General features: G+C 43.1%; 1 protein-coding gene across 9 annotated transcripts; it reads right to left on the bottom strand.

The window, feature by feature from the left end:
* Positions 1 to 24,464: 24,464 nt before the first annotated feature.
* pax2a (paired box 2a) lies at positions 24,465 to 69,367 on the bottom strand. Of its 9 annotated transcripts, none has more exons than XM_079559958.1 (12): positions 68,814 to 69,363; positions 66,871 to 67,048; positions 66,139 to 66,159; positions 65,620 to 65,817; positions 59,481 to 59,566; positions 58,332 to 58,451; positions 56,596 to 56,640; positions 42,517 to 42,692; positions 38,908 to 39,028; positions 28,453 to 28,554; positions 25,313 to 25,399; positions 24,465 to 25,137 (listed from the first exon to the last, which is right to left on the bottom strand). In XM_079559958.1, exons 1-12 carry the CDS (start codon positions 68,854 to 68,856, stop codon positions 25,061 to 25,063), a joined length of 1,254 nt encoding a protein of 417 aa, XP_079416084.1. In that variant the 5' UTR covers positions 68,857 to 69,363; the 3' UTR covers positions 24,465 to 25,060. The 9 variants fall into 9 exon arrangements, with proteins under 9 accessions (XP_079416084.1, XP_079416085.1, XP_079416088.1 ...); XM_079559959.1 differs by having other exon boundaries at positions 66,871 to 67,036; positions 68,814 to 69,362; XM_079559962.1 differs by lacking the exon at positions 56,596 to 56,640 and having other exon boundaries at positions 68,814 to 69,367.
* Between the last annotated feature and the right edge of the window lie 2,722 nt (positions 69,368 to 72,089).

Below are 72,089 nucleotides of genomic sequence, written 5' to 3'. Positions count from 1 at the left end.
GGGTCTGACTGGCCTCGTGACTTGTTTCCCCATCATGCACAATATGCTAATACTCCTCCACACCGGATAAATGATCCTGGCTCAAGATCTGGACAAGGGTCAGCACTGTCTGGCGCGATTGTTGGAGCGTTCATTCATGGATCCAAAGGTCATCAGTTCGAATCCGGTCACAATTTGACACATCATGTCTTTTGGCAAGACACCTTACCCACCTTGCCCATCGATGATTGTGGCGTGTTTTTATTTGACCTTTATTTAACCAGGATAGTCCCACTTTTTACACTAGGACAGTTGTGGCTATGTTGCGGAAAATGCATGAGAACACTTTGGTATTTCTTACATTTCTGCCTAAATTGGTCATAAAATGTGATGATCTTCATTAAAATCATAACAATGAATGAACAGTGTCTGCTTCATTTCCCCAGGGCAACAAAACCATGATTCTCCCACCACACTTCACACAGTTTGATGTTGGTGCACTGTTCCATTTTTCCTCCACACATGACGTTGTGTGTTCCGCCCAAACTATACATACATTTTTCTCAAACTGTTTAGTTCCTTTAAGAATTCTTCCTTGTCCTACAGTCTATTACATATGTCGTCATTGACCTAAGGACAATGCAATCTCGGGCAACCAGGTAGATATATAAATCTTCCAGGGACTCAGTTGGCCATCTTAAGCCGAGTGAACACTGCACGATTTTGGCCGTCTGCGATGAACGATCTCTCATCATGGTGAAAATGTTAGGTCGTAGCTCAAAATCGCAGGTCGTAGGTTGTCCAGTGAGACAGGGACAAAGATTTAAAAAATAACTGTTGTACGACCAAAGACGAGCTACGACCGACATCAGGTAGTGTCTGATATTTTGGAAGGCTAGTCGCAGAGTGAGCCATCCTCTTGCTGCAACTAAGGTCGCTGTCAGTGTCCCGTCAATGCCTCAAGGCCAGGCATGAGCGGGTCCGCCTCCTCATTTTACAGGACTGTCCTCGAACTTTGCTGCGGAAATAAACACGATGCTAGCATGCGGCACTTCTCTCAGCTAGACACACGGCGTCTGTAGCCTGATATTCGCTACGACAAACCTTGGTCGTAGCTACAGTTGTGTCTTTGAACAATTGCACAGTGGAGACAAGAGCAGGCTCACTATTTTACATCTAAAAATCTTATCGGACAAAAAAAAATCGCACAGCGTACACCAGCTATGAGTCAAGAAATGTCCAGCTGTGTTTCAACGGACCTAACTTAAAGCGACTGTTGTGTAGACTGTGAAGTGTTCGACACCAGGGATCCGTAAAGCTCGGGATCTGCCACCAGTTCTCTAGCCTTTTCAAAGTAGCATTTCTTTATACGCTTGATGCAACAGTGAAGGAAATATGGATTGTAAACGTAAGCTAACGATCTTGATCACTCTTACTACATCTTCACATTCTGCCGTTAATCTAACTCCCTTCCCTCACACCTCCACAGCAGCGTTTGGAAGTCTCCAGGCTCCCACACAGTGGCTCCTGACTCTGCCAAGCGGACAGCTCAATATCCCAGCCTCGGAGCTCCCTGTCAATGCTACGTGGAGACAGGGGAAGAGAGAAAGAGAGAGAGAAAGATGGAGGTGGGTGCGGGGCACTGCAAAGCTTTTTTAATTATCTGTGCTTGGGTCGGACTGTGCATCATCATTAGAGAGACTAAATAGCACTGGTCACCGACTCAGGTAGTGGTAAACGGCACAATTAACAGGCTGAGGAGGGAGAACTGTACTCAATTTGAAAGCCTTCTCTCCTAATCCATCTCGGTTGATCAACAGGGCTGCTGAGCTACGCCCTTTTACATTCAATTACATTAATCAGCTTATTACCCTGCAAAAAGTCAACATTTTAATCAAGAACTGGCAAAGGAGGCCGGGGCGTTCTATACCTGGATGCGGGGGCTAAGTGACAGTCAGAGGGATTGGCTCGCGGAGAATGCACGGGCAAAAACAAAAACCCGGGGAGTGTGGAAAGAGCGCGGCGGATCTGATTTTTGAGTTGTAAGTGCGTAAATGTGATTGTTGTCGGATTTTAATGTAATGTCATGGTTTAGTGGGTGGCTTGTGAATAGTCGGAGGTGCAAATGTGTTTGTTGCACATCGAGGCTTGACACACAGTATTATTGTGTGGCAAGCAACAAACTGTGGAGGAATGATCTGAAAATTGTGAATTTCTTCTACATGTTGTACTCGTGCTTCACAGCAAGAAGTTAAGTTCAAGTTAGGGATATATTCTCCGAAATTTGTCCTCTGCATTTGACCCATCCTTCAATTCAACTGGGGTAATAAGCCGTCAGAAGTTGTGGGCCACCGCCTATCGCTATCTTGAGCCGCTTGGTCCGGACTAGCAGGAGGATTAGCCTATACAAGCGATGTCATCACGTCCAGGGGCTGTGGTAGGCAATATAATGTATTAAATGATAATAATAGTATATAGTATAGTATAGTATAATATAATATAATATAATATAATATAATATAATATAATATAATATAATATAATATAATATAATATAATATAATATAATATAATATAATATAATATGATATGATAGATAAAAACAATGTTTTTGGCATTTCTCCCCTTGCAATGTAACACATCAGTCATTTTGTAAAACAGAGTTAGAGGCCTGCCCTGTTGCCTTCCTTTCACCAAAACATCCGGCAAAAATCGCAGAACAAAAGCAATCGCTCGTATTATGAAACCGCAAGATTGTTAATGCATTTTCACACCAGCTTATTATTTCAGGAAGTCTCTCCACACAGTTGAGTCAAAGAGATCACTTCGATAACTTCTTCACCAACAGCTTCCCTTGAATTGAGCGTTCTATTCCCATACAAATGAATGAAGTCCGGGCTGATATTAAAGTATGGCAAGGTATGACATGTCCGTCTCATGGCATTAATATAATTTCTGTGGTTTCTCTTTCATTAATATACAGCCCTCAAAAGTTTAAGACCAGTTGAAAAATGGCAGACATTCATGTTTTGCATGGTTGGATTTTAACAAGGTTCTAAGTAGAACTTCAATACGCAACAAGAAGAAATGGGAGTCAGACGAAAAAAACACTAAATTTTATTAGCCAAAGGACTTTTGGACGTGGTCGGGTTGTTGAGCTGCATAACCACCTTTGCTCTGCCCAATCCTGTTAGATCTCAGAAGCTAAGCAGGGAAGGGCCTGGGCGGTACTTGGATGGGAGACCGATGACGCAGACTGGTTGCCTCGCTTCTGTCAGTCTACTCCAGGGCAGCTGTGGCTACAATAGTAGCTTACCACCACCAAGTATGGAGTGAATGAATAATGTAATGTAAATGTATAAAACTGATGCATTATTATAAGCAGGGCCTCTCACAGCGCGCCTTCACTGCTGAACAGTAACACAGTCATTTAGAATTTCTTTAGAGATCCTGAGGATTACAGAACAAAAAAGTCAAGTTCGACAACATCCGATCGGCTGTCTGTCAAGACATTGGATGATCCTTGACCCAAATGAAGGCCATTTGCTCAAAAACTTAATATCAGGTTAGAAATTTAGGGTTAAAAACATACTCAGACCGGAACTTTGACCGCTCTTCAATATCATCAGAAGCTTTTTTTATCTGAAAACATTGTCAGAATCGAAGTAAACCAGAGAGACTTTCCATGGCTTTGCCTCTAGGAAGTTAAACTAGTGCAACTAGTGCAACTGTTACTACCACTACTATTACTGGCATAAATATACCTTTGTCATTACCACATTCTGACTTATTTGATTGCTATTTCAACTCAAATATATTTTCTTTTGCAAACATTTCACTTTTCTTACTCCCACCACTAAATGACCATGAATCTCCCACACTCTTCCCGGTATTTTATATCCACTTTCCTAAACACCCTCAGCTCAGGAGCAAAAAAAAAAAAAAAAACCTATGTGTGGATGTGCTGAAATAATTAGGGCGAAAGGAGAAATCCTCGCCTTGTGCAAACTTCCTTCCACCATTGCAGAACAAAATAATAAAGCCCTATCCGCGGCGCGTGCTTGTGTGTGTGCTGGAGGGAGACAAAGCCGAGGAGAACCCCATGGCGCCTGGGTCTCTGCTTCCTGTCAGGAGTATTCCTCCGGGCTTTCACATGACAAAACGCACAAAGTTGTGTTGTCCCCGCGCCTGTCACCGCCGCCGCGCTCCTTCCTAACCGCAGATGTGTAGTAGCGATTGTGCCGGCTCGCGCTCCTGTGTGTGTGCGTGTGACTTTTCCTTGTTTTTCCACTGGCATGTTGTCTCGCTGTCGTCCCTGTCAGCTCCTAGCCTGGCACCTGCTCTCGTGTCTCCTAATTAGTCTCATTTAATTAATTATATTCCACCGAGGCCGCACATACGCATCCGCTGGCTGTTGTCGGTGTCATATTTTAGTCGATAATGGCTTTAATGCATTAAAGTGTAAATAAATATATGGCCAAAGTGGTTTATCACGGTGGTTTGATGCAGGTGGAGCGGCAAAGAGTATATGCTTTCCTAATAAGCTGTCCCCGAGTTGGAGCCAGTGTAAACTTTTAGCCACGACTTTAAAGCCACATGTGAGGACGAGCCTTGAACTTAAAAGAGATAAAAGGAAATGACTTATGTAAGGCCCTGGACCTGACTTCCCCTTCATTTTTAAAGTGACAGAGTGAGTAACATTTCAAACTGTTTTCAGAGGTCCAAACTAACTCCCGTCTTTCCAAACCCGATTTGTCATAGGGATGAGTTTATACGTTTGTTTAGTGTGACATCACGACTATGCGAGAAAAAAACATCAAAAACTCTCAAAAAACCACAATGAATATTTCTGAAACTCAACAGAGAGTTACTGAACCTACTTATTTCTCAGACTCTTTAGCCAAAGAGCCACTGCTATAAAAGTAATATTTACTAAAGTCGCTAATTTCGGGGTTAGCATAGCTGCTGCGCCAACTCGGACTTTAGCATTTTTCGCGGCTAAACCCATATGTTCCGATTTTGGTAAATATTACTTTTATAGCAGTAGGTGCAGCATTTTTGGCTAATGGGCCTGATAAATAAGTATGTTCAGTAACTCTATGTTTCAGAAATATTGATTTCAGTATTGAAGAGCTTATTTTTGGTAGTTTCTCACAAATATGGCCTATGCGAACCCGGAAGTAGAGCTGTGACGTCGCCACTAAACAAACGTATTCACCTTATTCCGCCCCGCCCACTTTTGCCACTTTTTGCGTTGTCTCGGCACCTCGTTATCCAGACACTTCCAGTCGAGCGCGAAGCCCGTTCATTGGAATGGAGAACGAGGGAAAATATTCTCCGCTCAAATCTGATGTTTAGTCGATTGATTTGTGTAAAATGTCCAATGTTCATTTGCACCAACATTTCAACACTGCTGCGTTTCTCTGCGCGGCCGAAAAACGGCTTTGTTTTCGTGTAGTAACTGATGTTATGTGGACTTCTCCAGTCCCATGTTAACAGATAGGAGAAAAGGGGCGGGCACAATAATAGGCTAAACATATTTGAGAGTTTTCAGGGAGCAAAGCTAAGCCATACCGTCAGGATAATGCTAACAATTAGCCTGCTAAAAAGCTATTTCCTGATTTTTGTGAGACATGGTTTATTGTCACTGCCCACAGCTGTATCTGGTGGGTCACCAAAACCAGCCACAATGAAGTTCTCTAGATGGGAAGTGAAATGTTGGCTTTTCATTCTAATTTAAAGGAACAGTTTTCCATACTGAGATATGTTCTTGCCTGCGCTTAGAAGAGTTGATGCGTACCTGTCTGGTCTTTGTGCGTGCTCTCAGTCACACATAACGACCAAAGATGTTGTTAGCATTTGGCCTCTCCCAATGTATTCCCATAGCTCCAAACGGTGGTGAAGTTGGAAGCTACCACGCTCTTCCACGGGCACAAAGGTACAGGTACGTATCAACTTGTCTAAGCTCAAGAACAAGAACAAGGACATATCTCAGTATGGAAAAACGGTGGCCTGTTCCTTTAAGTTCAATTGGTTTGGTTCAATGAAGGTGTTTACATGCACTAGAGCATGGGGTCTGCAACCTTCAACATCCACTTTGGTCCGTTTTATACCTAAAGAAAGTCTAAAGGAGCTGCAATAGTATTTTTTTATGATGAATAAATGAATTCAAAGTCAAAAATATTTCAAATCTTTGAAACGGGAGGAAATATAAACAAATGTGGATGGTCCTTCCCATTGTTTTGGTGCAGATCTTGCCGCATATTATTGCACATTGCCACCCATAAATACACATTATGGGTTTATTTTTTTCCATCATATAGCCGACCCACAGGCTTTTCAGTGCCTCTTGAGATAATAGTTGCCTCCCCCGTGTGTAGCTCCTTACCAAATTTATCATTAGCCCCGCCCCTTTCTGGAGCCTAAATATCCAGGTTAATGTAGTGTCTCTCGTGTAAACAGGAATATGACGCATGTTAGCATCATATACTTGATACTGTCATAACCAGGATATGACTAATACTGGGACATGTGCTCATTGTTAGTCAAAGCGGATACAAACAATTGCTACCACATTTTTAAGCAAGAAATCATATGCAGTGGGGCAATTTGAGCACGGAAACGACGATACTGCGTCTGGTAAAGCTATCTCAAGATCAAAACCTAAAAAAAGTGAGGGACGGGTGCTCTGAAAGGGTTCGGGTCTTGAGAAAGCGACGGGATTACGAATAAAGCAAAACTAAAACTTGATAACGACAACGATGAGCTCATGAGAGACTGTTTCGAAGAATCGAGGCCCTTTAAGCTCTTCGCCGAGTATTTAGCGCGTGATTTCCCGCTGAGTGGCAGACAAACTCCCTCAGCGAGCGGCAGGAAAAACAAGTCAGGTCGCGGGTGTTGGTAAGTAAACAGAAATCAGGAGAGCACTTTACCGGTGACAGTGGGCCTAAGCACCTCTTTCTTCTCCGTTAGCGCTTCTGTTCCATTTGTCAGCTCCACTCTGCCGCCGCCGTGCCAGCGCTGTCTATTAGGACTGTTTGCACTGTGCTTAGTGCTACAGTATATAGGCCCAGATTGGGGGGGAATGAGACAGAAAGAAAAGAATGAGAGGAGGCGAGAGAAAAAGCAATGGAGTTTAGTAATTACTCACCGTTCAGCCACTGTACAAACTCAGACTGCTCTGCCCAAGCTCTAATTGTTTTTTTTAATGGGTGTCTACGGGCGGGGAAATCGGGTTAATAGATCATTTGACGTCGGCCGGTGATGTGCGAGTCAAAGTGAAGCCAATGGGACCTTAGAAACCGCCAAAGAGTTAACAAAACCTCATCCCTTATATTGTTTATTTCTCACTGAGATTTGAATCACGAAGGCCTGGCCGTATCAAACCCAGGACCTTCTTGCTGTGAGGTAAGAACCGCTGCACCATTGAATATGTATTAGTGGTTCATAACATCAGAGGGTCAAATCAGGCTCCTGCTACTGGAGAAGATTCAAAGATTGCTCAAAGCTGCGCAAGTTAGCTCCAAACACAACACCTGGTATGTTTTATGAGAGACCAGCATTGAAACATGATAAAAAGCTAGAAAAAGTGGATTTACCCCCAAAGATAGCAAACGCGGCGGCCATCTTGTGATTGGCCAGTGAGGCTAATGCTAATAGCAAGTCATATAAAAATCGGAAGACCTTGGTAGCTTCTAACTTCACCCCAGTTTGGAGCTATAGGAATATGCTGGGAGAGGCTAAATGCTAACAACATCTTTGGTCTATTTGCGTGACTGAGAGCATGGACAAGGACCAGTTGTGCATCAACTCATCTAAGCTAAGGTAAGAACTTATCTCAGTATGTAAAAACAGTGGCATATTCCTTTAATGTAAAAGGAATATGCAATACAATTGGAAAAACATAAAATATGCACAATGTCGGTATATACATCACTGTATTATGAAACAATATACAAGAGGAAAATCTATATGAAAGGCAGCCAATTATAATGACAAAAAGTCTGTGCCATGTCCTACGAGAGTTTTATTAAACCTTTGACAGGAAGGGCATTTGGCCAAAAGATCGGCCGAATCGTGGTGTGACTGAAATTCCCTGGTGGAAGCAGCTGAAAGAGAGTAAAATCCCATTTGGTACTTTTTAGATGGTTTGTGAGCATTGTTGTTGTTGTGTCCTTGGGCAAGACACATTCATACACAATTTTTAACCTTGCAGAAAAAGTAAAAAGGTGCAAATTCCTAGTCATCCAGGTGGTAGATTCTACGTCTCCTTATTGTGCACCGTGTTCCAAATTATTATGCAGATTGTATTTCAGTGCCATTAAGGTAAAAAAAAAAAAAAAAGATTTTCAATGAAACTCACGGATGGTATTGTGTCTCAGGGCTCCAGTTAAGGAAAAAACTACTGAAAAAGGACGTTCCACATCATTAGACCATTTTCAAGCAATCTGGCAAAGAAAAAGGATCTCTCTGCTGATGAAAAGCTTGAAATAGTTGAATGCCTTGGTCTAGGTAGGAAAACCTTCGATATTTTATGAAGGATGAAGCGTAATCATCATACTGTACTGTACTGTACAGATATGTGGCACATTCAGAGCACACATGGGCTTGTGCAGTTAAAGGCACAATGAGAACGGTTTCAGCCAGACAAATACTGTACATCAGATTAAGAGAACAGCTGCTACAAACCTCTGGAGTCTCCTGAACATCAATGTGTAGGACCCTCCAGAGGCTTGCAGTTCTGCATAAACTGTGTCTATCCGGTCTCCCCTAAACTGTTACTTGAATGCTCATGAACAGAAAAAGACTTCACTGATGAGTGCCGTGTAAACCTGGATGGTCAGATGGATGGAGTAGTGGATAGTTGGTGAATGGCCACCATGTCCCAACAAAGCTGTGACGTCAGCAAGGAGAATCATGAGGAGAGAGCTGGTCTGCCCCTCTAGGATCCCTGAAGGTGCGAAAAATATGTGGAGTTTCTGACTGACCACTTTCTTCCATGGTACATAAAGGAGAGCCGTGCTTTCCTGAACAAGATCATCTTCATACATGACAACGCACCATGTCCTGCTGTGAAGAATACCTCATCATTGGCTGCCATGGGCACAAAAGGAGAGAAACTCATGATGTGGACCCCATCCTACCCTGAAAAGTACAAATCAACCATTTGTGAGATGTGCACTGCTGTCATGGTTTGAATTCAAGTGAATAGAAAGTTGAGCTATAAGAGCCAAAAGGAGGAGAGACTGTCAAACTTCTGTTGCTGTTTCCTTTTTGCACTCATTCAAAGGCAGGTACTTAAGTTTGTGTACAGACATGAGCCAGATCATGTCAGGTTGCGGTCTGGTTCACTTTCACCAAACGAAAGTACTTGTTTCAGTTGGAAAAGTGTGAGCGCACCCTTACTCCTATACACGGTTATTCCATTCCATTATTTTCATAAAGACAAACAAACAAGTGGCACAAGCACGGGGGCATCCAAGGTGCATATCGCCAGTGGAAACAGCGTTGGGTTTCACTTCCTGATGTCATCAGCGTGGAGCCTCCCATCTGCCCCTCGTCCCTCTGGTCCCGCTCCCTCCGCTTGCCCAGAGAAAAGCTGCTCTCAATAATTCAGCAGCCCAGTGCGCACCACCCAACACCGGCAACAAAAGGAACCGGCCCGAACTTTTGGCAGCGCCGGGGCCCTGCTAGTGTTTCCCATGGCTGTACATCGGCCATATGGAGGCTATAATCACCCATGGGATGATTCAGCACATTCTTGATCCCGCGCCCAAAATCACACGACACCTTAATTAGCCGCTGCTGATATCGCCCTTCACGAGCGCTAATTTGTCACCACAAGCAAAAAACAAAACAAAAAGCAAACAGATCCAGGCAAATGAAGATCAGCGGAGTCAAAGTGTAGATCAGGATGGTGAAGAGGAGCGGATGAACCTTAAAAACAAGGTTGATATTTCAGTTCATCTTGTGCATTACTCTCCCAAAGATACAAAAAGACTAGAGCAACTATCTACCTCTGTACCAAGGAAAATGTTTTGTTGTACCTAATAGACTTTTATTTGCATGTGCACCCAGCTACTATAAAACTATAAAACAGCTCATATAAAGCGCCAACATTGCAGCCCACATAATCTATCAATAAGACTTCCGATGACATGTCTCAAGTCTTCGAAGAATAGACTATCCAGCTTTCTGAAAAAAAAAACATTGTGTTGTTTGTTCAAGTGATCACAGTCCCCTTCCCGTCCTGACAACTTGCCTGTTGACACACGTCCTTTGACAAATTGTTTTTCATTTGGTTCCAGCCACTGTCTACCTGCTGACACCTTTGCAACAAACACTATTTAAATCCCACTCGCGCGACAGGAACCGCTGTCTGACCTCCAGGCGTGGGGACAGGCTGCCTGACGCTTGTGCAAACACGCGGGCGCATCTTTAACCTCATCTTGTTTAGTTGTTAATTTGTCCGGGCCCAGATTAAGTCCACACGGCGGTGATTCCTGATGTGCCCCGCTCGCAGTGATGTAAATAAGCCTGCCCTCGGTGAGTAGGTGTAGCCACCATGAAGCAGCGGGTTGAAAAGGTCAGACGTGTTCTGCGTGCCGACTCCGACGCCGCTTTATTAGCATCCCAACGACATATTTAGGAGATGGGTCTGAGCCATAATTACCTGGATAAGGTACAGATGATACTGTATTTGGGCGGGAGGGGAGGGGGGCGCTGGCTGCTGGATATGGGCTTTGTCTCCATTAACCTGGGTGACGGTGTTAAAGGATCTGTTTGTAGAGAGAAAATGACAGGGAGCCGTGCTGACGGGCCGGACCCGACAGTTAAAAGCCCCTCGCTGCATAGGATAATTAATAAATAAAATACCAGGGGAGCCCCTGCCAGGCCTCCGTCTATGACAGGGGCTGTCTCCAGTGCGCTAAAGCATTAAATGACCAATTTCTGTCAGACTAACTTCCACCGCGCGCTCTCCCTCTCCTCTCTCTCCTCTTCCCTTTTCTTTCTCCTCTCGTGCCCCCGTCTCTCTCTCTCTCTCACTCCCGCTCTCCCCCCTTTCTCTCCGTGCCTTCCCTCGTTTTCCTGAAGTGGGGCTACTTTGCTCTCTTTGCACTGAGTTTTTCAGCGACTGATGGCTCTAGTTCATTTCTGCTGAATTAATTGGTCCCTGAATGAATTGTGTTGACAGGGCAATTCATCATGTGTTTGGCCTGACAGTGACTGGGCGTGGGGAGGGGAGCGCGTTGCGTGGCGGGTAGCGGGGAGGAGTATGGAGGGGAACGGGGGCGGGAGGGGGGTTTGGTATAGCCAGTCAAGAGGTGCAGCAGGGGGGTTGCTCCCTTCCTTCCTTCTTCTCATCTTCCTCTTTTAGCGCCGCTGTCTTGTTGCGCGATTAAACCAAACGGTCAAACCCATCCACAGGCCGTGCGGTTTGTCAGACAGGCACAGCTTGACAGGACGGGGGCGCCGGGTCAGGGGATAACCCGGTGCTGTGGACATTGTGGCCTTTTGTTGGCGCACTTCCTCATCTGCACCTCCCAATTGGACACACGGACAGAGGGCATCCGGTAATCACCTCGCAATTGTATGTTGCAGACGGTATCGGCTGACACTGGAGACAAGACGTCAAGTTTGGTTCAGACAAACATGTTGTAGTATTAGTTGGTCTTCTCCCATATGTTGATTCTTCTGCCCCATACTTTCCTTGAACCTGGTCGGATAAGGGGACCTGGTGATGTTTTTAAGTCTGTGTCATTTTACATTCCATTTGACAACGATGGGGGTCAAAGTACTCCTGGTCACATACGCTGCCTATTACTTCAGTACAAGTAAAATTGCTCATTCAAACTATTGAGTTGAAATGCGAAAGTGGCTTTTATGGCTTCAAAAACATGAAGATCACGGCCAAATTCACCAGCAACACGGTGGGAACAAACCTTCTTCCTTGTCGTGAGTCTGTCAGCCATTGACAGAACGTCTACACAGCGACATTACTGTTCTGGTATGTGCATCATAAGGATATTACAATGAACCAACACATGACCAAATGTATACTTTTTACTTGAAAGAAGTAGAAGGAACAATGCCAGACCAAAAAACTAAGTGTCCACCTGGATTTCACTGTTCTGATCTGGGATTGCTGCAGTTGGTCAGGTCTAGGTTCAGCAACAGTCCAAACAGTGAAATCAGCTGATGACCAGGCTATTCCATCACTGGATTTCTTCTTCAATGATGACACAGTTTTATTCCATGACGGCAATGCAAGGATCACATTGTGAAAGAGTGGTTCAGGTGAGCGTGACATGGATCGGCTGCCACAGAGTCCAGCTCTTAACCCCATTGAGAATCTCTGGGATGTGCTGGAGAAGGCTTTGCACAGTGGTCACTGTCTCGAATCATCAATACAAGTTTTTTTTTTTGTATCTCCTACTTGTTTTCTTAACCTTTGGATGAATTGAAGAAAATGAACAAAACCCGCTATTAAGAAAGGTCTGTCCATTTTTTGTTCTATACAGTATTGTTTTCCTGCTTGTAACACAGTCTGAGCCAGTGATCCACCTTCAGCACTTCACGGTAAGCTGCAAACCAAATAAACATGTCAATTCCAAACCTTTAAAGGTGCATTATGCAACTTTTTATCCAAAAGAAAGTTGATATTTGTGCATATTTGACCTTGTAGTGACGCGGCGGCTGTATCAGTGGTCAACATGGCGAATTTACTTTTGATCAAAGTGGTCTCTACAACGCTCCAGGATCAACTGTTTTGTAGGTTTTCTGGTGAGAGGGTCCGTCAACAGTGAAACCCTTCCAAGTAATTGACCCTGGAGCGTCCTAGAGACCACTGTGATTGAAAGTAAAGGCAAAGACAAAGTCAAATTCTGCATAAAAAGTTGCATCCAATCCAATCCAATCCACTTTATTTATATAGCACATTTAAACAACAAAACGTTTCCAAAGTGCTGCACATGCAACAAAATCAATAAAACCAAAACAATGCAAATGAGCTCTACCGCTATATGAGTGTAAAACAATAAATATGAGTAAAACAGTTTAAAAGAATAAATATAAATAAAAACACATTAAAAACTATAAATAAGAATAAAACTCAATAAAATATATATATATATATATATATATATATATATATATATATATATATATATATAAAAATAAATAAAAAGACACAGAGGACCACACAACTTACGCGGTGCTAAAAGCCAGAGAATAAAAGTGAGTCTTAAGACGAGATTTAAAACACTCCAGGGTGGGGGCCGTACGGACGTGAAGGGGCAGAGCGTTCCACAGCTTAGGGCCGACAACGGCGAACGCTCTGTCCCCTCTGGTTTTACGGTTCGTCTTCGGAACCACGAGCTGGAGCTGGCCCTCAGACCTCAAAGCGCGTGGGGGGCGGTAAATTTGGATGAGGTCTGTGATGTACTGCGGGGCCAGTCCATTTAGAGCATAATGCACCTTTAAGATTTTGATCCTGCAATAGTGAATACATAAACATGATTTTCTGTTGATCCAAGCACTAACCATCATCATCAGAGCAATTGACCAACAATCATCTGCAAAGCTCTTTCTACATTCCACCACACTACTGCTGTTTGAGCAGATCGAAAAGGACCTACATTTCTATTTCTAATCTTTCATAGCCTAATATGAACTATCCCCATACCCATGCCTCCAAATCCCTCCACCTTTTTCCCCAAAGATATCTGCGCTCTTGGAGAATGACATAACCAGGTATAGCGCGGCATATTTAGCACTTAATTACACGACGTGTCACCCAATAGCCATTCCGAAGCCTAATCCCGCTCCTGGAGGCTAAATTGCCGTGTGCTGACTGATCTAACGGCATAATAGCACATATTTAGCAGACGAGGGCCGCTTTGAGAAACATTGCCTCTTAAGTAGACGGCTCTTCCCCACTGTTCATTATTCTAATTGTGGACGTTTTGGGGCGCCCGGGTCTCCAACGTGGCGGAGGAGGTCTTTAGGCTCGCGCCGAGTCAATCAATGCTCACTCATTACAAACATCACAAAGTCGTGTTCGTCGCCGCCTGGATGGTCCCCGGCCTCATCATCGCCCCGCTGTCAGAATCCCAGTCATCAGAAAGCACATTTGAACTCTCTGCCTCCCCCACGCACCCGAGTGATCTCAGCCCTTTTTATAGCCGGACGATACCACTGGATTATTTCTACAGATTTGAAGGACTCATAGTGGACACGGGGATGTTGTCATGTTTTTGGTTTCCTCCGGTTTTATATTTTACATTTTAAAATTTGGAATAATGTAAAGAAAAGCCTGCTTTCTGTTTTGATTAATGGCATGCTTGTAAAACAATGGCACCACGATGAACACACTTTGTAGAGAAGAGGTCAAACCTAAGTGTAATTCGGTACCTCTATCAAATATCTTACTAATTATGGAACACTGCTAAATACTATGACTAATGTCAGTGGTTCCTAAAGTGGGGGTTGGGTTTGCCTGGGGGGACACTTTTTTACATTTCTGACATTAAATTTGATGTATTTTTGATCGAAAACAGTATATTTTAGTGAAACTATCTTTGTCCACACCATAGATTGTTTGCAGAACTGATGACGCAACGGTCCATCTCCATGGGCTAATTTATTGGTCAAACTAACAATATTGCCATGAAAAAAATATCCAGATTTTCTGTCCTGACCTCTCCGTTTATACAGCGTTTACAAAAATACCCAAAGGAATGACGTCATTTATCTGAATGCATGTAGACAAATATCTGTGTATCTGTGTATCACAAGTGAACCAGATGTCAAGCCAGCCTAATGGTCAGAACTGCAGTAGTCAAGTGTTTACTCATGTGCAAAGCGAGTAGCATTTATGCATTTTCTACTCACACAGCATTGTCTTATTTACATATCAGATTTGGGGTCCTAATATGTAAATACAGGCAACATCAAATGCTAAATTAAGTGCAACATGCCAACAAAATAGCGTTTTTATTTTTCAGCTATTTAGCACCTCCACCATGACCCTCCAGAGAGTGCTAACCACTGTGCCACTGTGCTGCCCAAGTGGCGTGGATTATTTATAAAATGTAATGCTGTAGCAATTTGTGAGCATGTAGACAGCTTGTTGGAAAATCGATATATAAAATGAGCTTGTTTTTTGCCTTTTTTTTAAATCAGAAATATAACTGAGATAAGAACCTCTTTGGCAGGAAATTCCATCAGTGCAAAGCGCTTGCCTCGTTCATAAGTTTTACATGTGGATAGTTCTTGGCCTTGTCCTCGCCAGATTTGTCAATGTATTCCTGCACACACTTGTTGGTCTTTTGCTGAAATACCAAGACATACTCTACTCTACAAAGACTCTATTCTACAAAGTCTTGATGGTCAACTATAACCGACCAACAAGCATAGTTTGCTAAGAAAATCCTCTGAGTGCCAAAACATCAACAATTTTTCCACAAATGTTTAAGGGAAGTATTTGTCTTACATTTCATTCTGTCATGTCAGAAGAATCTCAATGCTTTGTTGTCACTGAGCTACATGTTTATGCCTGAATAAATAGCTTCAGCCAAACCGTTGTTGAACATAGAAAGCAGAACTTAAGGGCCTATCTCACCGGAGAGAGTTGCGGAGATGTTGTGGAGACTGCCGTGACTGGCTGTCTCCGCAACATCTCCGCAATTCAGATTGCGCGCATGCAAACGACTTATCTCAATGGCCTGGATACTAGAGTCGCCGCTAGTCACAGAGATGTCTCCAATATGTCCCATGGCAAAAAGGCAAGTCTAGTCTCGGTAAAAACGAAGAGTTACGATTTCAGCAGAGTCTCCACATGGTCTCCGAGAGGTCTAAGCAGTCTCATGCAGTTGTGACAATGTAGCGAACACTATTTGTTGTCCTCAACCTGTGAGTCGTTTCTGCGATGTCTTTGCAGGTTGAGGACAGCAAATACTGTTTGTGACACAACTGCTTGTGACCACGTTGACCTCTCGGAGACCTCTCAGAGAACATGCGGAGACTCAGCTGAAATCGAACCTGTTCGTTTTCACTGAAACTACTTGGAGATTCGCCTTACTGCCAGGGGGTATCTCAGAGACATCTCCGGGACTAGCAGCAACTCAAGTCTCCAACTAGTCTCAAGGCCGGCAAGATAGACCCTTAAGCAACGAGAACTTACAAAACAACCTTCAGTTCCCCCTAACATTATAAAACCACTTTTTGCTGCCTAAAGTGAGTCTATCTTTTCTCTTTCCATGCTTATAACAGAATCTCCTGTCATCCCACCTAATTTGCATCTTTCTTAAAACTGTCAGCTCCCTTCATATCAGCCTACAACACATACAACCCCACTACCCATCGCCATACCATAGAGGAGCCATCTCCCCGTTCCCCACGGTAACTCATTTGGGATTAGCGGAGTTAACGAAGACACTGCGGTGAACAAAACAGCGCCACTAATTAAAGGCGGTTCTAATGAGGGCCGCTTGATTGACACAGGGGGGTTGGCCTCTCCCCTCGTCGCCATCAGCCCTGACAGCCACATGATGGGGCTGACGGCAGACCCCCGTGCAGACAGATGACAGGCACGTCAGCAGACATAAGACCACCGCGGATCTGCGGCTCAAAAACACCAACGGCAAAGAGTGACAGTAAGTCTTGGTCAACTCATGTTTGCGCAGAGAGGGATCAGGAGGTGGGAGAGACTCCTGATGAGAAGTAAATGTGGTTCTATAAATGGACACTGAAGTTCACCTACTGTCAATCTGTCCAATGCAAAGTTTGTTCACATAGGGTTCTCAGCACTGCATTCAACGGCCATGGGAAAAAAGCGTCTGTTATGTTGGGCCAGATACTGAGCCACAATCTTAGTCAGAAATCCTTATATTGAAGTTCCAGAACTTAGTTACTTAGTCACACGTCAAGTGCCAGCGGTCTCAGCACAGCAGTGAGGGGAGGGGCCAAATGTGGGAAAAAAGTCATGTTAAAGGAACAGGCCACCATTTTTCCATCCTGAGATATAGCTGAGCTTAGACGAGTTGATACCTGTCTGGTCTTTGTGCATGTCAGTGGAAGAGCGTGGTAGCTTCCAACTTCACCCCCGTTTGGAGCTATAGGAATACATTGGGAGAGGCCAAATGCTAACAACATCTTTGGTCGTTTTGCGTGACTGAGGGCACGCAGTTCTTCCATGCTGTGATATGTTCTTACCTGAGCTTAGACGAGTTGATGTGTGCCTGTCTGGTCTTTGTGCATGTCAGTGGAAGAGCGTGGTAGCTTACAACTTCACCCCCGTTTGGAGCTATAGGAATATGTTGGGAGAGGCCAAATGCTAACAACATCTTTGGTCGTTTTGCGTGACTGAGGGCACGCACAAAGACCAGACAGGTACGCATCAACTCGTCTGAGCTCAGGTAAGAACATATCTCAGTATGGAAAAACGGTGGCCTGTTCCTTTGATATGCTTAAGTAACAATAAAATAAATGGTCAAGTAACTGTTTGACAACTCTGGAAGCATTCTTTTCTTCTTATTTAAAAAAAGAAACTTTTTGTTTTGTTTTGCCGTGTTTGTAAAGTGTCCCCACCAATAGTGACACCAAATCTACGTCCTTGGTTTATTGATATATTAGTATCTTTCAGTTAGATTTGTTACAGACCCAAATATAACATCAGATCGTGGCACCTGTAGTGGCCAATCAAAATCCGGGGTTAGCCTGGGCTCCCTCTGGTCCCGCCCCTGACCAGGCTAAACCCTTCCTGATACTTTTTGCATCTGGCAAACTCTATACCTTAAGGTTATTTAGAGTTTCTTGTTGAGCTATGTAACCATCTTTGTTTTAATGTCAGAAAGGCGACGGTATATCCATGATTGTTTATAAAATGGTCTGCAATGTGTCTGCAATACTGAAAGCACGGTTTCTGCACTGCGATTCACTATTTAAGTAAAGAATAAAGACACACCATCGCAAGTATATTAAAAAAAAAACAAAAAAACGAGAATCGCACTTAATCATCTCACTCCGACAGAGACATAACTCAACTTGTCAGCCTCCTCAAAAGTACAGTAAACCACAAAAACAACATCCCGCTTTAGCCCTTGCTTCAGCTTATGTCCCTGAGCTGTCTCCTCCGCGGCGCGCTCACACCGCCGTATACATTAGCGGTGACAGACATGAATCATGCCAAATAGGCGTCTAGCTAGCGCTGCAGGACCGAGTCCACAATGAGGGCAAAACTGTTTGAGTAAATCCGGCGGGCAGAAATGCTGGCCCCCAACGGCAGGGCCCCTTCATATTCCGTGTGTGTGTGTGTGTGTGTGTGTGTGTGTGTGTCTCGAAGCCTTCCGGATGACAGGTGCTTTCCGTAATGCCTAACTGATGAGAGCCAATCAGTGCGGGCCTGTCCTACTGGCGTGTGTCTCTTCTCCTGTTGTTGTCATCTGGCCTGCTAAAGTAAAGAAGAAGCTTGACTGACAGATGCATCCGGGGTTCACAGTTTATTGGTTTCTACGAGAGAGAGCCAGATATGCCAATTTAGACAGGGTAGTGACAAAAAAAAAAAAGTTCCCATCTAAATGGAATAATTTTACCACTGGGAATTCTCAGCTGGGAGAGGAGCCCGTTTTGCCAGTGTCTATGTGTAGATTTCTTTTTTTTTTTTTTTCATCTTTTAACAAGGCCTGAATGACAAACACGTAGGACAGTTAGGGGGCTGACAGAAACACCAGCTTTTGATGCTTCACAGGGGATCCATGAAATAAACAATAGGCAGAGAGGAAGCAAGAGAGATTGAATTACAACTCGGCGGTGGGATTGTGTGCGGGGGAGAGAGAGAGAGAGTCGGGGGCCGCTCTGGAGTGGTGTAGCAGGATGAAACCAATGCATCATTAAATATACTGGAGTCAGAAGCCGGGGCAACGCTCCCCTGGTTTCCAATACTTTCCTATTCCCCCTCTGCACTGCTTTGAAAACAAGTGCACCAAAATACAGCGGCAATTATCTTGCGATAGATTTGTACTGAAACAATATCATCGCGCAGTATACAGGAGGTAGATAGGGAAGGTTTAGTGCAGTGGTTATGGAAGTTCACCTTTAAATACTTTTAATACTTAAGTTAAAAAATACACTGCTGGACCCCCCCAAAAAAAACCACCTGGATGTAGCTAACTGTTGATGACCTGAACATCCTGAATAACCAGGTTACTCCATCAATGGATTTCGATACATCGCTTTCACACACTTGGATCGGCCGCCACAGAGTCCAGTTCGTAACCCCATTGAGAATCTTTGGGATGTGCCGGAACAGGCTTTGCACAGTGGTCACACTCTCCCATCATTAATAAAAGATCTTGGTGAAAAATGAATGCAACACTGGATTTGAAAGTGTTTGATCTTTTTGTGGTTTTCATTAGTTTGATGTTTTGTCACAGTGAAGAGTTTGGGACAGAATGTTATGAATTCACAGTGACCATGGAAATGTGCCGTGTTTGTGGGTACTAGCAAACATTTTCCCTAGACTAACATAAGCTAAAAACAATATAATAAGTGGAGGGAAAAGCTTTGGAACAATGTTAGCTGCTGAGTTGCTGCTGGTAAATGCATCTAACACACTGTTATGTCCAAATGTTTTAATGAGAACTCCAGTATTTTACCTTTTAAAATCTCCATTAGTTTATTATGGAAAAATCCCATGATGCTTAGTGATATGACATCATGATCCTGAACTCTAGAGGTTCTCATCTGGTGGTTTGGGACACAAAAGTGGGTCCATTTTTAGTAGTTTATGGACCTTTGCCAAAAATAACTTTTGGTCAGGTTTTTCAATGGAACTTGACAGTTAGCCTGACGATCAATACTGCAAAACGGGCTATTTTCATCAAGTAGAAATGAATATCTTGGGTTGCAGCTAACAAGACACTCTTTACTATCCACTGGTCTATAGGACTAACCAGTCAATTCGGCAACATCAGACCCAGGAGCAAAATCTAGCCCTCTAAATGATTTTAAGAAGCATCATTACACACATAAGAAATCAAATAGGCTAAATAACTATTGTCTATTCCTTTAAGATTTCCATGGGTTGCTCAGCAAAGCCCAGTGTTGGATCATATACGATGCATGAGACTTTGGAGAAACTGGTGCTTTACCTTGGGCTACGATTGGGAGGTTCAACCCCTAGGCTTTTGAGAAGAAAGAATATCGACCCACCACAAACCAAACTTGATCCCCCTGCCATAGGCTATAGAGATTGGGACAAAATGTCACAAGTCGAATGAGCAAACTCCACTTCAAGAGTCAAACTTCATGACTTTGTGATGAAGTGGTATTTTAACAATGAATTTTACCAATGGACCTTGAATGCACCATGCTGCACAGGTGCTGTAATCAGGGCAAGCCTATACAGGTGTGGGTCTACATGGCTGGCTTGGCATTGTCTGGGGCTGATTTGGGTGCTGCTGGTCCACTCGTGCTGCCAGCATGAATGGTTGGAAGGAGTGTAGAGAGCTCCGTCAAGGTGCTGCTGGTCCACTCGAGGCCATATGCTGGGAGCTTCACTATAAATGTGACCGAGTGTAGAGAGTCCCACAGCAACAGAAATGTTTATTGCCAAGGTATGGATGACATTTTCACTAATGTTTTCTGTAACGGAAGCTCATAATAATGGTTTGTGTTTGCTTTGGTGTTGCAGCCAGCCACTACTGTCTTTTGTTTTGCTCTTGTTTTTGCCTTTTTAATTTGGGTTTGTAGTTTGCATGTACCGAGTGAACTCAGCTAGTGGATTGGTTTGAAACCAATAGCATCGACCTTACTCTTTATGTAGCTGTGTTACTGCCAGTCCATTCTGTCCTATCAACATTTTTAAAAATTAAAACAAAGGAAATTTTATGGAGAAAAAAAACGATTTATTCCAACTCCTATTGTAAAACAAAATAAAAGTCCTATTTTTCTATTTCTGCCTCTGCATTTTTGTGAGACTTATGTTGTAAGGTGAACCCAAAACCTTGCCACTTTACTACAACTTCAATCTGCCACGTTTGTTGCCAGAAGGTGGCATCAGATTACATTAGTGTTGATTGGCGGCGTCAACTGGGTATTGTTACCGAAACACTGTTCCAACGTAAGCACTGTGGGTTTGATTCCCGACGATTTGCAGGATGTCTCTCCCTGCTCTTCATCCTATTCCTCTGTATTGAATAGTTGTGCTTAATGGATACAGTTAGTACAAACACTTCCCACCAACCTTGTTTTTAGTGCTGTTGCTACCGACTTGTGTAAACTGTCATGGTGCCCCTTGAGCTAAATGCTTCCTTCGTCTTACCTGGGTGAATGTGTTAGCGAGACTGTCTTTAGGTAGTGGTCGTTGGCACAGAGTGGCCTTCATGTCTCTGTCAGTCTGCTCCAGGGCAGTTTTGGCGACAGAAGCCGTTTACATTGCAGATGAGGGATTCATGTATAATGGGTCACTACTGTAAAGCGCTTACAGTTGGTAGAGAGAACACACTTACCGGCCATAACTGGTTAATATCTCTTCAGACGGTGAGATAGCATACTGTTAGCCAACTAGCTTCATATTGGTTGAGGACATAGACAATAAGAAGAGTATAATGAAACTAGAATCTCAAATAAAACTTTCCATTTTGAGATGTTGGAAAGTTTCATTATGGAAAAAAATAAATTTCTTACAAAAAAAAAGGTTTGTATTTACTTGATAATCGATTAATTCCTTGCATCCTGTTTGAAAGGAGCGTCGCCGTCCTGTATCTTGCACGTTGTATCAAAACACACTTGTATTCTGTTCCGACAGTCTGTGACAAACACGCTCTTAAACACCGCCTGGCAAGACTGTCATCACATTACACACGGTTATGTGCATTCCATATTCGAGAGCCATAACCCGCACGTCTTGTTCATAAAACCAACCATCAATAGTCTATCCATCTCACTCCCCTGGATCCTTGAACCTTATATCACGTTGTTATGGGGTTAATAATGAGAGGACACAAAGTCAACGGCTGACATATAAAAGATTTTATTTCTCATGTGCACAAAAGGAATTGGAACAGAAAAGAGAACAATGATTGAGGCCATATGAGGCTTTCCCGTACAGATTTTCATCAGAAATCCGTTTTGCGTCCGTGACACCTCTCCTGTATCATCTTTACAACCACGGGATTCCTTCGGAGGTGCTCCACTTTCCGCCGCTTTGAATGACGGCGGAACGCTTCATTTCCAAGATATGTCGAGCGGCGTGTAGACAGAAATAGGCAAATCCCAAGTGCAATTCGGAGAGGGTAGAATTTTCTCGGGGCGAGTGCGGACAGATAACTGGTTAACCCTGGAATCACGTGTGTGGAATGGAGCTTGGGCTTGCTTATGCTAATTGTTTTAGCTGATGGGCGCCGGAGGAAAAATAGACTTGGAAGCACAGATTACTGATCATTAGGTTAAAGCGGGAGTAGGTATTTTGTTGTTGTTGCTGTAACAAAATGCTAACTATTTTCAAGGTGCATTGTGTTGCTAAATCGCGCAACAAAGTATGATTTCTATGGACTTCTTGGTTCCCAAATTGGACAAACATCTGAAGGAGTGTCACTTGATCAATTCAATCTTTGCTTGAAGATGATTGTGTGTCCCTGCTAGGCTACTGTAGATGTTGTCATGAGTAGTACACACACCGCCCCTTGAATTGTATAGGCCCTTTTATTGTTATGGCTTTTAAATAATATTTCCTACTCCAACTTTAACATCACTATTACAAGCAACTACATGGCAACAATGTCACCGAGAGAAATGTGTTCAATTCGACTTTAGGGACAAACCATAGCAGAGAGAAGACGTTTTGTACATTGTGCCTTTTATAAACTCCTCCACACAAAAAAACTTGGAGATTATTTCGTCAGAGCCCGACCACAAACAATGATACAGAAAGCCATTAAACTCATTGCATAGTGACATAAAACATCATTATGACAGCCAAATCAAATGGACAACAACGGAAAGCCCGCGCACACACGCGGACCGTTAACATTGACTGGAGACACAAATGTAATGTGTGGTTTTTCAGTGTTTTTTTCTTTTTTTTATCTACAAAGGGAACCAGTACATTGTGTGATACTGCAGTGGTGGAATTATTTACACAGAAAAAAAAAAGAAATTGTCTTCACATTATTCACAAAATCAATCTACAAAGCAGCATCGGATGGTACGGTGAGTGACGCTAGCTAGCATTACGGTCGGAAAGTGTTTGCTTCTCGGAGTTCAGTGGTTGACTACGCATTTAAAAAGTTAATACTGCTTTATTTATGCATACATATACTGTAAATAAAATATTAAATATCAAACTAAGTCTTTGGCAAATGTAGTAAAAAGTACATTCACAAACAAACAAATAGCAAACGGAAGAGAAAGTGTTGCGACGGGAAATGGCTAATACGGAAATGCTAACGTTAAACAGGCAAGAAATTGGGTTCGTAAGGCCATTGTTGAAGCTTGTTTAACTGTGTAGGCATCTAGTGGTATGTATGACTGAAGGAATTTGATTTCTTTTTGCTAGTTTTAATAACCGCTGAGAGAAAGGTCCAGTTGTATTCGAGTCATATGCAACGTTTGTGTATCCAATTTAGCGAGAGGTACTAACGCAAATGTATCTGAAATAAAGAGAAGATATAGTGCAAACAAATCATGCATGGATGGAATGAGTAGAAACAGTCGAGACATTTTTTTTTTACATGAACAAAATAATTTAAACTCTGGGAAAACTACAGTGGTTTTCGACAAATGATTTACATTTCTTTTTATACATGTGATTGTTTGCCACAGGGAGTATGCTGCTGCCGTGTTGTAGGACAATGAATGCAGATGTAGCCAAAGCACCAGAGTAGCCAATAGCCAGCCCTGCCAGTGTGGACTTCAGCTCTTTATTCATTATTACATTGGGGATCCACAACATTGGTTCAAGTTTGCGCTATGGAACCATCTCCCTTGGACTTCTCCCGCATTAGAGCACAAAATTATTTCTACGGCTGTATTGGAAATCACTCCGGAGTCACTGATATGTCAATAGCTGCACGGTGTACCGTATTGGCCTACTGTGACACATTTGAGACGAGATAACAAGTAAGTTAGCATTGAACAAGCTACGGTAAGTTAGCTTTGAACAACCTGTACATTTTGTGTTTCTGTTTATTTTAGCTGAAGTAAAAGTTATTTAGAAAGTGCAGAGCAAAGTTTTTTAATTAAGGTTTGTAGACTTGAATTGTAAATGCAGGGACTTGAATAAGCATAAGCTAATTGCTAGCATACATTAGCTTTAAATGTAAAGCTGATGTTTACTAGCTATGTATGCTAGTAAATAGCTAGCAAACATTAGCTTTAAATGTAAAGCTGATGTTTACTAGCTACTTATGCTGATGAGCAAATAACTTATTCTTTCAAGTTAGTTAAAGCTCTTTGTCTGACTTTTTAAATTCTAAAACATTTTAAAAGAATTTCACCTTTTGAGAAATCATGGAATTGCTTAATTTGATATGATGCGATTGTTGCTACTTACTTGCAAGTGCTTGTTGTTACAAAGTGGCACAACTACCCTTCAAGCATCAGTAGTGAGTAGGGAGTGGTTTCGGATACTGCCTGTGCTTAATTGTGTACAGGAATGTGAAGATCTATGAATAAAATAACAACAACAACAGCAACAAAGAAACAAAAAGAAAACCCACAACATTTTTCCACATGGTATTCTTCACACTGTTTTTCTTCAATTAATATTTTATAATATATATATTTATATAATCTCTTAAAAGTCATTCTTGGAAATGTTCGGGCCTTCGAGAAAGCGATGAGGTCTGACCACTTGCAGTTCACCTTTTAATTTTTAGACCCAAAGTGTGAATTAGGTGTCCCGCTTGCTCCGCTTCTCCTTTCCTTCTTCTTCTTCCTCCTCCTCCCGGGTCACATGACCGCCGCGTCCGACCATGCGTTCCGCTCCTCTGCCTCGCTTTTGACCTCAAGTGTTGCTCAGACGGGGACAATATGGAGGCCCAAGCCTTGGCCCTGCAGTTTGAGCTGGTCGCCGTGGTAACTAGTGGCGGTCGTAGGCAGTGGCAGCAGTGGGTGGGGCGGAGCCACGGGATGCGGCACTATAATAATAAGGGGAACCTGGAAGTTAACAGAAGAGCGAGCCGTTGGAATCCGTGGGGTCAGACAAAGTATCAACACAGCCAAAGACACTTTTTTTTAGGCCTTTCATACTGGCAGTTTAGCAAAATTTACTCTTTAATCTCAATAGTCTACAAATGCTAATTTTGTTGCTTAAAGTTTATTTTGAACTCACTTAGTAACGCTGGATTGCTGAACCGCCATGCTTCGTTGTATGTGGTGTATTGCGGATGAGAGTACGGGTTTCCGGAAAAGTCTCCTCCTGAAAGAAACACAAATAAAAAAACATTTTAAACAACCTTGCCACCTCAACGTTAATTCCGTAATTCCAGACACGGATATCGGTGGTTGGCTTAAATCTTTTCCCTTCCCCGTTCTTATTCTCTCCTCTTTGTCCGCCGCCGTGCGCATTTGGAAGAGGGGCAGGTGGGTGCAGTGCTGTGGGTCCACACGTTTCATTCTTTTACGAGACTATAAAGGCCAGGTTTTATATGGGCCCGCTGAAGAATGGCCTTTGCTTTAACAGTGTTTGGGGGCCGCGCGGTAAATCGAAGTCGTTGGACAGGAGATGAAAAGGGAATCCAACGGGAGCGGATAAGAGCTGCTTAGCGTTCTGCCTGGCTGTTTGCTATCAGCTCTGTCCTCATAATTAGGTAGATGTTTAATGTATTTGCGCCAGTAGCGTAAAAAAGAAAAAAAAATACAGGGGAAGGATAACAACGGTGAGTTTATTGTGGATTGAAATTGAACTTTAAATGGTTGTTGTGGGATTAGGGGGTTGCGTTTTCGGTTGTGAAACCCAGAGCAGCACAGGTCAAATCTGTCCATAAGAGATGCATGGAATATATAGTAAAAAGTATTGCACTATTTGCCTTGATACATAAGGGCATAGTTGGTTACCTTAAAGGGACATTGCAGGATTTTTGACATAGGGCCTCATTTCCTAGTTATCCAGTGTTGCTGATTTCTGGAGATTTTTTTTGTAATTCATGCAGTTCTTATATTTAAAGAGTTTCGTGGCGCTAGGCTAGTGCAAGGCTAGCACATTTCTACGGTATCAGCAGGCCTGCATTAAAAACAGTCTGACCCTGAGGCAAATCACTTATAACGCCAGACTAACCATATAAATGTCTGTGTCGATCGAATAATCTTTGGATTATAACTGACCTTGCATCACATGAATGATCGCATTTTGAGGGACTAGTTTCTAGCAGATCACTGCGCTGCTGCGTAGCTTATACCACCACAAAGCTGATGCTGCTCAAATATAAGTTCAATGCAAAATGGTTAAAATAAAGAAATCAGCAACACCCTGGAGAACTAGGTAATGAGGCCCTATGTGAAGAATCCTGAAATATCCCTTTAACAATGTAATTTTAACTGTTTCATAAGAAAACCACATTCAATTTAACTTTGAAATGTATCAAGCAGAACACTACTATATAAAGCGGAAGTAAGTCATGTCTCTCTAGTCAGACACTCTTTTAATAATTGATTATAATTTGTATTTCTCTATGGACAGGAACACAATCACAAAAAAAGCTACTCAGTTTGGATTTCTGAAAATTGCATGTTTCTATATATATAAATCTGCCACTTTAGAGCAGGGAACTCCAACCAGTAGCGAGATGTAGCTCCCCAAAGTCCCTCTATATTTCTTTTTGCACTCGATGAGTCACAGTTTAGATACATTTTCATTTTCACATTTTGAACATGATCTGCGAACATTTAGGCGAATGTTGCAAAATAAACCCCACGTCATTTTCTTCATCACGTCATTATCGTGTTGAAATTTGATCTCGGCAACTGACTCCCGAGGGCGGACTTCATCGAAGCGCAAGTAGCTACAATTTGTTGCGTAAAAGTAGCTTTGAAGTAACAATAGAGTTCGGGAAAGTCCACAGTTACCATGGAGATCCGCCATCTTTGCAGCTGTTAGCATACATTTCCGTTGACTAACATTAGCTAAAAACAGTATAAAAAGTGGAGCAAATAGTCGTGGAACAACTCCGTTAGCTGCTACATCTAACTCACTGTGGTGTCCAAGCGTTTTAATGTGAACAATAACTCCTGTATTTTAACTTTTAAAATCTCCATTAGTTTCCAATTGCTGCTAATCCCATAATGCTTAGCGATATGACATCACATTCCCGAACTCTATATAATTAAGTAGAAAAAAGAGTCACGGAACAACTGTGTTAGCTGAAGATTCAATACAGCCAAAAAGCATCACTCTTTTTATGTGGAGTCCAGTAAATTACATTTTAAAATCTGTGTTGATTATTATGGAATGCACTGATATTTTCTTCAGCAGTTTCCATGATTCTACCGTCAGTTCTATATACTAAAGAAATTATGAGTCCACTTCCTTGATCCACTTGCGCTGTAAATACCGAGGCACTGTTTTTCTCGGCTAATTGGTTTAATTTTTGTCTCCAGTCAGCTCCTTGAACAAAAGCTATCTCTCTGCCTGCCCCCTTGTGAACACCTTTTCATGCTACGATTACAGGTCAGTGTGCCGTGTCTCGTCGTGATTCGAGTTTTTCTTTTTTTTTTTGGTGTGTGTGTGTTTGTGTGTGTGTGTGTGTGGAAGGGGGGGGGGGGTTCGCTGAGGGGTGACATCTCCAACACATTGGCAAGCGGCAGTTGTAGCATCCTCGCCGCCTGGTGTAACCGGAGCTCATCCCTGAGAGAGATAGTGATTTAAATATTTACAGGCCCTCCACGCCTCTGTGTTTTGACCCTTAACTGTTTGCCGTGAACCTGAACTGTGGGTTAAGTAGAGGGGAAAGAGATACGCTCGGGCAGGCCCTGGGTGTCCGGGGAGGCGCGAGCGTGGGCGCGTGCGTGCGGACCGGGGCCGCGTGCGCGCGCGAGCGAGAGCCAGTGTTTATTGACGGAGGCTGGTGTGCCGGTGCGCGTATATGCGGACATGCGGACACGGGCGGGCTAATAAGCGCTGGGAGCTGGAGTGTAACTGAGAGGAACTGTCCTATCTCACGGCCACTGATTGCGGTGATCGCCTTATCGAGTTCGGCTAATGTCCGCCTAACCGCACGCTAACCGCACGGATAACGAAGCCGCCGCCGTTGCCGCCACTTTTTCCCCTTCCCTTCCGCCCTGAACTTCACTTCGTGCTTTTGCAGCAGGTGTGTCTCTCATTGAGGGGGGGGGGGGGTTATCGACCTTAAGATTTCTAACCGACAGGGACTTTCTGATGACAGCAAAAAAAATAAAGAGAAAGTGGTGAGGCGATAATTAATGGCGTCGTAAAAAAAAAAAAGGAAAAAAAAAAGAGATCAAGGGAACACCTACCGGGGACCATTCCGGCGAGCGTGGAGGTGGGGTAGCTGCCTTGGCCTGTGGGGGGCACATGGGGAGGGTAGCCGGGTAAAGTGGTGCTGGCCATGTCGCGACCTGGGGAGACACAGAAACAGAGGGGAAACTAAGAAGGATGCACTCTCAAAATGCAAGCTAGCAAAGTCACCACGTCTCCTTCCCACGCCTAATTAAGTTCGGCTATAGCATGGGTGACCTCGGAGTTAACATACTGTACCGCCGGTGAATTTAGTGTCTACAAAGTGTTACAGCCAACTGCTACGCCACCTGAAAGCGCTATTTAGTTTATAGGCGGTTTAGAAAGTCCCCTTTCGCGCTACACATACCGCTTGTGTCACAATCGCTGTTCTATTCTTACACCCTGACAGGAACATCAGGACTATGAGAGGACCCCTGTGCCCCGCGCTCCTCATTCAGCTCTCTAATTAACACTGACAGCTCTGCCCCGGCCCGGACCGAAGGGGGCACCCAGGACGGGACACTTCTCTCTGCGACCCTATATGGACAGCCAAACGGTGCACCCACACACACACCTCCGGCTGTCACGAGGCTGGACTGGACGGACCCAAAGACAAAAAAAACACACACACACACACACACACACACACACACACACACACACACACACATGACTAACTGTTACAGCCGCTGTTCCCATGTGCTCGGGGAGTCTTACAGTGCAGTTTTCAGAGGGTGGAAAAGTGGTGGGAAATGAATGAGTGAAGAGTTGAGAGCGGTGGTAAAATGAAATGCTAAAGTTTAGTGTTAATTTGTGCGATCCAGACGACAAGCCAGCTGGGGCATTTTTTGTATGAAGCTAATAGCCGGCAGAAGGGAAGTCGCGTAAATAGTTTTGCATACATTATACTGCAACTCCAGCAAACCAGGAAGGACTCTCTTTTGGAAATGATTAAATATTGCGAAACAATGACACATTTTTGGTATTGCTTTATATTAAGGTGTGCTCATTAAGTATTAATAAGCATTAGTAACCTTACTAGGGTTATGTGTATTATTGATGGCCTATTAGCATGGTAGTTTATAACAATATAATGATCAGGCAATAATATCTTTATAAACATATTATTAATGACCTATTCATTGCTGATGTTTATTAACACTTTATTAATACTTCACGAGCACACCTTGATATAAAGCGTTACCGCATTTTTAAAGCATTGCTAATGCTTAATTAATCATTTATAAGATTTTTACCACGAATATGCTCAGAAATGGTGAATAATCATCCCTGACTCGTACCGAACTTTCACAAGACACTGGGATGGTGTTTCTATGACAACATGATATTGAATTTGAAGTTCGCTATATTTAGCCACGACGATATTGTGTTAAACAATATAATCAAAGACCTTTTAATGCCATTGAAACTAACTCTAAAGCTTTAAAATTACTGTTTGAAAAGCACTTCATCCTAAAACATCCCACTATAAAGATGAGATACAATGAAACACAACGTACTTATGGTCAAAAATAAAGTTTTACATTAGAAAAATGTGACAAAAATGATAATAAATGTACAGACGATGAATATTGAGCCCAAAAATTTATAGTTTATCAGTCATTTCTTGAGCGCTAAGTGGATATAGTAATTATCGTGACTGCCCTACACATAACATTAACAAATGATTATGAATGCTTTGTAAATGCATCATAAATGGTGAAGCGTGTTGCCATTTCAGTTGCGCTTTCCCCCACATCTTGCACCTTTGTTATACATTCCAGTAATCCCGATCTCTGGTGAATCTATCACAGCATTGCACACATGCACATGATCAATTAGCGTCCCTATTTTGGGGATTGTACCTGCTGTGAAAGGCTGGCTGGCATACTGGCTGTAGCAGGGGCCCAGGTAGCGGCTGGGAGTACGGGCATCTACACGCAGGCCGGACTGCTGGGGCATGACGTCAGCTAGGGCCAAGTCCCCCAGCGAGGAGGAGGAGGAGGAGGGGGTGTAGGGGGCAAAGGACGCTTCGCGGGGCTCGCGTATTACACACAGCGAGGACGCGCGGGACGGGTGAGGGTCTGGAAGTCCACGGCAATGAGCAAAAAACAAAAGGAGAAAACAAAAAAAGGGGAAAAAGGTGATGAAGACATGCACACTTTTCACTCAGTCAGATGAGATGAGATGAATGGGAGCGAGCGGTCAAGAGGGAGAGACTGCACGCTGACAAATCTCCCACCGAGAGAGAGAGCGGGAGAGAAAAAAGGAAAGTTTGCACATTCGTCAGGCGCAGAGCTGAGTACACACCACGGCGCAATAAATCAGCCGGGGACGGGCACCAAATGCTTTGCAGATTTGTGACATGAATTAAAGCCAGCCCCGGGCGTTTGGTGTGAAATTAAGGGAAAGCGTTTGGACTATCTTTCAGGGAGTTGGAAAACTTGTGCTTCTAACGCTCCTGCATTCACGCTCTCAGCTATAGCAAGTGTTGTTGACATTGTGAATTCTAAGAAGTGGGATGTAATCAGTTATATTTGTTCAGAGTATCACGCAAAACCTTTTACGAACTGGTAATCTTTTTCAATATTTTAGGCCTAAACCACTGGCGATTTCCCATTTTGAGTAAATCTGTGACAATAAAGAGGCAAAAGCGTCACGGTTACACATACAATGCAATGTAAGTTTAAAGAATGATTTGTCAAATTACGTCACTATAAAGCATCAACCAGGCTTTTATACAAACAATCAAGAAGGGAAGTCCAAACTATTTCTCAACTTACTGTATTTATAATCACAACTTTCAGGAAGCAAAGTTGAGCTTTACTATTACACGGTCATGCTAGCAACAACTAGCCTGCTTGTTCACAACCCAATAAAAAAGCATTACAATTAGGTTTTCCCCCCCCACAAATGTCTGCTTTAACAATAAACTGATGGACAAAACAAACCATCCAACTTCTTCAGGTACAGAACCAGATAACCGTCTAGTTCTAGTACAAATACTTTAAAGCAAACTTACTCTTGTCTAATTCAGCTACACCCTACCCACCTTTGCTCTTAACCAAAGCCAGTGTCGACGCTGATTGCATGCATTCAAGAGAGATACAGAGTTGATTTGTTCATTTACATAGCCTGTAATAATAATCTCATATGCAGCGAGCAGTAACTCATTCGAATAAGTGGAAACGTACACGGGTGAAATGTAGCAGCAACACATCGCGCCTGATCAATCAAGCTCAAACGCATAAGGAATTTCCCCAAGGTTTTGGAAAACAAACAACATCATCTCACGGCTGCTTTCGCACAACAAGAGCACTCCCACAAACAGGCGAACGATTGTCCCGCAGACACTTCACAGTTCTAAGCGGGCGCGTTCGCAATGGCATCGTGATGTGCTGAAGAGTCAACGAGATTAAGGACGATTGACTAAATGCTGATGCTGTGACTTGGTTTTTACGGTCACTTCTGTAAGCACTGGATAAAGTGCCTTATCTGTAAGAAAACAATTGAACAATGGTTATTATTAAAAATGGTAGCATTATTCAAGCACACAGACAAAAAGTGATGGTAAAAAGTGTTCAATCCATCAGTTTGTTTTTGAATTTTTGAAGACGTTTTGCTTCACAATCAAAAGGCTTCGTCAACTCAACTGATTATCTGAGGACTTTTATGCTCTTACATAAGGAGTTAAGCTTTCCCACCCACAAACACCCCAGTACAGATGACGGCTTGAAAAAGTTGCCCATAGAGTTATGATCCTCCATCTGAAATGATGGCATCAGACTCAGTAGAGCAGTTGTCCTAATTCGGCTGCCGAGGGCTGGCTTATCTCATTTTAGCCTCTCTGAACTGTCCAACCTGCGCAGTCGATGCCAGCTCTGCGCGGCCCCGCGCACGAGGGGTCGCGGGGCCCTTTGGGGAGAGATGGCTCTTTCCCGACACCATGATAGCCTCATTAGCTGCTTCCCACATCATTGTTATTTTACAACAGCACTGTGTGTTGCGATTCCTCATTAAGATAAGGCCCGCTCTATAGGAAGGGGGTGCGCTCCTGTCAGCCCTATGGACCTCCTGCCACAGCGCAGCAAAAAAAATGAAATAAAATACTGACTGCTTTCCCAGAGAAACCTGCACCTGTGCTGTTCTAAGGGATTGCAAAGTTTCTGTCACTGGGATATGTTAATGCAGATTTAGACAGAGATAGCAATTACACAAACATGGTTGTCATTTTGACCGGGCACAGCTGAACAATGCAAGTTTCAAAGCGACAGTGGAAATTGCTAAGGGACGTAGGGGTCATAAGTCAGTCGAAGCAGGCAGTGTGGTTTACTAAATGTTCTCAAAATGCATTATGGTGAAAACAAAATAATCATGAGTATATGATCAACTGACAAAAAAATGCAAAATAACTGCCGGTGAAAACAATGTAATCTTTGTTCAAGTCAGTATTTCTCAACAGTTTTGGAGAGACTTGTACATGTATTCAACTGAACAACTGAACCATTTCAATTGCCATACTAAAAACCATTTCATAGTTGAACTCAAGCCTCTTTTGTCTCTAAAACATTGACCTAAACTTCTCTACGTGAGACTGCCTGGATACTGTATGCCTCTGTTTCCCCATCGCCGCAGCAACCGTTGTCAAACATACCGCGATGGAGAGGGGGGGGGTGGGGGAGGGTCGGTGTCTACAACAACACAAACAACAACAACAACCGATACCAACGCTGCGTTCGAGCCCAGTGAACTCTGAAACTAATCAGACATGGTGCTGCTTATTGTCCCGGAGACGGCTGGCAAGGCTGGAGCGCGGGCGGCTAAAAAGGGGAGCCTGTCAGATCGGCCCGGGCCCTGATGATGGAGATGAAAGATAAACTTCAAGGTCCTTGGGGACTCTCCTCCTTTCGGCAAACACATCTCGCGAAAAGGAGTGGAAGGGAAGGCGCTATAGACTTCTCAAAGCATCTGTCTCCGGCCGTGGATACCATGTCCGCAGATCCCATCAAGCATAGAAATGGACTGTTAGCAAACCAACTGCGTCCTCCTGACTGATGCCTGCGGATATAGCTACATCACGCTTTTCTCAAGTGAGCATTTTGCCGCTAAGCGTACACCGAGGAGTCTTGGTAAACTCTTGTTGGGCAGAGCTGTCTTGCTTTGAAGCGTTGTTTTTCAATTTACTCTGGACTTTTCGCTATCTACTCTCTTCAGAACAGTTAACCACAGAATTGGTCATGAATTAATTGTACGTTGGCCAGCAGGGGGAGTCAAGAGCTCCTATTTCGTATACGCTATGTCAACAGCGTAAAATAGACCTTTTATTGGGTTTCATTTACTTTTGATGGAGGAAGACGTACAATGTTGTATTGTCTGGTTGTTTAACGGAATAAAGACATCGATTTCCGTTCATGGTCATGAGTTAGCACATAGCTGATCGTCTTCCGTAGTTCTTTGAAACACTTCATACTTATTTTACAAAAGTATATGGGTTTTGACTGCCGAGCGCCATTGCAGGCATGTTTCTAGGACACAAGGATTTCAAACTAACAAACACGGGCTTACTATTAATCTTTGGGTATAACCGAGCGCTCTTTCGAGTGCCCATAAAGCTTTTAAACACTACGCCGCCAACCTACAGTCGACGTCGTTGTTATTTTGCGGCTCTGCCATTCAATTTACTACGAACTTTTTCTCCGTCTCCTCTTGCGCGGCTCGGGCAAAGTCATCACCGGAATCTCCCGGGAATTCGTTTTACCTTGGCAGGGACACATCGACGTTCGCTACAAGTGTGGCCCGGTTAAATCTCCGTCTCTTACTCTCTATACCCCCCCCACCACCTTTCCTCTTCCCCTTCTGCATTGTCGGCCGGGGTAATTTATAACCACTTACGACGGGAAAAGGAACAAAAGAACAATCACTCGAGACCATTGCGAGACGGTAAAGAATATTTGCGGGGCCCAAATTGCTCAAATCTCACAATGCTGCCACCGCTGCTACATCTAACCCCCCCCTTCCCTTCATGTGCAGGTTTAAAGCTATTCATTATCAAATGTGTGCTCAAAGGTTAGTGTGCTATTGTGGGGGGTGATATAAACATTAATTTCCGAGCTGGAGGCTGCCGGCGCTAACAGAGCTGAGACAAGCCGTTTGTCACCGGGCCTCACAGCGAGCCGGCACTGCGGGTTAGGAGGCTGCGGAGGGCCCAGGAGAGAACGCAAAGGCACGGGGCTAATGTTGGTAGAGCATAGCCGGGAACGGTGGCTGTCCTGGGGATGTGCTGATCAATGTAATAGGAGATAAAGCTGGGTAAGTGGGTTGGGTTGGTCAGTAACAGAGGTAGAAGTACCCAGTTCACCGCTAAGAATAAAAATTGACATGTGGCTGAAAAGTAAAGTCGAGTTAGGGGTCCAAAGAGATTAAACATGTGGTCCATTTCCATAACACTTAAGAATTCAAAACAAAATTGTTCTTGAGGCCTCATCTGTGCTTTCACCTCTCATCAAGCTCATCAAGAAGCTTCATCAGCAACACAGCAACGATCTCCGACGGACTAACTAGAGACCACTGGGATGGGTTAGCTTGTCCTAGTCCCACCCCTTTACTCTCAACCTGATAGACACGTGTATCTCACTTAGTCCATTGTCATCTACATTAGTGATGCTAATTCCAATGCCACAAAAACGTCTTCTTCCCCTTTTTAAAAACATACATAGACCCATTTTAGCATGTCGTTAGAAAGCTACATTTCCCGCGCTCCTCTCTCGGGCGTAAAACAAATGGTAACGCATAAAGAAATATTGCACATCGCCTTCTTACTAAACGCCTTCATTACTGTATTTTATCGCCGCGCGGTTAATGTTTGCTGTAGGGTGGCGGCCATTTGTGAACGCCAGTTTCTCCTGCTAATTCCTTTTGTTACATTCAAGTGCCAGTTTTGCCACCCCGCGGTTCCTAGGTAACGGTGTCTCCGCCGCGCAAACATATCCGACATTGCCACCGCTACGGCGCCCTCGAAAGCGAAGTGCTTCATTAATCATTCCTCTTTAATAGATTATGCAAATTTGCCGGCATAAAAATCAACAAGATCAATAACTGTATGAATTTTAATTGGGAGCAGAAAACATTTCGAGACTGAATATGATCGCATTGCTCCCTTCGATATGAGAGCATAATTTATTGATAATTGGATGGCAGCCTAAGTGAAGGAGATAATTTGGTGTGTTTTTTTTTTTTTTCCCCCAACGAACTTGGCGCATAATCCTATTTACAGGGTTGGTCTAATGGTGGAAAAGTCCTATTATGTGCCACATTGAAATTCCTTATGAGTTATTCTACAGCAAATGAGGTCATAAAAGTTTAGTGGGGGGATTTCGTCGGCTTAATTTATGATTCTTGGACACTTTTAGAATGACACGAGTGCTTTTTTTTCACCCCTCTTTGGTTTCCTGCATGGACTTTGATAATACCATGTATAGCATGTCAAATAAAAAGAATGAATACTCAAGTTCAATATAATACTGTGAGGGTTAGGTACATGATATGCATTTATATTGGGTTGTGCTAGACTTTGTAAAGGAAGCTGTTATCTGGCAATAGTATTCTCAAACATTTCATACCACCTTGTAAAAAAAAAAAGGCCTTCCAAGTACCACTTCATCAAATACTTCATCAAAGTACCACCAGGCCTAGATCAAGATCAAATCAGGACTAAACCAGGTCTCAAAAGGGTATACAATCGACCATAGCAAATATGAATATCTCAAAGAAAGTCCAAAATTGCAGACGACCCTGAGCACCATCTTAAGAAACCTAGGTATCACCAGCGATAAAGAAGCATAGCTGGAGAACCTCTGATCTATGGCAGGGGTAGGCAACATCAGGCCCTGGGGCCAAATCCGGCCCTCAAGCATAGAACCTCTGTCCCCCAAGATGATTTTGGGAAATATTATCACACAAATCCAAGATCAAATTCCTGTTAAGATATTTTAAAAATGGGTAAAACACTGTCAATTTTTTGTTTTTATTTCCTGGCAAAACACCCCATTGGCTTACATGACAAAAAACACTGGTGCTACAATTCTGATGTTTGGCCCTTGGTGTTTTGTAGAAAATCGGTCACCCACCACACAAACTGGCCGACCCCTGATCTATGACATCGCAAGACAGTGAATGCCATTGTGGAGGTACAGTATAAGAATAGTATAGTTGTGTAACATTTGTTTACATCAGCAACATTCAGTATGGCAATGGGTGGCTATTTTGTCACATGACTAAAGAATTCAGAATTCAAGAATTATTATGGGGGAAAAAGCTTTACACTTACATCTTAACTAAGATGAATAAAACAAGCTTGTTTAGTGTCAAATTACAACAAAACTGGCATACATAATCCATTAAGGCCAAAACTTGTTTGCATCCAGTTCTCCTTCATGGGTGGCAAAATCTCCTATTATGGCCTACACACTCGGCCTAATTCAAAATTCCCATTCCGAATACCTGCACAAAAGTTTGTTGTCATAATCTGCTGATAGAAACCTTTACCCCGTGCACCTCCTTGTTCTTTCCTTGGCCCCTGGTTGTATCACTTGAGGAGGGTGGGCCCCCTTGCTCGGCCCCCAGGTGGCTGTGTTGGAGGCCACCTGCTATGAGTGTGCTCCCTGGAGCGAGACCTGCTTTCAGAGGAGCAGCCCCGGCCCGGTCAAAGACAAAAACACACCTTTCTTCTCCTTGAGGCCCAACTTTCTGGGGCAAATCTACCTCCCACATACCCCCACCCCTCCTCCCCCCCCACCCCCAGTTAAAAGGACCTCTTTCTTTTCCCATAGCGCTAAACTATAGGGATCATTTGACCACTGCACTTTTTCAATCACGCTCCTCTCCTCCTCCCCTCTCTCACGCGCGCATAGTAGTCTCATTGACTTTGATATCTAGTGCATAATTATGGGAGGTTTTTTTTTTATTAAAAGCCTGGCTTATTATTATTCGGTGACCACCAGCAAACCTATAACCTCCCCTGGGAAAAAGAAGGTCCTGGCCGCTACAATGAAGCAATATTTCAATTACCAAGACAAGGCATCAGGCATGACAGCGCAAAAAAAAAAGAAAAAAAAGAGACAGACACTTTGCGATATCCAACACTCCGCACCTGCTTCGGAACGCCATTTCATAAGTTGGACCTAAAAGTCGAATTTCACTCTTTTTTTTTCTTTTTTTTTTCTCTCCCCCAGCTTGAGGCAGCCGGGGCCAGACAGCGCGCTATTGCAAGCCCGTGTCAATCAGCGGACTATCATAGGCTTTGATGACAACGCGGTGTCACGGCGAGAACAGCAGCTGTCGCTTACGAGAAGTGCTCCCAGTCAATCTGTTAGCGGGCCAATTCGGACTAACACAATAGCCAGTTAGGAGCTGGCCGTTGCCGCGTGTGGAGGAGGCCCGTAGGACTTAATGGGCTCTCATGATATACGGCCCTTTTTTCCCCGGGTCCCCCTCAGAAATAAACACAAAGTGACTCGGGAAGAGCTTTTCATTTGGTCGGCCCGTGTTTTGATGTGTCTTTTGGGATTTGAAAGAAAGCCAATGGGTGAAAAAAAATACGTAAAAGCTAACTTTAACTTTTTTTTTTTTTGCGATTAGATTGGTCATTCTGAGGTCCTTTTTCACCAGGGTTCCTAATGTGTACACCATAAAAATAATTGGCCTTCATGAACGGCGGACATTAGGCTGTTAGCAAAAAGAAAAGGTGAAAATCTGAGTGATATATTGTGTTTATAATATTGCCTTGTGGGGTCTGTTCTGTATATCTCTGCAGAATTTCGTGATGTCAAGGAAACGATGTTGACAAATAGCCAATGGCAATAGGCGATATATGCAAGCGTAACCGACCAAGAACATGTATTCAAATCCTTAAGTATAAAGCGAGTTCTCATAATCCCCAAAATTGCGATCCACTTTTTGCAAACACAGTTCTCTGTCCCATTTCGTAGTTGTGACTAACACAACACATGCAGTAACTGTAAATGTATGCAGTGCCATGTGGAAGTGGCGAGTTTTCAATACGTGCGTAACATCAACATGCCATACCGCCCAATATTTATTCATTTATTTGTTTGACTTGGAAAGTCCCACTCTCATTTCAAAGCATCATTTCCGTTACTCAACATGTTTTTTGATGTTGGCAAAAACCAGAGAAGAAACCTACACATACACTTGTACTTCAGTCATATAATTGGTTCACGTTGGAGTACCGGCTCTCTCATCCCATTCTACAGTCCGAAAACGCACAGTTCCACAGTAGAATTCCCTATACTTTTTAAGATCTAAGAATATATAAGAAAAGGAAGCAGTCTTTGGAAGGGGCGCCACAGTGCAGGCATATGTTACGGCCTCTCCACTCGGCTGCAGACGTCCATAACCTCCCCCTGCTGTGCGCCTGTGTGTTTGGAGTGCGTGGGTTGCGAAGGGGCTTGTACCTGTCACCACGGAGTAGCTCTGGGACACGCTGGAGGCCAGTTCGGAGCTGGCGCTGGTGGCGAGGTTGGGCTTCACGTCCTCCAGCCCGGCGTTCAGAGAGGGCAGGGAGTACTCGTTGGCCTGTACAAGACAAGGTAGTCGGATATGTGTCAGTAGGGTAAGACAGGACTTCAAGAGTTGTATGTCAAACACACAGTAAGCCAGCAAGAAGCACTTCTCTATTTTTTTTTTTTTTTTTTTTTTCGTTTTTGTTTGCTATGCTGTTTTCACCTAAATATTTGCAAACTCTTTACTCCCCCTCCTGGCCAGGACAGGGATTGTTGCGTCAAAACAACGTCAATGACTGAAACCTTAGTATCAAGCTAAGTTCAGATGAGGATGGGTATCCAATCCGAGAAATGCAGTCCATCTGTATCAAAGCAAACATGGTGGCTTAAAGGAAGCTAGAAAAGAATGAATAAAAATGAAATTAACTACTGGGAAACTTCGCGATCTTCTGGCAAAATTTACTTCGAAACACTGAAACTGTTAAACTGAAGTTATAAAGTTTAGAAAAGTTATTCGAGAAGATTCCGTACTGGTTTACTCCTACAACTCGAACAAAATCTGAGCTTTTGGGCGTGTAAATGAACCAATACTTGACCACCAACCCACCATTATCTTACAATTTCCCTCATTGTCTGGCGCGCAATTTTCCAGACTATGGATAAAGCGGTTCTATAGGCCCGCGCCCCTTGCGACTCTCGGAAAGCTGTTTATGATCCATTCAGTCTACAAAGTACTTCCTGCTGAATATTCCGGCCCCTTGTCTGTCTGGGCTTCCTGTGCTTTACCCGGACCTGTGATGTGTGCATGCATTACTAGGGCTTGTGTGGCGCAGAAAAGGGGCAAAGAAAAGCGGCGAGGATGAGAGAGGGATTGGGAGCGGCGTGAAAAGGACGGGGTGTCAGCTGGTTCTTTGTGCTCCACTGCAGTCATCCCTGTGACCAGTCAAGGGAGAAGACATTCAAGGCTTTGTTACAGGAGAGACATGTGGTGCTGTGGCTTTTTTTTTTTTTTTTTTTTGCTTTCTCCAACAGCAGAGAACAACCTCCGAATCAACCTTTGTGCTGCCAGGAGAAATCCATAAATGTAGTCTTATGTATAGTAGTGTTTTTGTAATGTAATGGGTTCTGTTGGAGGATTCCATCATGCCGGGATGCGGAAATGTGTAGTACGAATTTTTGGATGTTTGTTTCATTAAAGCAACTTATTTTTTTTTTACATATGTATATTATAATTTGTATATGATTATTCTTCAATTGATTGACTAAAGCATGGAATGTAATATACAATATGAATAATCTATTTGAAGTATCAGATTTAACATATTGGGCCTTTTAAGGCATTGTTATCTTTTGTTGTTTTAACGTATTCATGGATTTTGGAGTCTGAAAGCATGCTCAGCAATGAAAAGAACACAATTAGACCCTGGTCTAGACTGTCAAGACTTACAAGGAAGTTTAATATATTTTATTTCAGTGAACACAACCCCTAAAGATTGCAGATATACTTTTCAAATCGCGACTACTACAGCAATGTTAAGATTTGCTTGATTTCACTAATAGTGCAGCCTATTAAATCTGGAGAATACGGAGAATGGAGAATAGGAAAATATACATCTTTTACCAATAAGATTCCCCAGCTAGATCCATGTATGTACTTTCTGTTTGGGGAGTTCATTGCAAAGCACTCCAAACTTGAAAAGGGGTCACGACAAGGCTGCCCATTGTCGCCCCTTCTTTCATGTGCGGTCAACGCGCTGTTAGCAGATGTGATGAATCCTGTTTGCAAATGGGATGGGCCTTCTTGACCCCTCTAGAGCGCGCCTGTGTCGCCCGCTGTTTGTGCCAGGCTGCATCTGTTTGTCTCAATGGGCCGCTGGGCTGTCCCACCGGGGGCTTGGCTGCTGACCCCGGCCTTGTCTGCCTCTATCCCAGATAAACTCTAATTGTCTGCTTACAACTGTTCCCTGGCACTAGGCTGGATGTTCCTCTCTATTCCGCCGGGCCGGCCTTTTTGTCATGCAGATGGGCTTGTGGGCAGGGCCAGGTTCAGCGCGGGGACTGGGATGGAGTGGGCGAAGGGGTTTGGGGAGGCGGGGGGGTGTGGGCGAGTGCGACGCAGCACACTGGGGCCTGAATGACCTGACCACATGGCTGCCAGAAGTGTGGGAGGGATGAGGCCTATTCAGCGTGGCCTCTTCAAAATGGCTTTTTAATGCCTTGATGCAGACACCAGACAAGCCCCTAATAGCCTAATATCCCACCTTTTCACCAGTTTAAGAAAAGGAGGGGGGCGCTGGAAACGGCGAGAGGAGAGGCGGCGCGCGGGGCAAACGCGGGCCTGATTAATATTACATTAAATTAAAACTGATTTTTCTGGACCATTCCGACGCCATTTTTCTCCCCCTCCCCCCACCTCCGTCTTGCCTTTTTAATACCTTCTCCTGCACTCTTTGTGATTGCAAGTCATTTCCAATTCGTTTTGGTATTGATCTTGCCGTAGAAATCACTTTGGTAATTAGCTGCATTAGGGGCTGTATAGCAGGCTGAGGGGCTGTCCCCCTGATTTATCGCCGCTGTAATTCGCCGCGATCGCGCAGAGATGAAAATGAACTCAATTAGGCCACAGCTAAGGCTCCACCGGCACCCACGTAGGGTTTCAATGGAAGAATTAATAGTCTCTTGTTGTTTAACAGTCTAATGAATGTAAATAAAGGTTATCCGCTGCAGGGGCTTGTAGGCTCGGAGCTGGTGCAGGGGACCGGGGAGATGAACTCGCATGTGTTTTATCTGTTTCTGATAAGTTGCTATCACGCATCAATCATTTAAAGAGCGGGCTTCTATCAGGACGCCAATGCTGATGGATGTGAGGACGTTTGCTCTACTTTGCATCCAGTCCAATTTACCCTCGAGTTCATTGCATTGTGTTTCATCGTATGTCCCACTCCACTACACTAGACACATTAGCGGGTCTCGTTTTTTCTAGCACCTTTCTGTACGCTAATAGCTTATATGCCCTTTTGATTTGAACTGTTTTGTAATATAATGGTATTGTCAACCTTTTCTTTTAATAACTTGCTGGCTTTGTGTGGTTAACATATTAGCATGTAAGGTCATTTACACATTGCATTGGAAAATTCGATGGACATTCGATGGACATTCGATGGACATTCGATGGACATTCGATGGACAAGGGGTAAGATGTTCCGTGCAGGTGCCAGAAAGTGTTTGGTCTTGTAATTTGGATCAAAGGTTCTAACTGATGTGGCTTCAAGAACCACCATCGCACTAATATGAGAAGCCATGATAGGAAAAGATAAAGTACGGTATTTTCCCAAGCTTTGATTTAACCTCTACAACTGAAGGGTCAAAAGAACTCAGCCCCAGTCATTTTAACAGACGTAAACACTTTCCCAGTTGATCAAAGTTGAAATAAATATCGTATTTGCGATTCAGAACTTCAGTCCCAGTTCGACAGAAACATGAACTGTTACTGCGACCTTGAAAATAAGTTCCACTTCAATTGCAAGGACTTGGCGAACAGGTAAGGAGTCGGTGCCGTACCTGCTCGGGCTTGATGTGCTCCGAAGTGGGGAAGACGTCGGGGTAAGATGGCCGCTCGAAGACCCGGTCGAGGGCCTCCAGCTGCTGCTGAGTGAAGGCGTCCGCTCTCAGGTGCTTCCTTAGGCTCTCCACGCTGCCCTGCGAGTCGCTGCCTGGACCCGAGCCATCCGAGCCATCTAGGGAAGGAAGGAAGGGAGGAAAGGAAGGAAGCAACCGAGGAGGCAAGGAAGGATGGAGGGAGGGAGGAAGGGGGAATGGAGGAGAGGTGAGAAAAGTGAACATTTTAGGGCACGGAGCCAGACAGTTGATAGGAGTCTTGCAGTTTAACCAAATGTGCAAATTTAGAGGGAAGAGTGACCTTTTCGACTTTATAATAAGGTCTCAAGATTGATTTAGATGAATACTTTAACTTTTAGGAATAGAAGGCAAGTCCAACTGATGATACACGTATAACGGGGTTGTAATTATTGAAGTCATTATTGATATTTCAGATGATAGGAAATGGAGAATGAAAAGATCAGGGGAAAGACAGTAGTTAACTTTTTTTTGGTCACACTTCACATTAACAACAGATTTTATATCACAATTGTATGTTTTATAGAAAGGTAATCTGAAATGTTGTCTAGATTTCTGTATACACAAAGAGAACCTTGAAGATACAGGTAAGTGGATTGTGTCAATAGCATGGTAAGACTCTTATCCATGTACGTCATCCGAGTAGATATTGGAATATACACCGATTTGCAAGTTAGAGGGGAAGAGGCATATTTTTTCTTGACTAAGTAAACTTTTGCAGCCTAAAGGCCACCATGAATTATTAACAATGCTATGTATAAAGGGTTTTCAGGTCATCTGTCCTGAGTTGTTTTGAATTGAAGACCTTCCAGCTGTCATCTGAAGAGCTTCCTCATTTCCGTTCCACCTGGTTAACTCTAAAACCTACTCTCACCTTGTTAAAAGGCCTACTTGGAAACAAGAATGAACCTGAATTGAGGATTTTTTTTTTTTGATGAAAGGCAAAACGTTTTCAATTCAAAAGCAACTTCGAACAGATGGCTACTTTAAGTCCTTTTTGTTTTTTTTCTTAAATGAAGGAAACACTTGAGGGCGTGCTGTATTTACCATTCCAACCAAATAGAAGAACCAACGCTCGCAACATCGTGCCACCCAGTACTAATTTTAGCAAGAGTCGTTCATCATTTTAAGTTAACTTGTAATTAAAAGTCGACTTCCGTAATGGTCCCTTAGCCTAAAGTGGCAGCCATTTTTTAAAGCCGCCGCGACAACACCAGCACCGTAGCCTGCAGTAAATTCACCGGGAATGAGCGGCTTCTCTGTCTTTTCATCTCAAGTGTCTCCCGCTGTAGCACTCCCATGATGCACCTCTCCTCGCTGCCCGCCATCAGCCCCCTCATCATGTGATAGGCCTATGGTAATTGATGGATTACCTCGGCGGTAGATATATACTTGTAAAAAAAAAAAAGGAGGGTAAAGCGGGGCCCGGCGATTGCGCTCGAGAAGGCTCTCATTCTGCCAGCGGAGCGCCATTATTTAACTGTACCATTTCCTGCTCCGTATATTACCCTTCCCGTTGGCCCTCCATCTCCACCCCCCCTCTACCATATTGGCTGTCTGCGGCGAGGGGGACAGAACAGAGTGTACGGGGGGGATGCTACTAAGAACCCTATGAGGAAGGGGCATCAAGGGGCAAACGTATGCATTCCCTCACTCGCTCACACTCTATATAAACAAATGAGCCACTGTCTGCGGTGCGCGGTGGATCCGTGACCCTATCAGCTCCAGCCTGCAAGTGAAAGCACCGGTGCTGCCTGGCTCGCTGGGAAAGTGTACCAGGGACATGGTACAATCTCTCTTTACATCCACGTTTTTTCTTTTTTTTACAACAACGAGGAATACCTTTAATGATATAGGCTACACAAAAAGAAACTAAAGGGTAGGTTTCATGTACAATTGGAAGTGTCAGTGATATATTTGTATGTACAACTCAATGCTTGAGGTCAACTTCAGAGGAACATATAAGGCCTACAATGTACTTTTATTTTAGGGCTTACAAATATATGATAGGGACTGTTTTTTTGTTCTATGGTTCAGTGTTGTATCAAGTCAAGTGGCCTTGGTCAGCTGCAGTTTTACATAGCAATAGGCTCTGTGCACCAAATGTTTTAGCCTTTAGCTTCAAAGCTAAAAGACTTAGACTAGGGTGACCAGATGTCCCAGTTTACCCGGGACCGTCCCAGTTTTGAGTCCGTTGCCCCATGTCCCGATAGATTTCTCCAGAACCATTGATTTGCCCCAGTTTTACTGTCTTCAAAAGAAAATGAATGTTTTTGGCCCATGTGAACATCAATTAAGTATAAACCAATTAAAAATCTCAAGTCTAGCATCTCCTCAATGCAGGTGCATGCCATGAGATGTCAACAGTTTTACCATTCAGCGTGACAGACAAGACTGACAAGATTTTGAACCCCTGCGGCATATTCCCAAATTGTGTCCCTGTTTTAAAGGTGGAAAATCTGGTCAACTTAACTACAGCTAGCTATAAACATGGAAGTCTCCTCTGGTGAATTATTTACATATTGAGTAAAGTGTTTAATATGTGGTGAAGTAAATATCCAACACCTGCTTGTTTTGTGCCACATACTGTTTAAATGTATTGAAGCGAGGCACAGCTAACACTCCATAGGAATAAAACATGACAGGAAACAGTCGTTGCTCTAGGAAGTTAGCATCATGTTGCTGTGAAACATTCCATGCTCAGAGCTCACTGGTGTATTGCCAGGGCCGCTAATAGTGGGAAAAATAATGATAATGATAGCAATTACTCAGTTATTATTTTTCCAAAACGAATAAACAATGAAACATGAGTGTGATTGTAATTGCACAAGCCCTATGTATTCCAATGTAGTTTTCTTTCCCAAAAAAATTACATAATAATACTGCTAAAATCAATGTAAATTCCATATTGCTAATAAATGTTACTCTATTGAACAATTTATCTTTTTCTGATTTGCTGAGAGAGGGAAACAAGATCATGCAAACTAAGCAAGTCGGATGAATACATACAGACCTACTGTACAAACATCATTTTCACAGCCTCAAAGAGTGGCTAACCGTTTTGCTAACACTTTATGCTAACCTGCCTCTAGCATTGCTCTTCCACTGTCCTACAAAGACTCCCTCAGAAAAACCCCTGCCACCCTTTAAAGTGTCCCTTACACCTACCCCGGACACCCCTCCCTTTCCCCCCCGTTCCCTTGCTCCCGTTAACCGCGCCGACAGCGGATGAGGGCTTTAGCTCGTAGCCGTACAAATCTGTCATTCTAAATTTGCAGCAGATTATGTTCTCTCCTGGGCGAGCCGGCGGTGATATATGATATGCAAGGCCGCTATTGATTGCCTGATCCGGCGGCAGAGGAGGGAGGCGAAATGAACTTGGAATGAACATCATGCCTCAACTCATTGTGCGTATAATACTCTACTTAATCCCACATTTTTCTGTGCTGTGGAATTCAATTGATCAATCATGTTCCACTGATGGTACCATTTCAGGGGCGTTATTGCCATTCTGCGAGGCTGCTTGACCTTTTTTCAATGGCTGAAGCCAGAGGATGAACCTGACTTGCACCGCGAAATAGATCCATGGAGAGAATGGAATAGGGGAGTGCAATTGGGTCTGGGGGGTGGTTAAGAAGAAGAAAGGGGGGGTGAATGTGTCAGTGCTAAAATGTATTGACTTTAGCTACGTGGAACATTTGCGGCGGAATGAGTTTTTTCTTACTTCTCGCACCGTTTTTGTCACATGCTTTTTTTTTTGCTAAAGGAACATTTCAACAAAGGATTTGTTTGGGTTTTTTGGGGGAATGTGTTTAGGACTGGGAGCTGCGCTAGCTTAGGCATAGCAGTGTTGATGTATGGAAGTCAATTGTTGTCAATAGTACAGCGCAAAATGGAGTCGTTAATTATGAGGTATCAGCTGATCTGAGAACAGGCATGCTCGATCAATACTGTGTGTTTGTCATTCACTGCGGCGGTGTCTTCATGTATTGTCATAGCAGCAAGAGTAGGACAAAATAATGTAATTGTGCACATCAAAGATGCTGCGTGAAAACAACAGGAGCATCGATGTATTAATTAGTACATTAATTAGCCCATTAATGCAGTTCGATTTACATATATATTGAGCCCTATTTATATAGATATTGTGAGTTCAGTCACGGTATTCAGTTATTGTTAGTTACTCAAAAAGCCAATTCTTGTCATGCAATTGAAAAAAGTCACTCAAAATTAAGAAGTTAGACCAACTACTGTTACTACAACTTCTAATGTAATTGTATTGTTGGCCTTTGCAACTAATTGGTTTGGTGTTTACAGCCTCAAAGACCAATAGTTGTATTAATTGTGTCAACCTCTTTACTGAAAAAAAAAATAAAAAATCTTAAACTTTTAAAACCCTTTTGTGAAAACCTTCAGATTTTTTAGTTAACTTTAAACCAATTTGCCATTTTTTTTGGGTCATAAAAGTTAGCGATACTTCAAAATCAAAGCCGCCATTTTTACTAAAAGTGCAGCAATTTCCCCCCCGCACTTTTCAACAGCGTCAACACAATGACCTATAAAATCTATATCGAGATTTATGCTCTACTGACTCAGCCTTTGGACGGAAATAACAGTAAATCACTTATTTTTGAAAATTCACCATTAGGACCTTCATGTTTGACATATATCACGCGGCAGGCTGTAATAAATCAGAGCGCTCCTTTTGACAGTGAGGGTGTCAGTGGAGTGTGAAGCCCGGCTGTCAGATGTATCCGTGTGTATATGTATCCGTGTGTATTATAAAAGCGTGTGTGTGTGTGTGTGTGCGCGCTTCATTTTCTCACACGCGCGGAGGGGAGCTCAGCAGGTATGCCCGCTATCACCAGCCGAGTTCGTCGACTGGGTTTTAACACCGCAGTGTGAACAGATAAAAACAACAAGACAATCCCCATTCCTGGTGTTGGCCGCAAATCAGATCTATATACGGGAAAGCTGTAGGATTGTCCTCTATATGCCGGCTTATCGAATGTTTGCCTCGTTATAGCACAACTTATAGATTCGCGGTGCCATAGAGCATGTTCTCAGTGCTTAAAGGGGATGTGCGTTTGCTTGGTTTAGGTAGCTTTTCGTGGTTTGAAACAAAAAATACTGTTAACTGCTAAAGTTAGAGATAGATTGTTTGAAAGAGGGATATACCCAAGATACGAAACAAACTTTAATGTAAAACAAATCAAATATACAATAAATATGACACTTAAAGTATTAAAGTATTAAGCCCAAATGAGCAAAAATAGTTATATTTAAGTTTGACACGAAAATGTATTATGATGATTCATGTAGCTATGTATTTGTAGTGCAATATCAAGTTACTGCACTGGAGAAATGTGGTGTTTTATGTTTAGTTTATTTAGAAGCAGTACTAGTTGTTGTAGTGTGTTTTCTTGCCCATAAGCAAAGAGAACCCCCTTCATGCGCATGATCTGAACCTTCTAATGCAGGGGTAGGCAAGTTTGCGTCGTGGAGGGCCGATTTTCATCATTGCCAAAACACCCAAGGGCCGAACCTCAACATTGTAGCCTAAAGTAAAGAACTATTTTCTGGAAATGCCAATGTTTTACATCAGTGGTCCCCAAGTGGCAGGGCTTTGGGACCCGCCATTACCCTCGGATGACAAGCTGAGAACCCAAATAAAACTGTAATTTGTCATATATCGTATAAAATATTGTATTTTCCACACAAGTTTTTGTTGAACAAGAAGTAGATATCCCTTTAAGAGTGAAATTATGATCAAAACAACCCATGCAGGAAAATACTGAATCAAAGTTCCCTACAGACTCGAGACCCACTGAAATTGGTTCCGTGACCCACTTTTGGATCCCGACCCACTAGTAGAGAATCACTGTTTAACATTATATGATCAAGCGTGATGTTCTGACAGGACATTTTTAAAATACTGACACTATTTCTCACATTTTTAGACCACTTTAACAGGTATTTGATATTTTATTTGCATAATAATATTTCTCAAAATCATGTTGGGGGCCAGAGGTTCTGTACTGGAGATCCGGATTTGGCCCCTGGGTCTGATGTTGCCTACCCCTGTTCTAATGTCTTAATGTCTCATGCAAAGCGCTTTGTTGCCAATGTCTGTGAAAGGCGCTATACACATAAAGTTCTTCTTCTTCTTCTCCTCCTCCTTCTTCTACATCATTGAATCACTTTCAATATAGCTCCATTTAACCCTTGTACTATCTGAAAATTATCACTTAGTCCCTCTCCCTCCTCCCCCCCTTGTCTCTCCCCACCCCGAGCCCCCATATACGCACACAGTCGCGGCCACAGTGACCACAGTGCTATCAAACGGCCTGCTTGTTCTGTTTTGCTTTGTCTCCGCGGGGTATTCTAATGTCCTTTTGTGGCGTCTCATGTCCTCCTTTCATCTCGCCCCTGTCCCCCCCCCTGATAAGATAACCGAGGACAGAGGAGCCAATGGAGGGAGAAAAAAAAGGGGAGGGGGGGCTAGTTTGAAAGGCAAATCAACCTTTACCACGCCGAATCAATGACATGAGGGCCATCTCGGACTGCTCGCAACCAGCCGCCGCGAGAGCGATCCTGTATGCTCGCGCAAATCGCATATTATTTGCCATTTTAAAATATGCACCCGGGCTTAAGAAAAATAATAATCATAATAAACAGGCTGGTATATACCTCGAGGGCGAGCACTCCTAGGCTGTAAGCTAGCTATATTTATGAAAGCCGTGAAGCGGAAAGGAGCGAGGTGGGGCGGGTGGGGAGGATGAAGAAAAAAAAAAAAAAAGGAGAGTGTGAAAAGAGAGAGAGAGAGAGAGTGGTGGCTGTTAAGATCGTGTTATGTTGTGGCGTGTTTAAGAGCTTTATTAATTCGATTTAGCGCCGGCCGACCAGTGTAGTGACTGTCAGCTTATTTGATATCCCGAGCAAACCAAGCCACCAAGGCCCCCCTTTTTTCTTCAAAGCAAGTATTTGAGTTGGCGATATTATTGGGGGGCCGCGTCGTCGCTTAGCGGTGTCCCGAGAGTGTGTCGCGAAATGACTATTTGTGGAAATGCAATTAAATAGTCCACTCCTTTTTATTTTTTTCCCTCCCTTTTTTTTTTTTTCCCTCTCGCTCTCATGTTCGTCTGCCTTCCTCCTACTGGAGCTGAGTAACGCATCGCTCCATTAATTCCCGCCATCAGAGCCATAATTGACTTTTCTCTGACACGATTCCCTCTCCGTTGAGTGAATTCCAGGCTCCTTATTTTTTCTTTTTTTTTTTTTCCTTTTTGGGTGACGGGTCTCATTGTGCACACTGTTTACAAGGGAAGGCAAAAGGAGTGGGGTTGTATGCAAATAGTTAGGGATACAAGAGGAAATTTGGACTGGAAAATTAATCCCAATAGGATCTAAAATGCAATTTTAATCGTCACATTTAGCAAATCAGAGAATGGTTGTTGTATTAAATATTCTATCTCCATGGAGCCCTGTGAAACTTGCTATCCCAAATAGACCTCAGTAGTACATGTCGTCTAACATTTGAAAACAGTTTGGAGGTTTGTGAATGAAATCTGAAATTTAAAATACGAAGTGTAATTGAAATTGCAATTCTGCAATTTGGTTTTCCAAAAATAATTGTGAATAGGAGTTAAATGTGGCTGATGTAGCTATAGGCCTAGGCTAATTATGCTAAGCCTCTCCAGACAATGGAAATATTGCTAACATTAAGTTAAAGTAGTATTAAGTAGCTCTTGCCCCTCAAGGCGCAACTGCAAGTGTCGTAGCATGTTATGATTTTTTCACTTATTAATTGTCTTGAGAGTAAATACTACACTGACAGAAAAGGCAAAGGGACTGAGGGATATTGTACTTCCAATTACAAAATGGAAACATTTTTTTCACTCAAACTTGGCTTTAAATACTGTTTTAAGCAGCTAGCCCGCAGCTAGCTTTGCCCATTAGCCTGTTAGCTTCTTCTTTGTGATTCTATAGAGTTCGGGAAATTCCACAATTACCAATGAGATCCGCCATCTTTGCAGCTGTTAGCATACATTTCCATTGACTAACGTTAGCTAAAAACAGTATAAAAAGTGGAGAAAATAGCCGTGGAACAACTCTGTTAGCTGCTTAGTTACTGCTGGTAAATACATCTAACACACTGTGGTGTTCAAGTGTTTTAATGTGAATAAAAACTCCAGTATTTTAACTTTTATAATCTCCAATAGTTTACAAATGCTGCTAATCCCATAATGCTTAGCGATATGACATCACATTCCCGAACTCTATTCGTGTATTGCATTTGTATTACCCCCAGAGGGACTACGGAAAGGATTTATTAAGGTAAACAAGTTCCTCAGTATTGCTTTAAATAAGTAAATAATGAGTCACTATAAAGTTAGGCTTAAAGTAAGTTTAAAAATCTAATCATTTGAGAATCACAGAGCTGGATAGTAAGGAATAGTTAGTGTTATGTTGGCAAGGCTAAAGCTAACTTCTAGCAACTGAATGGTCTTTAGTTATTTATTTTATTTTATTTATGGTTTATTTGGTAGGGACAGTGCAAGTTAATGAACAAGCCACACCGGATTGTAGCCTTAGGCTAATTTTCATCCGTCGTCCCCCATGCGCACTCTCAAACACACTCTCATACATCCTGGCCTATTGTACATGTTTTTAGTGGTAGGGGAAACCGGAGTACCCGGAGGAAACCTACGCAGACACGGGGAGAACATGCAAAATTTTAGTATTAACTTTTTAAAAATTACCGACCAAGCTATACGTTTCTTTCATGGTGGAGGTAGTCAACAACAAAATCGATCTTGCAATTGAATATCCTGATATAAAACTGTCATAAGTGTGTAAGCATTGAATAGACTGGATCCTATACCTACTCCTTATTAGGTAATGCTTGACCGAGTTGCAAAGATATTGTTGATCCTAATGACCTGAAATAAGCCTGGAGATCAAGGTAAAGCAAGAAAGGGCATGGATAGTGGGGGGGGGTGGGGGTCGGGGGGATGAGATGCTGTACGGGGGCCCTTTTGTTGGGGCCCCCTAACAGCTTTCTTGTGTCCATGTTCCGCTCGGTGGCCCCTCTCAAACCTGGGCTTTTCTCCCGCACAGCCCCATCACGACCATCATAGCACTCGTCATTACCTTCCCCTCCCTGGATGCATTTATTTTCTATAAGTCATCCTCTATTGGCTCATTGTCGCCGACTGGCTTGGCTAGTCAAGCAAGGGTAACGGGAGCGGGTTCCAAATCCATACTCTTACCTCCAAACGGGCTATGTGTGTTAGGAGATAATGCTGTGGACGACGGCAATATCAAAAATGGATCGGAGCCAAACAAATATTGGGCAATGTCGGCTGAAGGATGGGTCAAATGTTTAGAATAAAACATCCCTGCTTTTGTCAATGGAGCCTCAAAACCCAGGATGTAAAAAATGTACACAAATAATATGACAAAATGCTTTCATATATTCAATGTCTGTAGGAAAAATAAAAGGGATTTCAACTTTTATAATATCAATATATTTCCTCGTGTCAAATGGCAATCGTTTTGTTGCTGTAAACTACATAGACCATGATCCTTTGCTCCATTTTAGTGCAGAGATCATGAAGAAATCAATGTTACTAAGCTCGACTTTATAATGTTGTGAAATATCACAATAGTCATTACAGTAAAGGCTTTCGGAGTCATTTTCACTGAATGAATGGCATTGTAGAAATCTAAACAAAAACCTATTTCAAACATTAGCCTATTGTGCATGTTTTGGATGGGTGGGGGAAACCCAGCACATAAATGGAACCTGACTTCCAATAGGGAAAAAGTACTGTCAAAATCTGAACAATGTTACGTCCCCATGAGCCAAACGTCGCAATTGGATCAGATCAAAAGTAGTATTTAGTCCTCGCAAGTCCTACTGAACGTGTGGAGGGAACCTGTCTTTGCTTGAGGTTTTTTTTCTCCTATATACTCATCCGCCCGCTCATCCCACGCCCACGCTTACAATCACAGCTCCTGACCTTTGGCGTCGCAGGCTAATTCATCAGCGCAGCTCTCCCGCTCAGGCCTGTCCTCCCCAGAGCCCTCCTCCAAACTAACGCCGGGGTCACATCAACCTGCCGGAGGTCACGAGCGGAGCCGGAGCAATCAGGGGAAAATACAGCCCAAAAAAAAAAAGTCTAAATTTGAAAGCTAAGACACACCGTTTTCCTGTAATATTTCAGGAATGCTACCAGCAGGCAGAGATGCTGATGGTGGGCCTACGGTATGTGTGTCAGGAGAGGAAAGCACTCATGGTGATTTGAATTTGAACATATTAAGCAATGGTTAAGATGAGTCATATATAAATGTGTATGTGCCTGTTGGAAATGCAGGCACAGTGTCTTTTACAATAGCGTCCTGGACCTTGCTTTGCCGAGTTACCGGGTCTACTGATTAACTACGAACGGTTAAGCATTAACTAAAGCTAAATTAAAGCCTGTGTTTAAATCATGAGTCAAGCAACATCATCTAAATTGTATGTTACTATATGCTTCAAAATCTACATATTTTTACAGAGAAATTATGACATGTCTGTTTTATACTATATGCAGGGCCGGACCTAGCCAATGTGGTGCCCTGGGCAGACTTACTAAACAAGAAAAAAAGCTATGCAGTAACTCATGGTCATAAAACAAATAATATTTTTGACGAGAATGTTTCACTCAATTTATAAACCATTTAGTTAATTGGTTCCCTTCAAATATCAAAGTATGAATACCTTCCAGAGTCAATTAAAATGAATGGTGGTCAGTAGTTTTGATCACGATTCAGCTAAATGGGTTCATTCAATGCTTATTTAAGACTGATTTTGTTCAGATATACCAAATTGAATTCTTTTTTTGGTCGTGGCTCGTCATCATATCGGGTGATGACGAGAACCACCGGCCTACATCAAGCTAAATCAACATTTTTTTTTAGGTTTTAAAAAACAGACTCTAACTTGTTTGAATTTTCCAAAAAAAAGGCAATGGAACTTTTACTTCCCAGAACAAGAGCATGGTTTTGAGGTTTAGGCGCGACTGTTGAGCTTTCCCCCCTTCACCACATACCCAATTTTTCTCTGGCAATGCACAGACCTCCATCTCCAGCGCTTGTCACCTGGCTGGCCCTGTCTTTCTCCTCTCTTCCCCGTCTCTCCCTTTTGGCTTCCACTCCTTCCGTATAGGTATAAAACTGACTTGGCCTGCTGCAGAAGAGGCTAATTTCTTCACCTCGCTATTAATGCATTTGGCAGGGACAACATTCCATTTCCCGTAATGAGATACACAAATAAATCTGGCTATGGGTAGACTCAGGGCGGTGGGTGGGGAGCCGTTTGAAGGGGGGGGGGGGGGGGGGGGGGGGGGTTGCATTGAGACACACTCTCCTCAGCGCCGGTATAATTGGTATGGGTGCTCGCAGACATGCAAAGCAATCTCCAAGCAGGCTCTCTTCTTTTCCCCCCTTAAGGCTATTTCTTTTGTCTTTTCCGATGGCTCGCACATCCAGGGTAGAATATATGCGATGTAGTACGTGTATGGGGAGGGTGTTAATTTGTGAATTAATAGCTTTCCCCTGTAGAATCGTAAGCGGTGCAGAATGTCAGGGGAAGCACGTGAAGCTATATATGTTAGGACAACGTATGGAATAATGATCAATATGAAAAAAAAAAAAGATAGGACTTTCTTGAAGATATATTGGAATTGCAACATTCTGGGACAAAATCTGATGTATTACAATCTACAAATGGATCAAGATAGTCAAAGTGTTTCAATCGTATTTCATGGACGGAGGACATACGCTGGTTGGGCCAGAATTGGCACCCAAGCCTTACGTTGCCTTCACCTGCTCCATCTTAACAAAATGTGTCCAACAACTTTCCTATTTCGTTCATGATTTAAACATAATGAAGGCACAGATTAGTAAAGCTTAAGAAAAATGAATAAATATGCGCAAGGCCTGGCAATGGAGTACATATGTATTAGGCAACGTCAGGCTCAGGGGCAAAATCTAGCCCGCTTGCAAAGAACCTCTGGCCCTCACCATGACATTGATGAATATGATGACACACATCAGAGATCAGATACCTATTAAAGTACTTTCAAAATGGCAAAAAAACAAACAAACTATAAATTCCAACAAAAATTTCCGTGAGGACGCCCCCCGAACCCCCTGTTAGGTCATAGTATATGATGTACAACCCTGGTCCTTTTTTGGGGCAACAATTGGTAGGTTCAGCCATTAGTCTTTTGACATGGAATGAAATGGGCCGGCCACAAAGCGAACCTACCAACACCTGATACTGAGAGAATGCAGATGATGTCACAGCATGGCAACAAAGATCAAGGTTGAGGTAAATAAAAATTGTTTGACTCTCAATCTGTAATGCCAAGGGTTCTGTTTAGAATGAAAATGATATTAAGAGCATATTATGAACTACGAATGTTGCCAACATATTTGCCATCAGATTTAGCTGAGAAAAATCTGTAACACATCAAGAGATCTGGACGTATGCATATAAGCCAAACAGCTCAATGCAATTCCGGGATCGTCAACATCAAGCTAGCTGAACCCCTCGCCATGTCCACCACTTCCTGCTTACAACTCCAAGCCCCTCCCTTTTTTTTGTAGATATACCACCCCGCCCCCTCCCGATGATTGCGTCCACCGCTGTTAATTTGCGGCCGGACATGACAAGGCCAGATGAATGGCTGCGATGGCGCCGCTGTCCCTGAGCGGGTCCTGTACGCCGAGCACGGTGTACATAACGCGTGTCACACTACATTATCTCTACAGCCACCTCTTAATGGGACCCTCTGCCGGAGCAAAGGGCAACCACCGACCCAGCCACTCCGGCCAAACCAGCAGCAAACAACAGCAGTGATATACAGTGATGTACCGGAAAAAAGAAAAACATAACAAAGCCAAGGGTAATTTAGACAGGATAACAGGCATGCGTTAAGAGATTGAGCAATCAAGTTTAAACAAATAGGAAAGACATTTGAGAGTAAAATCCCCTTCACAGCAGGATGGAGAAAGACAGAGGTGTGTCACAAAACTAATAACATTTAGTAAAGAACTTGAAATGTATAGTAATTGTACGTGTATACATTGTGTGAGTTTTCCATTATGAATTATTGGGAAATTGTAGCCCACCAATGCAAAGCAGTACTGATATTGACAGTGCTTTTCTGCAATTTTTCACAATGTTAATTTACAGCAATTTGTCGTTTTTAGGTCAAGAGCAAGATACAACATCCAGGTAAATGTTTTTTTTTTAAGTTCAGTTAATCAAACCAGCTGGATTTTCTCGACTCACAACATTCATTTCGTCTCAAATGTAGCTTCTTTGGCAGAGATTGCTTTGTGGTTGTGGAGATTTCAAAATGCCGTTGCTGTCGTGTGTGTCACAGCCCCCAACTACACCTTGTGACACACAGCCGCCAGCCTATAGAAGAAGCCACATAGTTTGAGGCGAAACGTTGTCTTCCAAGTCAAGAAAACCTCAGCAAGTTCGATTGTGTAATACATGGCTGTTCTGTTGCATCAACGATCCAAAACGGTGTTCTTACACGCTGCGTGCAATCAAAAGCTACCCAAATGTGTGATCAGACTGCTGAGATGTTGTATTCCAGTCTATTTTCTGTGGTAAATCTTGTTCAGCTTAATAAAACCTTTTCAAACCTGGCCTTATAGCTGTCGTTTCATGACACCAGTGCTTTAAAATTGAACACACTGTGCATGATTGTGTATTGACTAGCATGCCATTACACGGAAAACATGATTTTTCCACTCATTTTAGCGTAATGTATTTAATTTCTCTGGAGATGATTTATCGGAAAACCCCTGTAATACGCTGGAACAGCATGGAAACAGCGGCAGCAGCAGCAGCAGCAGCAGCAGCAGCAGTAGAAGACAGGATAGACAGAGATGATAGTGACCAAAGCAAGAGGAGAAGAGTGTCTAACTGGCACTTACAATGTCCTATTTTCCTCCCATCCAAGTGGTTGCCACTCCAGAGAACTACAGAGACAGAAACATAAAGAGGAAGTGGCCTGTTTTGATGAATGCTCTTTGAGATCATTTTCAACCACAACATGGCATCGTAAGCACATAGACGCACACACACAAACACACATAGACGAGCGCACATAGTCATCCCCTCCCTCCCTCCCTCCCTCCCCGCCTGCCTGCCTGCCTGCTCCGGTCTGTTCCTACACCTGTTCAGCCTTCCACCAGGGACATGTTAATTCAGAGGCATTAAAAAAGCCAATTGTTTGCACAACCGATAATCTATTAGCCCTGAGGCAGCGTGTGTCCACTCTCTCGCCTCGCCTCCGAATGAGGAATCCACACCGGATATAATCTGTGAACGGAGATACACTCATTTGGCTGCCACTGCCCCGGCCTAATATACTGTTGCACTGTATATGGCTGACAATGAAAATGAGTTATTTCCGATGGCTTCATTTTGAATGTACTTTTGGAGAAGCAGAAAGCACGGGCATCACAAACTGTGACATTGCTTCTGTCAGTGATTCCAACTAATCGCCTATTTCAATCTACAGTTTTTAGCTGTTTCGATTGTGAAAAATATTCTTTTTTTTTTTTTTCTTTTACAGTAAACTAGTGTAAATTTCCTGTTTCTTGTCATATATAAAGCATTGGCCAATACTCTTTAGTAAAAAACAAAGAGGCTCTCAAGTCGTCATCTGTACAATTTGTCGAGAACTTATTACTTTTACTTTACTGCAAGTCTTTAAAGGTTCTAATGGAAAAGGTATCTTATTCAAAACCCTGTGATGCATCCTCCACAACAGTAGGTGGCGGTGTGCAGGTGTACTGCCAGAGCCACAGACTCATAACAAGGAAGAAAGTTTGTCCCCGTCGTTTTGGAGCCGCAAATTTCACTATTCTCAGCACTTTTTTATACCGATTTGTGTATTACTTCAGTACTTTCACATCAGTAATAATTTGACTGCCCATTTTTTACTTGTATTGGAGTAATATTTGACTATCGGTACTTTTCCTCAAGTAATGAAATCAAGTACTTTGACCACCACTGGCTAGTTTTATTGTGAAGGACATTTCGCTTGGACTGTTCTGGTTAACGCTAAAACAACCCAGTACAGATTGTACAGCTTGAGAATCCTTTTCTACTGTGGAAACCTCCTGGGCTTTGTAAGAGGATATAAACTGTATGCACCCACTTGAGTCGGTGATACGAAATTTTCGGTTTTAGTTCGTTTTCAAGGTGGACTCTATCTGCACGCTACGCTATGCTAGCTTGTATGCTACTGATGGAGCCATATTAGATGGGCATGCTGTTTGTTGCGAAACACCCCCCTCGAGCTCTCGCCGTGTGTGGGATTACGCTCCGCTATGACAGCTATCTGGGATCAGGCGGGGTGCGTCTCTAGCCTCAAATTGAGATGCTGCCGGTCTGGCGTAGGCGTATGGTAAAAACGTTGGGGGCATCAAGAAAATCTGATTGAATCGCAACACAAGCCAGACTGCTATACAACATAACAAGTCACCGGAGACATAAGGGGGGGGGGGGGGTGGAGACACACACTCGGCCTGCCGCGCTGTCATAAACGCCATCCTCAGAGAAAAGTAGGAGGCAAGAATTACAGAAAAATACGCTAAAACAGGGTCGTCTTGTGGGCTGTCTTTCTATTATTATTTTTTTCCGTCCCCTTTATAAAGCTCACCATCATCCCGTTTCCTCTTCTCGCCGTTCGAGCGGGGGATGCCCAGGATGCCGTTGATGGAATAGGAGCCCACGGGGTCGTTGGAAGCGCTGGTCACTGGAGGCGAGGCCGTGCTGGGGACTGTGAAACGAGAGGAGTTAGATGAGGTTATGGGGATTCGCCCAAAGTTTCGAGTTGGGACAGTTGTTGCTACTGCTCGTTTGACGTAAATACAGGTGCCAATAGAGTTCGGGAATGTGACGTTATATCACTAAGCATTATGGCATTAGCAGCAAACAGGGTTGTTTTTCTCCACTTTTTGTACTGTTTTTAGCTAATGTTGATCAATGGAAATGTAGGCTAACAGCTGCAAAGATGGCAGATCTCCATGGTAACTGTGGAATTTCCCGAACTCTATTGGGAGCTTGGGAGAGTATTGCACTTAACTTTGTACAAGTTGTAGTAGGAGTCGAGATGATAGTGGGAGTAAGTAGGCTAGTAGTAGTAGTTGATATATATGTGCAAAATGCTTACAACCTTTGTGTTAAGGTTAGCCAAAATGAGGCTAAGAAAGTATGCTAATTGTTAGCATTTGGTGGATATTTTGGTTGAGCTCATGTGCTGGACACTTTTTTTTTAACCCCAATTTTAAAACGTTCTCCTGTGTGAATATGTAAAACGATTTAACAGTAATCTATTGTCTGTCAATAACCAAAATATCTGTGTGAATTTGGTAGGCTATATCACGGTTTCACTTTATTTTACAGTACCCTTGATACATTGTACCTAACTACATTTAGTACAATGTAATGTGCTCTGTAACAATGTGTAATAACTTGTGCCTATGGGTTAGATACACAATATGTATTTGTAGTTTGTAGGTACATAATGTAATAAGACATAACTCTAACCCTAACCTTAAGCCCTAAAGGGTCTCGTGTCCTATTACAAAGTACTAATACAAGTTATTCCATTGTGTATGTAACCCATAGGTACAAGTTATTACTGATTGTTACAGAGCACATTACAGTGTACTAAATATAGTTAGGTACAATGTATCAAGGTAGTGTAAAATAAAGTGATACCATGATTTTTTCTTTTTTTTTTCTTTCAAATTCCTAATAAAAGCTATTCAATCAACCAAATTGTAAATACAAAAATTTGTCTTACCTATAGTGTGCCCCGGCGTGGACAGCGGCGTCACAGATCCATCGGGTGACGGGTGAAACTGCTGCTGGACTTTGGTGCGGATAATCCTGGTAAAGTAAAGAACACACCGAAATCAATCAATGGCATTACGCTATTTTGGAACCCCATGATACCCAATGTCCATTCACTGCCCCTTATGTGCCTGTGCGGTACTCGTGCTAAGAGCCTTCCATTCTACGTCCGTATACTGGGGAACCCCCCTTCCCAGTCACCCAATAACCAATATCGGGGCTTCGGGGCCTAATCTCTACCTGGCTTGGTGGATTCAATCTGGCTTGGATTTTTCCTCTGGGAGGGGGGGGTCTGGAAAATATGATAAAGTCGGGCCGCCGCCGTGGCAGTAAGATGTGATCTGGCAACGGGAAAGTCTTCATTGCACTTTGCTCCGAATGATCTTGCAAACAAAGCATGAAATCACATCAATTCACCTCAATGATCAGCTTCACTGGCTCTACCTGGCCAAGTCTAATAATCTGCTCCCACTACACCACCCCGCAAGCTCCCCCCCTCCCCTTCCCTTCCCCTTCCTCCTCCTCTTTACCTTGCCTTCCCTTTTCCCCCCAGCCGCTACAGCTAGGCCTCTCCAAGTCGATCTCCTCTCTCTACACACTGTCCGCTCCACAATAAAACTCTTTCATAGCTCATCTTAGCTTCGTCTCAGTTCATTTTTCCTCTCCTCTCTCTCTCTCAGGTAAGGCTGTGTAGAGAGATGTTATAGCAGTCCATTGAACCCCCACCGCTCTCGCCCTCCCTCCAGGCAGGCTCAAGGAGGATCACGGCGTATTGATTAGGGCTCCGCCAGAGAAAGTTAAAGGATGGATAGCGGAGGAGTGAATGGTGCAGCTACGGGTTGAACGTAACAGGCAGGAAGATCTTTTTTTTTTAGACATTGCCATATGTTAAATGGTGAATACAAAATTGGGGTTAAAATATCATCTTCATGGGAGCTGGAAGGTGGGACTGATTGTGGAAAGCCTTTGGAATTAATTTTGGTCCATAGATTTCATTGTTTTTATTAGCCAAGCTTATGATCAAATGCAAATACATGTGAGGATATGGCGTATACTTGTGGAGGATCAAAACGGCAATTGTTTATGTATGATTTTAAATGAATTATAAAGTCATGGGGCTTGTCATGATAAATTTAAGGTTGTTCTCGTAGCTACACTGATATAACCCGTACCGTACTGATGTTGCTTAATCTATCACGTTATCTGTGCACAATTCACAATAATCCGCTACGACACAGCGATATAACCATTTCAACTGGCTTTAGTAAATGACTTGCCCTCACAAATGGCTTCAAAACGTATTTCATTTGCCGAAGTTGACGTTCAATCTTCGCATGGCACATTTCAAAACTCTGTTTTCATTTGACAAATTGTTGTGTGCACATTTTGTATTGTTATTCACTCTTCTCTATGTTGAGGAAGACACGCCGGATTAACTTTAAAAAAAGCACTGAAACTTCATCACTGAATTTAAAAAAAAAATATCGTTTGCATGACGCGGCAATAGTAAGTTGTTCTACTATCATGAAATCTGGAAAATACGGCTTTATTTGAAGCACACTGGAGTTCAAAGCGCTCCCTTGTGCCACATTGGATTGAAAACTCAGAGGTTTGCGGTTTCCAGCTTCAGTAACTGCATTTTAGTTGACAGCTATACAGCATATATAGTATATATATATATAGTTCAGGCACTTACTCCCTACAACCTGTGAATATAGTTCGGAGAATGTGTTTTAATTCCGAATTTCCTTTCTTGAATTTTGGATGAAATACTCGCTCACAGTCAGAGTGGTATTGCAGCTTTCTTCTTCAAACATAGTGGCATTACTCTAGGTGTCCCAACAACTTGTCAATAATCCTTTGCCACGTGGGTGAAGAGTCATCGAATGATATTATATCTGAAATTTTCTCTCGAAACACCACATCTTGAATTCTGTCCATTTCAAAGTCTAAGCTCCGCTCTGCTTTGGGGACTTCACAGCATCATTATAAGATACGTCTGAGTGACAGGCTGCATATCGCCGTTCTCACTTGGGACGACCTTTACACAGAGGCACATCGTCGACCAACGGGTTAACTCTCCCCTCCCCGCGGGTCAAATGCACGTACAGTAAGCCCTGTATATCTCCCTCCACCCCCTCCCTCCTTCGCCAAACAGTCGTCAATATTTTATTTGAATTTCCAACATCTCCTCACAACAGTTATCTGACCTCGCGGGGCATAAATCCAAGGACTTTGTTTCCAAGTGTTATTGAATAAGCAATTGTGGAGCGGGCCTGAATTAACGACTATGGAAAGAGAGAAAGAGAGAGAGAGAGAAAAATATCCCCAAAGAAATATTAAAACCCGGATCGATATGATTGAAGCTTCTGTAGGGAGGTGTACGGGGCGGGCGGTAACTCCACTCCGCGTGGTCAAACCGCGGCGAAAACAGCCGTGTGTGTGTGTGTGTGTGTGTGCAACCCCAGCCTCTGTGTAATCTTTAATAATTCATGCAGGAAAAATGTGTTTAAAGCCAGGACATCCTCTTTAGCGCAGGGAGCAGAGGTCAGGAGTGTAGTGAAACCGCAAAACGGACCACCGCGCGAAACCGGAGACTTTGGTTATGCAACGTACAGTTTTTTGGGGCGACTCTGCAGGTGGATAAAGAAAAGTGAAATGCATTTATGAGGTTTGGCTTTAGAATGTTTGCTGTTACTGACATGAATATGAGAGGGGAAATGTATCGCAAGATATCGATTATCGTCACTTGTTGCAGCAAATTCTGAATAATGGCTAGAGCCATGTATTGTTTCTTTTTCTTGACATATTACAAAGAGTTTTTATAATACATGATTCGGTCTTTGAGTAAAGTAGGTCCTCCTAAAACAATCTATAAGTGGAGATATTGTCGCCCCAATGTGTGAGGGAGAAAAAAAAGCACTTGAATCAATGATGGAATGTTTGAATCAGTGCTTTCATAAAACATGTTTTTGTGTAGATTAGACTATATGTCTTTGTTTCTGCAGTTAAAGTGTATATGTTAAAACAGCAACCTGGCCCTAAACCTGCTTCTAGCATATATTTATATATATAAAAATTGCTTGCAAGGTCTCTCCTTAATATGAAAAATGTGAAATCATTCCTGAAACGCAATTAATAATAAAGCATTGGTGATTCAATAAGAGGTTTTCAAATATTCAATCAAGACCAGAAAATGGCAGCGTTAAGGTGCAAAAGAAGAAGCACAAAACATATATATATATCCTTTTTACTGTTTTTGAACAATGCAAAAACATTTTGTAATTTGTGTTATGAATATGTCTAATAACGACGGTACACATTGTGCACCCCAGTCAAAACTGTTAACTGTACAGTACATGTGCATGATTGGATTTCAATGGGGTCATAATTAACGACTACAAATTAAAAAAAATAATAATAGAAATAGAATCAGACTATGGGCCTATCATTTGAAGAAGCTTTAAATATATATATATGTGTGTTGCTTGAGATTACCAGGCCTACATACTCAAGACAATTTGAAGGCCTGTTTTAATATAAAGATGTGGACATTATGGCACCAGTGCTTTCATCGCCATGCAGCTGAAGTGTTATTTAAAAAAAAGATGACTACACAAGCATCGCTAATATCTCCAGCTATATAACATTCTCGCGACAAAAACACATCGCGGTGGGACGTCGGAATCAGCCTAATGCCGTTTCCCAGCGTGATGACGAGTGATTAGTCCGCGAACAACAGGTTTGAACGCAGACGCAGCGCCACGCAGATCCATTATACGACGGACGCGCCTCGTTCCCGTAATAACGTGTCAAAGGAAAAAAAAAAAAAAAAGAAAGGAGAGAGAGAGAGAGGGGGAAAAAAGGAAAGAAAGAAGAAAATCCCGCGCGCCTTTTGCCTTCCACCAACCACTCCTCGCGCTTCTCGCCGCGCGTTTAGCTGCTGGACGTGTTATGAGACTCGGCTGGCCTCATTAAAATGTAATGCCGATGACCAACTCTCTGGAACAGTGCCTCCTAAGCAAAGTTCATCACTGGCGCTGTGCACTATGGGGCTTTGGCGTTTTCCCGTGCTTTCCCCCCCACCACCACACACACGTCGCTCTCTCTCTCTCTCTCTCGCTCTCTCTCTCTCTCTCTCTCTCTCTCTCTCTCTCTCTCTCTCTCTCTCTCTCTCTCTCCCCCCCTCTCTCTCTCCATCCCTCTCTCTCCCCACATGCTTCAGGCTTTTTTTCTTTAATTCTCTCCTGCTCTGTGTGGCTTCTACAGGGACAGAGAGGTGCCTACTTATCAACTCCGAATCGTGTGGAGCTACAAGTTAGCTTTTTTTCTTTTCTTTTTTTTCTTCCTTTTTTAGATTTTAATACTTTAGGACACACAGAGAGTTTCGACCTGATTGTTGTTGTTTTTTTTGTTATTGTTTTACCCCCTTCATCGGAATCGTGGAATCAATAATATCAGTATATTGTAAAAAAAAACAAAAACAGACATTTGTGCTGTTGGTCTAATTATTAAACGAACTTGCCTGGTTAGGAAAGTTAGGAATGAGTTTTGACCTAAGCTAACAAAATAAATAAACAGAGGTGCTAATGCCAGCTCTTTGGTTGTTCGTAAACAAAAGTCAGGTACAAGGCCTTTAAGGGGGAAAACTTTACCCAGTGGCAAAAACAACTATTTACACACAACATTTTTCCCCCTCAGATATTTCACTAACACACATAGGAAAAAAACAATATGTGTTGAATAATCTTTACAGTTTAAAGCCCGTTTTGAATTCGACTTTCCCAAAATTTCCCACGCTATCTCTCAATATTGCCGCAATGACGCGTGCGCACCATTGGTCTTGAAATGTCCACTGAGATCATTTACATTTTTTGGCAGTGAAACGAGCGTGTACAGTATATGCTCTTATATGATACAGGCCTATACGTGCGCGTGCACAAAGGTCACCTCCTGTTTTGCGTCAAAAAAATATCAAAACGCATTAATTTCACAAGCCATCTTCCAATATACTCCGACAATTACGCGCGTTGCACTTTTGCCCAACAACGTCCCCGCGTTATCACTTTGACATTTTTTAGCCTCATATGCAATTATTCGACACGTATGCGCGCGCCAAAGGTCACTCGCGCCCCCCCTTCCCTTTGTCTCTCAATCCTGCTTGGTAATTTCCCCGTGCGTAAAAGGCGAAACAAAACCATTACGCGCCACTTTGCCCGGACTTGGCGCTAATGCAGGGCGGTTATAGGAGGGGGGTATATATATATACACGGGTGCTGGTGCTGCCGGAGCGCTGTCGTGTCGCAGTGTGGTCCGCGTATTGAACGGCTTTGTTGGGTATTTCCCTCTGCTTCTGGGTCTGGTTACGCGCTATCGATCGGTTTTTATCGAGACAGATGTGATCTCTCCTCGCGCGCTCGTTTGGAGGGCCGCAGTGGGGATTGAATTGCAACTTGCACAGAGAGGGGGGAGCGAGAGAGAGAGAAAGAAAGGGAGAAGGAGAGCGAGAGAGAAAGAGAGAGAGACCACCCCAGCTCCTTGGCACCGCGATAACTCCGGCATATTATCAGTAAATAATATGGTGGACGTGTGTGAGCGAGAGAGCCAAGGAGAAAAACTATCCCCAGTATCCTCTTATTGGCGAGACGCTGCTAATTCAAGTTTAGAGATATCAACTTGATTCTTTTGCTGTATGTTGCTGACATAAATATAAGGAAATACTGCGTTGCGCCTTTCCTTTCCTTTCGTTTGGAAATAACGCATGCGTAAAAATGACAAAAGTGACTACATTTTCAGCTGGAAAATCTGGATAATGATAGAGACAGATTTATTTTGTTTGGTATATTAGGCACAAGCATCTATATTAATAATATGTATATTTTATCCAATGGTTATTCACGGAGAAAATGTGGTTTCTGTGGGGGTTACTGTAGGTGGAGAATCGCGACAAATCCCGATCAATGAAGAAACGCCTTGTTGTGAAGATGAGGCGTTGCATCCCGTTTCCTTGTCGAAAGTTTAGAATGACATTTTTGCAGCAGCTTTACTTGTGCCGCTTCTTCTCGAATATAAAGCCACTGTGGGCCTACCTGTTGATGGATGACACGCTGGGCACTGTGTCATTGTCGCACACGCCCTCCGCCAATAGCCGGTCCCTGATCTCCCACGCGAACATGGTGGGGTTCTGGCGTTTGTAGTCGGCTATTTTATCCACCACTTTGGGGGTCGCCACCTTTGGTTTGGAGCCACCTATGACTCCGGGTTTAATACTGCCGGTTTCGTAGTACCTGCGCAAAAGAAGGAAAAGGGAGGGAGGGGAAGGAGGGGGAAGGGGAAGACAGTTTACCGGAGTGAGCGGTTTCAGAAACTGGAGTGTGCATGTGCTTTTCTTTTCTTTTTCTTTCTTTTTTTTTTTTTTTTGTCCTTAACCTAAGAGTGAGCACTTAAGGCTTGGTTTACTTATTTATTCAAACAGTGAGACGCACAGAACAAAGGGCACAGAGGAGTTTTGGCTTTTGAAGCAGCATGCACCACATGCCACCGTGACTCCTAACAGTGTGAGAGCTACACAATGTGAACATTTACTGTGTTGTGTGGAAGGGGAGTACCTCTGAAATGACTTCTGATAGCTAGGGAGAAATATAGTTGAGAAGTTACTCTCAGCATTTGGGATCAAAAAGAGCGTCCTAGACTTTATTTTACTTTTTTTCTACGCTTTCATGTCGAATGGTGTGACGCCGATAAAGTGTGGTTTACAATGCGTAAAGAGAAAAAAAAATATTTAAAGGAGCTATACCTGACATTTTTTTTCTTATTGTAGGGTGACATCATTTTTGCCCCATAAGTAGTCATTTGTGAAGTTTGCGCCGCATTATGATTTGTTGATGCTGTGTATGGTCAACCCAAATAGACAATATGTGACGAAAAAGTTTTTTTTTTTCGTCAGATAGTGACTCCGAAGGATGGCCGTGGCGGTAAAAAAAAACAAAACCCATTTCGTCACATTTGGACGAAAAGGGTTCAAAATGAGGTATAGTCCCTTTAAAACATAAATTATCAAGTTAAATCACGATGAAAATAAAACAAACGTGCACACACCCCCCTCCCCAAAAGCGAACTCTAGTTTTACTCATCCATTAAGTTTACATACTCTTAACGTTTAGCTGTAAAGAAACACGTTTTAAGGCGTTTTGTGATGGAAGTCAAAAAGGGGGGAAAGGGGGTGAGATGTGCCTGCTGTAACCGAACAGTGCGCTCTAAAGATTGATGTTTGACACGCTCTCTCTTTCACACACAAGCCCCCCCCCCCCCCCCTTTTCTTTATTTTTTCCCTTTTTTACCTGCCGAGGATTTTGCTGACGCAGCCGTGGCTGACCCGGAGCTGTCGGGAGATGTCGCAGGGCCGCACGCCCTGATGGGCCAGCTCCACTATCCTCTGCCTCACCACGTCCGGGAGGGGTCTGCCGTTCACAAACACCCCGCCGAGCTGGTTCACACCGCCGTGCCCTGCGTGGGATACAACAGCAACACAAGAGGGGGGGGAAGCATAACATTACATACCTGCTGCAGACCCCAGTGTCACGGGCACCGTTGTCGGTTCAACACATACAATAAACAAACAAAAAAACACAGTAAACCACAGCGTTGTCGGGATCAGCCCATTTAACTCGCCGGGTTTTAGTTTGGTTTTATTTCACCTGTTCAAACTTCGATCGGTCTGGAAACTTGGAACACATACGCTTAACATTTTCCATCCCCCAAAACTCGCACTTTTACGCACACGTTTTTTTTTTCTTTTTATTTTACGCGCGGATTGTGTTTCCTATTTTCACCATAAATCCCACGTTGTTCCACACGCTTTGGAATCACCTGCTTTAGTCTTGATTTTTTTTTTTTTTTTTTTTAGACCTGGTTTCGGTCTTGGTCTAGTCCTGGCTCCACTTGGTTCTGAGTTGAACATTTTATCAGAATCAATGCAGCCGGTTTGGAAATGCCAGCAAAAAACATGTACGATTCTTTATTTAAAAACGCGCACTTTTACGCACACATTACGCGCGATTATTTGTTCCTTATTCTCTCAATTAATTTAATTCCCGCACACAGTTACTTGTTGCAAAACTTTTGAGGTCATTCCGGAGATTTGAAAATGTCATCAAAATTATCAACACAATTACACAGTGCTATGAAGCAAGTACTAAATACTGTAATTATTTCGCTCGGGTTTGAAACAATAAAACAACTTCTCTGTTCTGTCGTCAGTTAAAATGCATCAACGCACACAGCAGTCATTTATTTCCCTTCATAAATAATTTTAAAAAGCAGTGAAATAGTTCTCATCGCAAACACATGTCTGTATTTGGATATAGCAGGGCATTTGCGTTGTTTGTCACGGTGATCCAGGCAGGCTCCCGGTGCTTCCAGGTCCACCCCTCTCGCCACGCAGCGCTCCATTGCAGCCTAACACATGTCGCTCCTATTACGTTTCAGCCTGTTTAATTTTCCTCGCACAATAATTGTAAATAATTCACGCGAGCTTTGATAACTCATATTACAAACGCGAATGGTGCGAATGAGGAACGAATCAATAATGCAGAGAGCGCGCGCGGGTCCTCTTCTTCACCCATATCGTATGGAGCATAAAAAGAAAAACATGTCCATAATAAAGACGTGGAGCGGGGGGACGGCGGTGTTTCGTTTTATTTTGTTTTGTTTTAATTTAATTTCGGTAAAGAAAAGAGAAAATAGCACTTAGGTGTTTACGTCCGAGGGCATTAGAATAGAGTGACGTTCATTTACACACAGCGAGCTCCTGTCTCCACAAACACTGTCAGCGCCGAGGTGACAAACATGTTCATAATAAACGCGTAAACACGTCTGTATTAAACTCGGGAGCGGTGTGTTTGAGCTTACAAATAGGAAATAATAATTACTGAGAAATAATAATTTAAAAAAAACTATTAGAGAAAAGACACGTGTTTCAGATTGGAACGAATTTCAAAATAAAATAAAGTGCTTAAAAAAAATCCTTTTACGCACTCACATTTTCAGAGTGTGCGATCATTTCAAAGAAATTAAGCGTTCGTTATTATCATTATTTATCGACCTGGCGAGTGTTATAGACTCATTTGACAGGGGTGCATGAATAAAATAAACTTGTAATAATTTAATTCTATGTAAAAAACGATCATAATGTTCAGGCTACATTCGGAGCGAAAACACTTTGGGAAAACGGTGCCGTGGTGGAGCGCGAACATTTTGCTGCAAACTAGTTGAGAATACTCACGGTGCATCGCCGAGAAGGGGTCTGCTTTGCAGTGAATATCCATGGGATAGCAGAGGAAAGAAAGGTAATCGACTGAGGTCGCCGTCTCGCCTCGATGGTGCAGCTTGAATAGGCGTAAAAAAAAGGACTCTCGACGTTAGCGGTCAAACAGTCCGTGTTTGAGCGGTCCACAAGTTCTCTGCGCCAGGCGGAGTTCTGTGTGCCCCTGGTCAGAGTCTGGAGTCAGGAGGGACAGTGTCAGGTGCAGAGCATGACCCACGCGTGTGCACGGCGCACCGGCAGCGACAACAACATGGGCTCAGAGCGGCTCACAGCTCGACTCTCCCGCACATCGTGAGGGGGTGGAAAAAAAAAAGCCTCTGAATCCTGGAGCTGAGTATCCGAGCGGAGCCGTAAAACAGACGCAGGCGAGATGACAGCGGAGCGGCCGGACAGAGCTGGGATCCCCCCTCTCACAGTGGGCTGTGCCTGAGCAGAGCTTTGGCTGAGAATGAAAGGCTGCGCTGTGTGTCTGTTTCTAAAAGCTGCAGTCACAGATCCCCCTCCCCACTCCTCCAGCCCACAGATCCCCGCGCATAGAGATGGATGACTTGTCAGACAAAGGCAATAGATTCCAACACTTTGTGATTCGCCCACGTAAAAAAAAAAAAAAAAGGAAAGAAAAAAAAAAAAGGAAAAAACTGCAGCTCAAATGAGGAGGTCCCTGCATCCGACAGCCAGGAAGGGGAGGGAGACGGAATGGGAAATGATGAGACTTTAGGGTGAAGAATCAAGGAAATTAAGGCAGGGGTACAGCAGCGAGGGAAGCCACTGTCAGCGCGCCGCGTTGTTTAAGCAAGAGGCGCTTTGGAGATGTTTTCATTGGACTCTCAGGTCAAGAGACCGGGCAAACACGACAGCCTCCTCGTGATCCCTCAAGTACAAAGTGAGCTTTAAGGTTTTAAAACAAGACGAGAAGAGACGGAAGACAATGGCGTTTATTTATGCAATTAAATAACTGCGTAAAATGATGGCCTTGAGCCGCGCTTTGGGCCTGTCTCGAGCCTTCAATAAGAACCATTAGGACTAAATTACACAGTGTCCCCATCCACTCTTTACAAAATAACATAATCAGACAGTTTGGGGGGGAAATTGCACTTTATTATTAATGTTTGGATGATCGTTTACCCGTTTGAGATTTGGAAATTTGGGTGGGGAAAAAAAAACATGAAACATTTGTCATTCGCTAAAAAGCTTCGGCGTGTTTTTCTTCTTCTGTTATTACCAGTGCACGGTCAGAGGTGTAAGGTGCACTCCTCCTCCTCCTCCTCCTCCTCCTCCTCCTCCTCCTCCTCTTCATCATCCTCACCACCACCACCTCCACCAACAACACTGTCGGCGCGCGCTCTGTAGATGGCGCTCACACAGAGGCTTTTACGCACGGCAGAGCCACGTCCACTCCACTCTTCTCCCTCCACGTCTCCAAACCAGGACTACTACTGCTGCTACTACTACTACTACTACAACTACAGTGCTGCTGCTGCTGCTGCTGCTTCTTGCGCGCTCCGGCCGGGTCAGAGGTCGGCCCGTAAGCCTACTGTAGCTTGAATTATGGCGGCTTAATCTCTTCCGCTGGGACTCAATCCAAAGGCGAAACAAAGGGAGAAAAGCTTTCGCCTAACAGGATTTTAAAAAGTTGAGGCTTTGTGTCTGGGGGGGAGAAGGACACACACAAAAAAAAGAGGGAAAAGGGAAAGTGTTGGCCTTTTGGAGGTGTGGGAGGTGTGGGGCCGGCTTGGAAGGCACTGGACAGGATTTGATATTCTTCAAACAAAACAAAAAAAAATGATTTAAAATGTTTCGTCATGGCGCATTTTTAAATGTAGAAATTACGCACAAACGGAAACGACGTAACATAAATTGCGTGCGTAAAGATGAATGGAAGTAATAATAATAGTAATAATAGCAGTAATAGCAACAAAAACAACATTAATAATAATAATAATATCATAGAGAAAGGTTGCTCAAATCGTCATTTGTACAGGGTTGTTTAGTGGACGTTTCGCTTAGTCCCACTACTTCTAAAAACAACAACTTTTACAACAACAACTGCTACTTCTACTACTACTACTACTATTACTACAATAAATAATAATAATAAGAGTAGGGTTGTTGAAGTCGTCATCTGCACTGTAGGCAGACGTTTCATCTTTTCACCATGAAGGCTAAGGCTTTGTTAAATAATAATAATAATAATAATAATAATAATAATAATAATAATAATAATAATAATAATAATAATAATAATAATTAATAATAATTGCAGGCCGTGTTTTGGTCCACTCGCCTCTGGACAACTTTGAGGACGATCCCTCTTTTTTTTTTTCTTTTTTTTTTTGCGCGTGACTTTTTTTGGGGCTGGGAGCTTCTGGTACAATATGTAGCACCATGGGCAGTAATTTCACACGTCACTGCACTTTTGCCCTAAAGCTGCTGCTATTTCCCCCCCTCTCCCACACACACACACACACACACTCACACACAACAGCCCTTTCCCTGCCGATCTTGCCCCCCGTCCGCCTGCCCGTCCGTCCGCTCGGCTTTTCCTTTCTTTTCTTTTCTTTTTTTTCCTTTTACGCGCGCCCGTGTTACCGCTGACGTGCCCCGTGTCACCGGCGCCGCGGCGGAAAACAAAACGCGTGATGATTAACAAAGTGGCAGGGTTAGTGCGCGGGAGAGGGGGAGAGGAGGGGCGCGCGGAGGGTTGTGTGGGGGGGATTTGTGTCTGCTGCAGCTCAGGCCACGCTGCTTTGTTTTTGTTTGGTGCTGTATATTTGCGCGTATATACGGGGGGATATGGAACATGAGCAACAACGTCTAACACGTGACGCAAGAAAAACCGTGCAACGATTTCGGTTTATATGATCAACAATATGGTATAAACATTTTGTTTGTTTATTTTATATTTTGGGGGAAATTTCCAATAATAAAATGTGTCTTTTTCTCTTTTTTTTTACGCATTTCTGACATTGTGTTATAAATAATAGAGGCCCAAATCTGGAATAGGAACATACGAAAATGGAACAATTGTAATACATTCTAATGCCTCCAATGTTCACTACTGCTATTACTGCTACTGCTACTACAACTACTACTACTAAGCCTACTAACACTAATAATAATACTAATAATGATGATCCTTGGAGACTGTAATAAACGGCTGTAAATTGAAAGTGACACTTTTCTCGCTGTGACATGTGGGTTGTAACGCGCGTTCACGTCAAGTATCGATTTTTT

The sequence above is a fragment of the Gobius niger genome (genome assembly GCF_951799975.1).
Source record: "Gobius niger genome assembly, chromosome: 7".
Classification (NCBI taxonomy): Eukaryota; Metazoa; Chordata; class Actinopteri; order Gobiiformes; family Gobiidae; genus Gobius; species Gobius niger.
Note: the sequence above shows the minus strand (reverse complement) of the source record. Positions and strands in the feature narration are given on the sequence as shown.

Excerpts from the sequence above, each read along its gene's own strand:
- pax2a (XM_079559958.1), bottom strand. The coding sequence starts at position 68,856 with ATGGATATTCACTGCAAAGCAGACCCCTTCTCGGCGATGCACC. Across the intron at positions 25,400-28,452 it reads GCTCGCCGGAATGGTCCCCG|GAGGAGACTTTTCCGGAAAC; the intron begins GTAGGTGTTCCC and ends TGTTTCTTTCAG. Across the intron at positions 25,138-25,312 it reads CAGCAATCCAGCGTTACTAA|GTTCCCCTTATTATTATAGT; the intron begins GTGAGTTCAAAA and ends GTTAACTTCCAG.